The sequence below is a fragment of the Macaca nemestrina genome, chromosome 11 (assembly GCF_043159975.1).
Source record: "Macaca nemestrina isolate mMacNem1 chromosome 11, mMacNem.hap1, whole genome shotgun sequence".
In the NCBI taxonomy this organism is placed as follows: Eukaryota; Metazoa; Chordata; class Mammalia; order Primates; family Cercopithecidae; genus Macaca; species Macaca nemestrina.
In genome coordinates, this window is record NC_092135.1 from 130,428,712 (window position 1) to 130,492,216 (window position 63,505).

At 51.0% G+C, this 63,505-nt stretch overlaps 1 protein-coding gene, 1 long non-coding RNA gene and 2 pseudogenes across 3 annotated transcripts; 1 reads left to right on the forward strand and 3 right to left on the reverse strand.

The window, feature by feature from the left end:
- The first annotated feature begins 26,312 nt into the window (after positions 1–26,312).
- On the forward strand, positions 26,313–30,632 carry LOC105473919 (alkaline phosphatase, germ cell). The gene is made up of 11 exons (XM_011728117.3): positions 26,313–26,473; positions 26,563–26,679; positions 26,793–26,908; positions 27,099–27,273; positions 27,347–27,519; positions 27,764–27,898; positions 27,998–28,070; positions 28,201–28,335; positions 28,417–28,608; positions 28,828–28,944; positions 29,070–30,632. Exons 1-11 carry the CDS (start codon positions 26,404–26,406, stop codon positions 29,366–29,368), a joined length of 1,602 nt encoding a protein of 533 aa, XP_011726419.2. The 5' UTR covers positions 26,313–26,403; the 3' UTR covers positions 29,369–30,632.
- Positions 30,633–32,745: 2,113 nt separating this feature from the next.
- LOC105474008 (endothelin-converting enzyme-like 1 pseudogene) lies at positions 32,746–35,233 on the reverse strand (annotated as a pseudogene).
- A 4,716-nt stretch (positions 35,234–39,949) lies between these two features.
- On the reverse strand, positions 39,950–53,330 carry LOC105473918 (uncharacterized). 2 transcript variants are annotated; one of them, XR_011609623.1, is made up of 4 exons: positions 52,919–53,213; positions 52,607–52,768; positions 51,894–51,948; positions 39,950–40,243 (listed from the first exon to the last, which is right to left on the reverse strand). It is a non-coding gene; the product is annotated as an uncharacterized lncRNA (long non-coding RNA). The 2 variants fall into 2 exon arrangements; XR_011609624.1 differs by lacking the exons at positions 52,607–52,768; positions 52,919–53,213 and adding an exon at positions 53,251–53,330.
- A 76-nt stretch (positions 53,331–53,406) lies between these two features.
- On the reverse strand, positions 53,407–54,632 carry LOC105474007 (endothelin-converting enzyme-like 1; annotated as a pseudogene).
- Between the last annotated feature and the right edge of the window lie 8,873 nt (positions 54,633–63,505).

Below are 63,505 nucleotides of genomic sequence, written 5' to 3' on the forward strand. Positions count from 1 at the left end.
ACCAGACCCCACCTCCAACGCTGGGGATCACATTTTAACATGGGTTTTGGAGGCCACAGATGTCCAAACCATGTCAGGTCCTGACCCCAAACTGCTCAAAGGCTCCCTATGGGTGAAGCAGTGGGTAACACCAGCTCGCCCCTGCTGACTCGCTCACATTGCCTGAGAGGGGTTGGGTGCAGTTCCCAAGGACCTCTCTCTTGGCATCCAGGCTGCCAGGCTGCCATTTGGACTGTAAACCAAAAATAAAATTCTAAACCCCCCAGCCATCTGAATGGACCCCTCCTCTTTACCAAGGGCGTTCCAAAGTTAACCTGAAAAACTAGCTCTGGCCATAATGGAAGGTGGGGTTGGACATGCCTCATTACACTCGCCTCCGTTTTGGAATACAGGAAAAGCCAACCAGCATTAACATCAACACAGACCTTAAGTCTGATGAGAAACACTTATAGTCTATTCTCTCTCAAGCCTGCTACGTGAAAGTTTCATCTGTGTGACAAAAACCTGTTATTGTAACCCAGACATTCCTATCTACTGATAATAACTCTTGCAACCAGCTGCCAATCAGAAAACTGTAAACCTGTGTATGACCTGGAAGCCCCCTGCTTTGAGGCGTCTGCCGTCTCAGATGGAACCAACGTCAATCTTACGTGTATTGATGAATGTCTCATGTCTCCCTAAGTGTATAAAACCAAGCTTTGCCCTGACCACCGTGGGCACATATGGTCAGGACTGCCTGAGGCTGTGTCATGGGACCATCCTGAACCCTGGCAAACTAAACTTTCTAAACTGATTGAGAGCAGTAGCAGATACTTTTGGGTTTACAGAACCTGCCTCAACGGAGCAGAAGTGGCCACCGGGACCTTCTATCTGGCTCCTCCGGGCCAGTAAGTGGACTTCGCCCTGTGGCTGACTCTCGGCAGCACCCTGGGCCTAACAGTGGGGCCTCTGCAGTAAGTGCAGCACACCTCTGTTTTCTGTTTCTTCTCGGTGCTTCGTGCTCTGTGGGATTGAGAGACATCCATGGGCTGCCACACGGCAGTCTGGATCTGGCTAGCTGACAGTGGGATTGCTTTCAGGAATTAGAATTTTTTTAGAGACATGGGTTTTTCACAGGAAGCCAGTGGCTCTGTCTCCCAGATCCCCATGCTTGCCACAGCTTGGGTCACCAGAAGCAGAAACTGGCAATTGATGCATAAAAAGAGTTGAATCAGATGTGGGCAAGAATCGTGGGATCTGTGGCACCACCAATCCCACTTCTAAGTCCTGGGCAGCTGCCACCAGGCCCCATATAAGGACCCTAAGCTGTGGGGAGTGTTAATCATGGCAGGACACCAGAAGCTCCAACGGTACGGAAAAACTACAAACAGAAGAAGGGGACGGGGGAAAGGGGAGAGGCCGATGCCCCAGTTGGCTGAGATTGCCCTTAAGGTGTTTAACAGCTGTGACCACGTCCAGGAAGGACAAAAGCAACCAACACAAGACAACGATCTACACTACTTACCACGGGTCCTCGCTACAACCAGCCAGGCCTCCCAAAGTGCTGGGATTGCAGGCGGGAGCCACCATGCCCAGCCTGAGGTTTATCTTTAAAGGAATAGAGAGCAATGTTTTAGTCAAGCATAACTTGCTTCTATATTCTTGGTTTTTCTTTTCTGTTTTCTTTTTTTTTTTTTTTTTTTTTTTATGATGGGGCCTTGCTCTGTTGTTCCTCCCAGGCTGGAGTATATTGTGATCAGAGCTCTCACTGCAGTCTCAAACTCAAGCAATCCTCCTGCCTCAACCTCCCAAGTAGCTGAGACTACAAGTGTGCACCACCATGCCTGACTAATTTTTAATTTTTTTTGTGAAGGTGGGGTCTCTCTGTGTCGGCCAGGCTGGTCTTGACCTCCTGGCCTCAAGCAATCCTCCTACCTCAGCCTACCAAGATGTTGGGATTACAGGTGTGAGCCACTGTGCCTGGCCTAGTTTTTCTTAATGTGTCTAAATTGTTTCATGTAACCAGGATTTCCCATGCTGTCATTAAATGTATTTGCCTGCTCAAGGTAATCAGCCTAGGAAATGAAGATTGGTTAGGAACACTGAGAGCTAAGGGTTTTGCATGTATGTAACTTTCTGTATTCCTTTTGAAGTCTTTTGACTGTCATTCTGGTTAAATGAGTAACTATTATTTAGCAGTGACCTATGATTTTTTTTTTTTTTTTTTTTAGACAGGGTCTTGCTCTGTCACTTAGGCTGGAGTGCAATAGTGCAATCACCCAGCTTACTGCAGCTTCAACTTCCTGGGCTCAATCAGTCCTCCACTTCAGCCCTCTGAGTATGTGGGACTACAGGTGTGCGCCACCATGCCCAGCTAATTTTTGTATTTTTTGTAGAGTTTCACTATGTTGCCCAGGCTGATCTTAAACTCCTGGGCTCAAATGATCTGCCCGCCTCAGCCTTCCAAAGTGCCGGGATTACAGGCTTGAGCCACTGTACCCGGCCTAGCAGTGACCTATGATTCTGTTGAAGGAAATACTTTGAACTTTTTGACAACTTTGGCAGATTTCTCTGGAATCCAAATCCTATATTAAGCCTTTTGTCCTAAAATGAACTTTGAGATTTTTTCAGGTGGGTCCCCTGGAGAGTCTCAAAGGATGTGTCTCTCTTCTTGGGAAGATATTAAATGATTAGGCTTATTTCATTAATAATATAAGAAGGTTTGTCAAATAAGAAATGGTCGTTAACTTTCTTTCAGTGTGTTATCAAAACACGTGCAACTGCATAAGATTCCTAAAATACTGACATGTGTCATACTGCAATTATTCTGTGTGCCACAGAAATACTAAAATGTTCTCGCCAGTTGTAAACTCTCATCAGATCTTTCACTATGGCTATTCTGGGGTTTTATCATCCACAGGTTATTTATTTATTTTTTAGTTTTTAGTTTTTAGAGACAGAGTCTCCCTCTAGACCCCAGGCTGGAGTGCAGTGGTGCAATCTTGGCTCATTGCAACCTCCGCCTCGTGGGTTCAAGCGATTCTCCTGCCTCAGCCACCCTAGTTGCTGGGATTATGGGTGCATGCCACCATGCTCGGCTGATTTTTATATTTTCAGTAGAGACGGGGTTTCACCATGTTGGGCAGGCTGGTCTCGAACTCCTGACCTCAGGTTTTTGCCCATCTCGGCCTCCCAAAGTGTTGGGATTACAGACGTGAGCCACTGCGCCTGGCCCATAGTTATTTTAAATTCTTCTCTGGAAGTATCTGCAATCACCTATAATCCAAAATTGCTAACCAAATTAAGCAAAACACGATAAGGATGATGTTTATATTACTTAAATGTTTTATTTTCCAGATTCAAGTACCTTTTCTGTCATAAACTATTTATAGTTTGCAATCATTTGGTAATGCATCCTTCGTGACTATGGGTGAAAGCATTTGCTTTTTCTCCCTACTTGATTCCTCCAAAATTCAGAAACTATTTGTGAATACTCTTATTTTTATTTATATAATTTCAGTAAAAATTTGCTTTCTTTTGTTGCAGTTGAGACAGGGTCTCACTCTGTCACTGAGGCTGGAGTGCAGTGATGCGATTATTCATCCTGGGCTCAAGTGACCCTTCTGCCTCAGTCTCCCGAGTAGCTGGGACCACAGGTGTGCACCACCATGCCCTGCTAAGCTTTTAAAAATATTTTTGTAGAGATGGGGGTCTCACTACACTGCCCAGGCTGGTCTCGAACTCCTGGGCTCAAGCAATCCACCCATCTCAGCCTCCCGAAGTGCTGGGATTATAGGCATGGGCCACTGAGCCCAGCTTCTCTCTCTTTAAGAGAAAGATACAATTAGAAGCATCGGTTATATCACCAAGGTTTGGACTGGATGTCATATTTAACTATGTGCATAAAATGTCTGACTTAAAGAGTTCCCAGCCTTACAGTGAGTGAATGAAAATCGTCACTTCCAGGCAGGCCCAAGAACCTTAAGACTGTAAGGTGAAATCTAAAGTCGGCCTTGGAGCCGGCCGTGGTGGCTCACACCTGTAATCCCAGCACTTTGGGAGGCTGAGGTGGGTGGATCACATGAGGCCAGAAGTTTGAGACCAGCCTGGCCAACATGACAAAACCACGTCTCTAATAGAAACACAGAAATTACAGCCGGCAGCAGTGGTTCACGCCTGTAATCACAGCACATTGGGAGGTCGAGGCAGGTAGATCACCTAAGGTCAGAAGTTCAAGACTAGACTGGCCAAGGTGGTGAAACTCCATCTCTAATAAGAATACAAAAATTAGCTGGGTATGGTGGTGGGTGCCTGTAATCTGAGCTACTCAGGAGGCTGAGGCAGGAGAATCGCTTGAACCCAGGAGGCAGAGGTTGCAGTGAGCTGAGATTGTGGCACTGCACTCCAGTCTGGGCAACAGAGCCAGAGTTGGTCACACACACACAAAAATAATAAAATAAATAAATACCTACATACATAAAGTTGGCCTGTTTGGCTTCCTAGCTGCTAGAGGCTCTAACCCTGAGCTTTTCTATATAATTGATGTGGAGAGAAAATGTTAAGCTTCTAAGGAAAGCGGAGTCCAGCGGCGATTAGACCATAACCCTGTGCATTAGCTTCACGTCCTTGTTACCCGCCTGTAAACTGGATTAGATCCTAAGTTCCTCCAATATCTGGTCATAACTAAATCCCGATGGAGTCTGTGGCCCTCTTCCCGTCGAGACTACGGATGCTTCAGAATGTTCAGGGGATTTTCCCTTCTTAAATCTGACCAACTAGGGGACCTCAGTATCAGAACTGGGTCAAACTAGACCTGTAGGACACTGCCGTCCCCTTGTCTTAAAGCAATTGAGGTTATCTCTTCATTTGTAAGAGCCACAGAGAAGCAGCTGTGTGGTCCCCTCTCATTGTCCGTGTTCCACTCTGTCGGGCTCTCAAATCACATCACAAGCTGCCTGGTAAACCACAAAGTTCTGTCTGTATCCCACCTCACCTCACCATCACTCCATGGGCTTGCCTCTTCCTGCCACTTTCTTTTTTTTTTTTTTTTTTTTTTTTTGAGACAGAGTCTTGCTCTGTCACCCAGGCTGGAGTGCAGTGGCGTGATCTCGGCTCACTGCAAGCTCCGCTTCCCAGGTTCACGCCATTCTCCTGCCTCAGCCTCCCGAGTAGCTGGGACTACAGGTGCCTGCCACCTCGCCCGGCTAATTTTTTGTATTTTTAAGTAGAGACGGGGTTTCACCGTGTTAGCCAGGATGGTCTCGATCTCCTGACCTCGTGATCCACCCGCCTCGACCTCCCAAAGTCCTGGGATTACAGGTGTGAGCCACCACGCCCGGCCTTTCCTGCCACTTTCAATGCTCCCTCCTGGAGTGCTGAACCCATCCAGATGGTTGGGGTGGTCCCCATCCACCTCCTGGGAAAGGACTTCTTAGAAACCTGCCAGGCCCACATTTCCTTCTCCTCAAAAGAAGGAAATAATACTTGAGTTATCCTTGCCAGATTTGGCCACAGAAATGGCTTTTACTGAGATTCCCATCGACACAGCCTTGCCATTGTGTCCGGAGTTGGTTCCTTCCTGCAGGTTTATGGTCTTGCTGATCAAGAATGGAACCGCGGACCTTCACGGTGAGTGTTACAGCTCTTTAAGATGGCAGGGCCCAAAGAGTGAGCGGTAGCAAGGTTTGTTGTGAAGAGCGAAAGAACAAAGCTCCCACTGCATTGAAGGGGACCCAAGCAGGTTGCCACTGGTGGCTGGGGGGATGGCCAGCTTTTATTCCCTTATTTGTCCCTGCCCATGTCCTGCTGATTGGTCCATTTTACAGAGTGCTGATTGGTCCATTTTACAAACCTCTAGCTAGCTACAGAGCACTGATTGGTGCATTTTTACAGAGCACTGATTGGTGCATTTTACAAACCTCTTGAAAGAAAAGTTCTCCAAGTCCCCACGCGACCCAGGAAGTCCAGCTGGCCTCTCCTCTCACCATCACTACCCACTCTCCTGTCCAAAAGCAACCTGAGTCCTGGGGCACCATTCAGCACCAGTGACAACCCCATGGGATATAGCTAGGGACACTCGCAAGGATGCTATTTGCTCAGAGGGATTAGCTCTAGTGAAAGAGCTGGATCAGGAAGGTTTCTGGGGTCCTGGTTTGGACTAGGTTCTGTTCAGAATGGATATATGGGCCGGGAACAGTGACTCATGCCTGTAATCCCAGCACTTTGGGAGGCTGAGGCAAGCAGATCATTTGAGTTCAGGAGTTTGAGACCAGCCTGGCAAACATGGTGAAACCCTATCTCTACTAAAAATACAAAAATTAGCCAGGTGTGGTGGTGCATGCCTGTAGTCCCAGCTACTCAGGAGGCTGAGGCAGGAGAATTGCTTGAACCCGGGGGGTGGAGGTTGCAGTGAGCCGATATTGTGCCACTACACTTCAGCCTGGGTGACAAGAGTGAAAACTCCATCTCAAAAAACCCCCCAAAAACCCGTAATGGTATGTGGTCAGAGCCCGTTCCTGCACTGTTATTAGAGTTGCTTCACCGCCCAAGCCATGAGGGCACAACAGAGGTCCCTCCTTAGACTCCTTTACTTGTGTGGTCTCAGACAACCACAGTGCTGTAGACTGACATGTCACTGCACAGGGTGGTGTTTGTGCCGTCGCTAGCACCTGCTGCTATACCTGGATAAATACTTCCGTTCAGGTTGAATTGGGAACATCCAAGCTTTTAAAGCTAGCCAGATCTCTCAAAGGGCCACCTATAGAAAGTCTCCCGGCTGGACTTACTGCGTTACATTTCCAATGTCCAGATTATGTTCAGCTGGCTTCCTCCAGTATACGATTTCTTCTGTGCTCTGCCCTATAGTTTTTAATGATCTCCCTGATATTTGGGCTAAGCACTGGGCTTCTCTTTAGCCTATTTTAACAAATGTCTGCAAGTGACTCCCACCAAGATCATGTCAACCCAATCCATTACACTGTTAAACTCAGTCCAGCTGGAAACTGGAACCAACATAACCCAGAGACTTTGGTTCAAATTTAACATGCACCTGAGTGCCTCTCTTCAGTAAATGGCTTCAGTTGCTGGATTGGCCACCGCACTGCCTCTGAGATCCCTGCCGAGATGAGCAAGTGGCTGCCACTCCAGCGCCATGGTAGAACACAACACTATCTGCCAACAGGTTTGTGCCAGTCCTTTAAGAAGGATCGTGAGTGACTGATGAGCCTAAATTTTAAAGACAGCCACATGGCCATTTGCTGACTAGGGGTTACAAAGGTACCCTGAGTTCCCGGAAAACCCAAAGCTTTTTGTCTATGGCACTTTCAGGGCTCACCTGCACCAGTCAATCGCAGCTCACTTGTACTGACCAATCAGAACTAAGCTGTTTCAATCCTTCATTTGCATAAAGAGATATGATTGGGAACCTGGACAGGGACTTTCGCTATGAAACCCAAGCTTTCTCTTGTTCTCTGGAACAAATAATGTTTAGAGTTCTAACACTCTATGCCTTCTTCCTAGAACTGGGTCAAAACCACTCTTTCTGAAACGTAATCCTGAGTGCTAAATAATTTCATTCCTCTAACCGAGGCCTACATCCCTAATCAGTAGGAAGTAACTAGAGTGGCATCTCCCCTTTTCCTCAAGATTGAGAAAAGGACATAAAAAGGGGGAAAGGGGATTTGGGCCAGGCACAGTGGTTCACGCCTGTAATCCCAGCACTTTGGGAGGCCAAGGCAGGCGGATCACCTGAGGTCAGGATTCAAAACCAGCCTGGTCAACATGGTGAAACCCCATCTCTACTAAAAATACAAAAATTAGCTGGGCGTGGTGGTGCACACCTGTGATCCCAGCTACTCAGGAGACTGATGCAGGAGAATTGCTTGAACCCAGGAGGTGGAGGTTGCAGTGAGCTGAGATTGTGCCACTGCCTCCAGCCTGGATGACAGAGTGAGACTCCGTCTCAAACAAAAAAACAAACAAAACAAAACAAAACAAAACAAAAAAAACTTGGTGGGGGGGATTTGTAACTGCATCAGAATAATCTGGTTCAACTTTGGTTTTTTGTTTTTTTGTTTTATTTTTTTTGAGACAGAGTTTCACTTTGTCACCCAGGCTGGAGAGCAGTGGCATGATCTCAGCTCACTGCAACCTCTACTTCCCAGGTTCAAGCGATTCTCATGCCTCAGCCTCCTGAATAGCTGTGACTACAGGTGCACACCACCATGCAAAACTAGTTTTTGTATTTTTACAGAGACGGGGTTTCACATGTTAGTCAGGTTGGTGTTGAACTCCTGACCTCAAGTGATCCACCAACCTCAGCCTCCCAAAGTGCTGGGATTACAGCCAGGAGCCACTGTGCCCAGCTTGGTTTAATTTTTATGTAACAAGTTGTGAGTTGTTTTTCAGCGGCCGTGGACCCTCAGGTTAAAGTTCGCATACCCTGAGCATGCCCGGTGAACAAAGCATGCCACCATGAGGAGGACCTAAGTGCTCCAACCAAGGTGCAAGGACTGAATGAAGAAGCAGACACTGTAGACAGGATCCGGGGGCCACTCAGATGGAGCTCTGGTGTCACCCCCACGGCAGGATTCAGTAACATCACACCTCGTTACCCTATGCTTCTAAAATTTGACCCAGTGCCCAGCTCAGAGACACGCTGCCTTGGGAACTGTCCCTGCTGGTTCCCTGTTACAAGTAATAAAATGCCACTGCTAAATCCTCCTTGGTCATGATCACTGGGTGATCATTGCATGACACTGATACTGAGGCAGGAGAATAGGGTCTGGAGACAGGGAACCTAAGGCTGTTTCACGCCAACATCCTAGAACTAAATTGAAGGGAGAACCCTAACTTTCCATACCTGAGTAACAAAAGGACCAGAGGCTACTCCCTTTGCAAACCCCCAACCTTTTCTGCTAGGCAGATGGGAAATTGACTGTCCACAACCAATCAGATTGATTGAAGGTCCAGTCTTCGTTGGCAACTTTGTAACTTCACTCCAGCCTCTGAATGGCTGCTGTCCACAACCAATCAGACTGATTGCTGGCCGGGTCTTCATTTCCATAGAAGTATAACTTTGTAACTTCACCCTAGTCTCTGATTGGTTGAACAGGAATGTGACCTTTGTAACTTCACTTCAGCCTTTGGTTCGCTGCTTTCTGCAACCAATCAGACTGATTGCAGGCCACCACTTCATTTACATGAGGTGAGCATGACATGGCCATTGGGAAACTTCTAGAGGATATTTGGACCCAAGAAGATTCTGTATCCGTGCCCTTGAGTCGCTGCTTGGTCTGCTCCCAAACCATGGAGTGTACTTTCCTTTTCAATAAATCCCCATTTTCATTCTTTTGTCACTTCATTCTTTCTTTGCCTTGCTGGGCATTTTGTCCAATTCTTTGTTCAATATGCCAGGAACCTGGACAACTTGCAGTCACAACCCTCTACCAGTGACAATACAGTTTAGATTTGTGTCCTCACCCAAATCTCATGTTGAATTGTAATCCTCAGCGTTGGAGGAGCTCCCTGGTGGGAGGTGATTGGATCATAGGGGAGGACTTTCCCCTTGCTGTTCTCGTGATAGCGAGTGAGATCTCACAAGATCTGGTCATTTAAATGTGTGCAGTACCTCCCCCTCCTCTCTCTTCCTCACTCTCCGGCCATGGAAGACGTGCCTGCCTCCCCTTTGCCTTCTGCCATGATTGAAAGTTTCCTGAGCCTCCCTAGCCATGCTTCTTGTACAGCCTGTGGAACTGTTAGCCAATTGAACCTCTTTTACCCAGTTTCCGGTGTTTCTTAATAGCACTGCAGAATGGATGAATAAACTCACGGAGAGACAGAATCCACCTGCTGTGTGGTAACATCCTGACCCAGCACATCTGGGGCCCAGCACGTCTCCATGGGGCGGTGGGAGGAGCATTAACAACAGAGGCAGCACCTGGCACCTTCTGCAGGTGATGGGAAGACCGAGGGCAGGAAAAGCAAACATGCTCAGCACTGTGCTTAGCCCAGGGCAACTCTGAGTCAAGAGAGGGGCCAGACCCGGATGCAGCTGGGAGGAGGTGGCCTCACCAGAGTTTTGAGGAGTGCACGGGAAAGTGCACAGAGCCCAGCCCAGTATGGCAGCTGTGCTCTCATTTCCTTGCAGCCTTTAGGGGCTACCTGGCTGGGGTGGTGGCCCTGCTGAAGAGAACCTGCCCCTAGAGGCCATGAGGGCAACAGCACCTTTCAAAGGTGAACAAATGTGCTCCAATTTGCAGCAGCAAAGCTGCCAGAGGTCCCAGGAAGCCCAGGCTCGTCTCACTTACCTAGCCATCTCTGGTAGCATCGGTGTGTAGGAGTGTGTATGCAGGCAGAAGAGAGGAAAAAGACCTGCACCAGAACACCTTTCCAGAACACCCTTCTCCCTTGAATACCTGAGTGCCCAGAGCCTGGCTCCAGCTCCCAGCAAGCCCCTCCCCAAAACCACCATAGCCACTGGGCCTCCCTTTGGCAATGCCTGAGGGCCCAAATGTAGCCACCTGGCCTCTGGGGACTACCTTCCTTTGGAGCTAGAAAAACAGCAGCTGAATGTGCCTGGCTGCGTCAGGGCCCCGCCCACTCACCTAGAGAAAGGCCCTGCCGTGGACTGAGCCTCCCAGCCTAGGAAACCTGGCTCTGGCCTCCCCTGCAGGCCTGTGATGTCTGGCTCCAGAGGCCTTCTCCTCTGGGCTTTTCCATGCCTGTGAACTGGGCCCCATTCATTTCCCTGTGGTTTCATGGGAATGTCCAATGGGTTCAGGATGTTGCAGCATGCCCAGGAGGAGAGGGGTCAGTGAGAGGCCCAAGCTGTGACTGCTGGGCCACCCAGCGGCCGTGGCACCCTCTGCTGGAGGCTGGCAGCAGGGTGCACGGCCAGCTGTGGGTTGGGGTCCATCACTCAGGCAGCTACACTTCCTCCCGACCCCGCCTCCCCGACCCAGGCCAGGGGCTCTGCCTGCGGCTCCCTCTCTCTAGGCCTCCACTTTCCAGCTCCCAGACCCCCAGCCCCACCCAGCCTGGCCCGGGACAGAGCTGCCACCAAGATCTTTTCCACTTTCCCTCCCAGCAGCCTGCAATTCAGTGCCCCACAGACCTCTGTCTCCTGGGGCCCTGCAGTTTCTACCACACTACCCTCCATTTCCAGCCGCTAAAAACACAGCAGGTCCCACATAAAGGTGGCCGCCACCAGCACCCTGTGGGCTGCCCAGCCATGGAGAAGGGGCTGTGCTCGGGCACTCTGCTTCTGAGACAGGCCCAGCAGCTGCCTTCATGCCTCAGCAGAGCCCACAGGCTCCAAGCCTGCAACAAGGACCTGCCTAAGTCCTTGAAAATGTGGTGTTCAGAAGAAATGAAGGTGAAACTGGCTGGGAGCAATTCTTCTGATTTTGTTTCAAGACAGGGTCTCACTCTGTTGCTCAGGCTGGAGTGCAGTGGTGCAGTCATGGGTCACGGCAGCCTCAACCTCTTGGGCTCAAAGGATCCCTCCTGCCTCAGCCTCCTACGTAGCTGGGACAACAGGCACGTGCCACCACAACAGGATGACTTTTTTTTTTTTTTTTTGTAGAGACAAGATCTCACTTTGTTGCCAATGCTGGTCTCAAGCTCCTGGACTCAAGCGATCCTCCCGCCTTGAACTCCCAAAGGGCTGGGATTATGGGGTGATCCACCGCTCCCTGCATGCAATACTTATCAAAGTTCCACGTTAGCAGTTTTCAGCAAGAGCTAATTGAACAAGCTCTGTGACTGGCCTCATTCCATTAGCAGGAGCCTCCCACAGAGTGTGACAAGGGCCCTGGTGGCTGAGGGCAGAAGGGGCTGCTTCTCTTGCTTAAGTCTTTGAAGCTGAATGCATTTCATCTTTGGCCAACAGCCATGCCCTTGTGCCCAGGCCCAGACCAACTCTTAATCATTTCCAAAGCCACTCTGAGTGTCCTGGGAAAGGAAGGGTTGGCGTGTATTTCTCATCAATTTGGCAGGTCCTTTGGATCCTGTGAGGAGAGTATGAGACTGTACGAGGGGTCCCTGTGCTGGTTCCAGATGAGAGCCCTGACTCAACTTACCCCACCCCACCCACCCCGCACTGCTCAGCTCAGTTCTCCGTCCTGGGTTGCGGGGCCCTATTTGCGACAGTGAATCCTCAACTCACTGCAACTCTGGTTGCTGGCAGCTGGGCTTGGCCTGAAACTTTCTGTCCCCAAACTCCACTGGGGACCCACCTTCCAGCCACCCCAGGGTGCCACCACCAGAGCCAGGGGCCAGCCCCACCTTCGTTCACTCCTGCTCAGAGCCCACCTGTTCTCTCCGCCCCCATCTGCAACCTGCAGCATCAGAAGGACATGAGGGCAACAAACAGCCCCTGCAGCTGTCCACAAACACCATGGCCAAGACTGTGCCTGGGAAGCGGACTCTGTGGTGCCAGCTCCCTCCTCAGTGCCCTTGACCTTTGTCTGGGTCCCTACTTGATGTGGCCCAACTGGCTGTGCCAGAGCTCCACAGGTGCTGCCCCAACTCCCAGCCCCAGGAGGGAGGGAGAGGCTGAGACCACACGGGAAGCAGAGACTCAGTCACACCAAGGGCCCCGGCACGGTGGGCCTCTCCTCCAAAACCTCAGCAGGCTTCACGTTCAAGTCACCAAGAGTGCACATGTTCACTGTCAAGGGCAGGGGTGACTCCTGGGACTGTGCTGGGGTCCAGGGAGGACAGGTAGCAGAGTTGCCAGGGAAGCAGCTTGCCTGAGGTCTGTGGTCATGGCAGGGGCTTCCGCAGTGGCCCCACCCTCTCCGGGTCCCCTCCCTCCTGTCCTCGTCCTCGTGTTTACTGAAGACCATGAGAAGGGATGTGGAGAGCCCCTGCAGGAACTAAGAGCAGGAGCCTGGCTCAGCACCAGGGGCCCGCAGACATTCAGTTCCTAAACCCATAGGGTGGGGCATGGGCATAGGAGAGTAACCAGACCTGCCTCGCACAGCCCTGCTCCTTCACCCTGTCTGCCTGGTGGCCTCCTTAGCCTGCAGCCTCAGTGCAACCCGCTATGGGGTCATGCTGCCCCCTGCTGGCCACCCTGCAAAATGCAACCCAGGGTCGACCTGGAGGCTACAGGTGTCCCTCTTCCCCCAGGCCGGCAGCGGAGCTAGAGGGGGAAGAGGGCACCAGGGAACAGCCCAGGTGCTCCTGCCCAGGAGGATTGTCCGACTGCATGGGGAGAAAGTCCAGAACCGTGCCTGGCACATGGTAGTCTTTGTGGAGTGAGAGGGCAAAAGTATGCATGATTGTGTGCATCTGAAGCATCTTGGTGCTGATGGCCTGACCGAGGGCAGATGACAGATCATGTCAGATATTTCTCCAGCAGGAATGGCTGCATTCTCCTGGCTCGCCTGCCAGGGAGCTCAGAGGTGCCCTGGCCCGGGAATCCGACGGCAGGGAGTCACCAGAAGGTCTGCAGTGCTCCTGTTCCTCAGCCCTGAGAATGCGGTGGGGACAGGACAGGGCAGTAGCAGAGAGCACAGAAAGGTGTGAGGGGGCACGCAGTCCCCAGTGAGCTTCTGCATCAGGACTCCAGGGCTGTCCCAGGGACGGCTGGGCCTGTGGGAAAGCCATGGTCCCCACCCCACCCTGAGCCACCTCCACCAGCCAGGAGGGGCCAGGGCCCTTCTTCAACCTCACCCAGGTCATCTGGGGAACTGGGCCACCGCCGAGAACAAAGCCCAGATGTGTCTGGGAGTGGAGGCTGTGCCCACCTCCCCCAGAGACTTGCCCCCAACTTAACCCAGGGCCCAGCAGGTGCTGGAAGGGAAGTGGAGTTAGGGAGCCGAGCAGGTCACCGCCAACTGTGCCCTGGATTCCAGGGCCCATGTGCACAGAGTAACGGGAGCTGTCTGTCTGTCTGGCCAAGGGCACAGGAGGGTGAGTGTGTACAGCAGCCAGGAAGCAAGGGAGCCAGCGAGACACACAGGAGTGACTTTGGACCTCTGCAAGGAACCCGTTCACTCGCTCCCAGGCAGCAGCATTGGCCTTGACACCCAGCTCTGAAAGCTCGGAGACCACAGGACAAACAGCTTCAGGGGCTGTGGCCCCAGCTGGTCCGGGCTATGTGCTGGTCCTAGAGACACTAGGTGTCTCCTCCTGCCCCAGTCCTGCCTCCTGCCCAGCACAAGGGCCTTTGGAACTCAGACCTCTGTGTCTCAGCCCCTGGGAGGGTCAGGTGGTCGGAGATGAGAAGGGCCAAGTCTGGCAGGCTGGAAACTGCCTCTCTCGGCTACTGTGGGGTGAAGTACTGGGGGGCACAGAGGGGCTGGGCTGAAGTGTGGCTTCAGCTGGGTGGGATAAGTGCCAGAGGGCATGAGGACAGCCCTGACCAAAAGTGGGCCTGGGCCCAAGAGGAAGTGCCAGGAGCCTGAGGCCCATGTTGCTAAGGGCAAGGGATGCCATCCTGGGCTTTCTTGCCTGCCACCCCCTCTGGCCAGATCAGCCAATGGACTTGGCCTCCTTGAGCAAAGACCCATAGGCTCCTAGGTTTCCACTTGGGTCTCCAGCATACAGCGTCTGCAGCCCCGGTCCCACACGGCCACAGGCCACCTCCTCTTTCTCCTCCTTCCTGGGCCAGAGCGGCAGCCCAGCCTCATGCTGGGGAGAGGTAGACCAGAGATCACGCGCCTGGTGGTGCCCAGCAGTGACTCAGCAGCAACGGGACATGGGAGGCTCGGCTCCTGCCCGCTGTCCTGACAGTCAGCATGGGGTCCGCCTCAGCCTCCTGGAGGATCCCAGTTACCCAATCCTCAGCGGGGTGGGCCTGTCCAGGCCATTCTCAGTCTCGCTGTCTTGAGGGCATCTGGGAGGCCCAGGCAGGCCAGATTTGTCTCCTGGAGAGAGGCATGGGCACCTCTGGCCCCCCAGCCTCCTGGCCTCCCCTTGAGTCCCCTTATGCAGAAAGGGCCCTGGCTCCAGGCTTGCCTGGCTTTGGGAACTGTTTTAAAAGGGACATGAAGAAAGAACAAGCCAGGGAATGGTCCTTGGCCACTCTGGATGGAGTGTCCCCTGAGGAGTAGGAAGAGAGCTGTCCCTGCCTCAACTCCTACACCGAGTGACTGTTGATTCACCATTCTGTCCAAGGGGGCTTGGGCCTGTCCTAACACTGGCTGAGGAGCCTGGCTCCAGCTGGCCCTCTGGTCCGCAGGTCACCACCTGGGCCCTGTGTCTGGCTTTGAATTTCCTAACATCCAAAATGCCCTGGGAGTACAATGTCCAGCCCGTTGTGTGCAGTAAATGTGGTGTTCCTAACCTGGAGCTGGGCAGAAGAGGAAGGACAGAGTCCCCCTGCAGACCCTCGGGGCTCTGTGTCCTGAAGTTCAAGTCTGAGTCACCCTGCAGTGGGCCCAGCCCTGCCTGCACTGACAGATGGCACCAGCAGAGGGCGCAGTGCTCCACTGCCACCGTTCTCTGTCCCCACCTCAGTGCAGTCAGCCCTGGACCCCCTACCGCCTGCTCACCTTAGCACACACAGCCACAGGCCCTCCCAGCTCCAGCCCCTGGCCCCCGGTCACTGTCACCTGCTGCTTTAGCCGGAGATGGCCTGGCAGGGCCTCCCTGAAGCTCCTTCCAGCCAGACAGGGGTGGGCCAGGGATGAGGGCCAAGGGCCACCTCCAAGCATTGAAGCCCTCCAGGGTGGGAGGGCAGGCGGCCCCCTCTGTGTCCCATCCCCCTTAGTCCTGGCGAGCCCTCCCCTGCCTCCTGCGGTGCCCCCTGCCCTCATCTGTGTCCCCTGGGCTCCCCCAGCACTGCAGCCTCCTGGGTGGGGTTTCAGGACCCCCAGGCCCTCCCAGCTCACCCAGACCCCCTCCTGTGGCTCTGCTTTCTGGCACCACCTTCCCTCCCTTGGGGACAACCACAGTGGGGAGAGGTGGGGCTCTGCCGTCCCTCTAATGCAGGGGTGCTGGCCCTCTGGGGTCCTTTTGAGAACTTGATGAAAGCTATGAGTTTACACCCAAGAAATTCTCTGGCACCGTTTTCACCAACATCGTTCCCCGAAGGTGGAGCCAGGCTCCCGGGTTGCATTTTGTAAGCCTTGGGAGCTCTCAGGATACGTCAGGGACATGTGGCCTCGGACTCCCTCAGCTCTGCCCTGACCCAGAGCATTCATCCTGGAGCAGGCCCCCGTTGCTGGCGGGCAAGCAGAGGCTTCCAGAGGCTGAGGGAGGGGCCTGGGGTCCTGCTGCAGGGACCAAGACGGAGCTGCGCCTCAGCATCAGCCCCTGCCATCCTTGTCTCCTCCCAGCCGGGCTCTGCACAGGTCATCACTGTCTTCAGCCTGGTGGAGGGAGTCTTGCGGGCAGCCATGGCCCTCTAGTATAGTGCTGTCCTGAAGTGGCCGGGCACCCAGGGCCACCTGGGCCCCGAGGAGGAGGAGGGGGAGGACTGGGGTTACCGGGCCCTGCTGGCTTTTAGAAATAGGAACTGTTGACACAAAGGGGAATTTTTAATTCTGTTTTTAAAATGTTTAAATTTTTCAAATTTAAATTTAATGTTCTAAATTATTAAATTTAATTTAAATGTTTTTAGAAACAGGGTCTCGCTCTGTCACCCAGGCTCAGGGTATGGTGGTACCATCGCAGCTCAAGTAGTTTCAAAATTCTGACCTCACACCGTCCTCTTGCCTCAGCCTCTCGAGTAACTGGGGCTGCAGGCCTGTGCCACCATACCCAGCTGTTTTTGGGCTTTTGTTTTGGAAAAATGGGATTTTGCTTTGTTGCCCAGGCTGGTCTCAAACTCCTCAGCTCAAGCAATCCTCTTGCCTTGGCCTCTCAAAGTGTCGGGATGATAGGTGTGAGCCTCTGTGCCTGGCCTGTTTTTATTTTTATTTCTGGATTTTATTTTATGTTTGCCTCTCAGTTTTTAAGCAAACTGCAAGGAAGATGGTGGGGCTAGAAGGAAGGCTGAGGCCTGGCCAGCAACGGCCCAGCACCCCTCTGAGTGGCCAACCCCCCTTTTCCCCACACTGCCCTCCTCTGCTGAAGGAATGAGGGCTTTTCAGCAAATCCATGTCAGGGAACAAAATCAAGTATGGAGTGCCATCTGGTGTGTGGGGTGCCTCTGGGAAGCCTGGGCAGTGGAATGCCCCTTGCACCCAGGGCAAGGGACACAGCTCAGGCTCCACACCTCACTGCTGAGCCGATGTCACCGCCCGGAACCTTCCTGTCAGTTCCAGCACGATCCAGAGCTGGCTGCCTGGCAGATTGATGCCGGAGTCTCGTTCTGCCTGATTAAAAATGTAATTAGTATGCAGGAATTAGTGCTGAGAGCACCCCGTCACCCTGCCCCCACTTCCTCCTGCACCAGCTCTGCAGGGCCTGGTGGGGGTCATGGGTCCTGCAACACCGTCTCCCCACAGTTCCTCAAGCAGCACTCTGTGAGGCCCTGTGCCCAGCTCTGGTGTGAGTTGGTGCCCTGGCAGCGCTAAGGGAGACTGGACAGAGAAGCTGGCCTGGGCCTGGTAGAGGGGAGGAGGAACCCTCAAGTGCGTTCCCAACCAGGAGGGGAAACCGGCTCCTGGTGACACAGCCTGGCCCCATTGCCCACCCAGTGTCCCGAGTGCCCATGGATCCCACCTGCCTCAGGTCCCGGGCAGAGCCAGCCGGCCACTGGGCAGTCCCCTCCCCAGCCAGCTCAACCCCAGCCTGCACTCCTTCCCCCTCCGTGGGGGAAGCTCCGTGGCTTGGCTTCCCCGAGAGCTGCCAAAAACTAGGATGAAAGCCGCGGTGAGCACAGCCTCTGCTCCCCCGCACCATTTCCTGGGGTGTCTAGATTAACAAGCTCATTTGATCTGGTTACAGTGAATTTTCTTCAAAGAAACACTCAATCGGGTCCCTTGTCAGAGTGCCTCGCAGCGCCTGAACGATGGTGACTGGGCACGGCTGCCTTTGTTCTGCCACCGTCAGATGGGGCTGGCTGTGGGAGGCGACCAAAGATGTCCCCGCCCCTGCCCTCGGAGCCTTTCCCTCCTCCAGGGCTCAGCCACCTCAGGCGGCCTTCAGGCTGTGCGTCCTGCCACCCCCGAGATGTCCCAGAGGCCACGGTCACCCCATCTGTTCCTGCCCCCAGAACCTTCTCCTGGAGCCAAGTATCTGCAGGGACAGACAAGTGAGCGTCTGGGGGTTTGGTGCTGGGGTGTAGAAGGCTGTGGGGTGCTGCCCTGCCCCAGGCAGCCTGACTGTGACAGCCCCAAACAGGAGACATCCCAGCCTCTTCCCCTCCCCTCCATGCTGTGGCAGTGGGTACTATTGATGTGTGGCACGTTCTTGGATTGTGCATTTCTCTGATGAACTGCATCTGTTGCCAGTAGAAAGATGCTAACATGTCTTTGGCTCAAGATCAACACTGCTCTTGGCTCCGGTTGGGACGTCAACTATTGCTACAGAGCAGTAATGGTTAAAAATAAGATTTTGGAATTTATTAAAATGTTTTTGGCTGGGCGTGATGGCTCACACCTGTAATCCCAACACTGGGGGACCGAGGCGGGTGGATCACCTGAGGTCAGGAGTTTGAGACCAGCCTGACCAACACGGTGAAACCCCATCTCTACTAAAAATAAAAAATTAGCCGAGTGTGGTGGTGGGCGCCTGTAATCCCAGTTACTCAGGAGGCTGAGGCAGGAGAATCACTTGACCGGGAGGCAGAGGTTACAGTGAGCAGAGATTGCGCCACTGCACTCCAACCTGAGTGACAGAGCAAGACTCTATCTCTAATAAATAAATAAATAAATAAATAAATAAATAAATAAATAAAATTGAAAACTTACCAATAAGGGAGTGAAACTCTTACCTTGAACAGGGTCCCTAAAGCTAGCCCAGTTTTGGCCATGTCTGCAGTGATTAATTTGCGATTCATTTCAAAAGAGTCCTCGGGCTCCACAATCTGGGGATGGTCAGTGTGTTTCCATTACACGTGAGCAAAGGACAGAAGCATGTGCATCCTGGGTAGCATGAACCATTTCTCCCATCCCCAGATGTCCTGTCACTTGAGGGATTTTCTTCCCCAGAAACAGAAGCTGGATCATACAAAAAACAATGAGGAGATGCAGTACCTGGTCTCCCTGAGCGTTTCCCACAGGCTCTAGTTCTCTGAAGACGTGCCTCTCGGCTCTTTGAAACTGTGGAACTAAGTTGGACATGGTGGCATGAGCCTGTAATCCCAGCACTTTGGGAGGCCAAATGAGGCAGGGGGATCGCTTGAGGCCAGGAATTGGAGGCTGCAGTGAACTTTGATCCCACCACTGCACTCCAGCCTGGGCAAAAGAGCAAGACCCTGTCTTCATATACACACACACACGTATATATGTGTGTGTGTATATATATACGTATATATGTGTGTATATATACGTATATATGTGTGTACATATACGTATATATATACATACACACATATGCGTGCACACACACACATATTTTGCTATAAGCCAAAATCGTGCCATTGCATTCCAGCCTGGGCAACAAGAGTGAAACTCCATCTAAAAAAAAAAAAAATATATATATATATATATATATATATATACACACACACAATATTTTTACAATTAAATTTTGACGCCGGGCGTGTTGGCTCACACCTGTAATCCCAGCACTTTGGGAGGCCGAGGCGGCCGTATCATTTGAGCTCAGGAGTTTGAGACCATCCTGGCCAACATGGTGAAACCCCGTCTCTACTAAAAATACAAAAATTAGCCGGGCGTGGTGGTACATGCCTGTAATCCCAGCTACTCGGGAGGCTGAGGCAGGACAATCGCTTGAACCTGAGGTGGAGGCTGCGGTGAGCCAACATTGAGCCACTGGACTCCAGCCTGGGTGACAGAGCGAGACTCTTATCTCAAATTAAAAAAAAAAAAAAAAAAGAATAAATAAATAAATTTTGAAACCAGGGGACCAAGTTCTGTTGAAGACCTGGAAATTCCAGCAGGCTGAGTATCAGAGCAGTCACCGTGGTCGGCCCTTTTGAGGTGTTGCTGAGAACCCACTCATCTGTGGGTGTTGCAGATTTACTACACTCAGATAAAGCCAGTGTTTCTGGAGTTCCTCCAGGAGAAACTGGCAGAGTTCAAAGCCCAGCCAAAGACCCTAAGAAATCACAAAGGGAACATGCGCTTTTCTGGCTGTTATTGTTCTCCAGCACCTTCCTGCCTCTGGATGGAAGGACAGCTCACTGCTTAGTATTTCACAAGCTCTTGCTTCATCCACCAGCTCATCCACTGTTGGAGGTGTCACTGAAGTCAATCTGTCCTGGATCATAGCGACCTCTTAACCCAACAGTTCACAGCTTTTTACATGTCCCTACCTGAACATCCAAAGACCCCTAAAAGAATTGTGGACTGAGTACTCCTTACGCGTACCCTTTTAGGGACCACGAAGCCCCCATTTCTATTGGGCATCCCAGATGGGCTACTCCCTTACCCTTCCCAAAAGAAGGCAAGCTCCTCTTTTCCCTTGCTGGTGAGCCAGATAGCACTCCATCTGACTGGCAGGTAATGAGTCAGGAAGTCTTTCAGGCAGGCGTGGCTTTGCCTGGGTGTAGTAATAACCTGACTGATCCCTGGTTAGAAAAGACAGCCGTAGTGACTGCTGCTACCCGAGACACAGACCTGTGCTCCTGAGGGCTGCCCTGTGGATCAAAGCAAGCCAAATGGCAGCTACTATGGCTGCCCAGCAAGTCCCTAGACTCCTTAGCTGGAGTAGTTTTATTATTATTATTATTATTATTATTGAGACAGAGTCTCGCTTAGTCACCCAGGCTGGAGTACAGTGGTGCAATCTCGGCTCACTGCCACCTCCGCCTCCTGGGTTCGAGCGATTCTGCTGCCTCAGCCTCCCATGTAGCTGGGATTACTGGCGTGTACCACCATAAATACCCTGCTAATTTTTGTATTTTTAGTAGAGATGGGGTTTCACCATACTGGAGAGGCTGGTCTCAAACTCCTGGCCTCAAGTGATCCGCTCACCTCAGCTTCCCAAAGTGCTGGGATTACAGGTGTGAGCCACCATGTCCAGCCTGGAGCAGTTTTAGATAACCGCATAGCTGTGCACCATTTGCGTGCTGAACAAGGGGAGTATGTGGAATCGCCAGCTCGTCTTGCTGTTCCCACAGTAATGCATCAACTGAAGTAGACAAGCATGTTGAAATGACAAGGCAGCAAGCTTCCAGGTGGCAGAGACTGCTTTTCAGGGGTCTCTGGGTTTTTTTGTTGTTTTGTTTTGTTTTGGCAGCTGCCCAGGCTGCAGTAGACTGACACAGTCTCAGCTCACTGCAGCCTCGACCTCCTGGGTTCAAGCAATCCTCCCACCTCAGCCTCCCAAGTAGCTGGGACTACAGGCATATGCCATCATGCCCAGCTGATTTCTACATTTTTTGGTAGAGACAGGGTCTTGCCATATTGCCCAGGCTGGTCTCAAAGTCCTGGGTTCCAGCAATCAACCCACCTTGGACTCCTATAAAGGCGTGAGCCACTGCAGGAGGCCGAGGCAGGAGAATTGCTGACATATCCAGTTTCTTAGAAAAAAACATTTAATAGAGACTTACGAACAGAAGCTATGTCTGAGTCTCAGGTGGCGGTGAGGCAAGATGGTAGCTTTACCCCCCAAGACCGAGGGCCACAGGGGAGGGGCGACCTCAAAGGGATGTGTAGGACAATTGAAATATGATAACATCAAAGTTGTTTTGTCCTAAGGGCAGGATTTACAGGAAGTAGGTGCTCCTGCAAAAGAAACACGACATGAACGGGAAATCTCAGAGGCCCTCCGAGAACTGGCATTCATCAACGTGGTGAATTAGCCCCCAAGATGGAATTGCTTTGACACCCACACCACCTAAAATAATCTGGAGTGCTGTTGACAGCTGATGTGAGACTTCAGTTCGTGTCTTCTTAGCTTAAAATAATTTAAACAAGAGATGCAATAGCAAAGGAGATGCGGCATGCAATAATTTATTGCAAAAGAAAAAGACTATCTTGAAAGAGAAGTGCAGAATAGGCAGAGAGAAGAATTCAGGGTGGGCTACTCATAAAGACGAGACAGCAAAGGTTGGCACTAGGGAGACTCCCTTTATGGAAATTTTACATGATTATTCCTGAGGGGGTGGGAAGAGGTGCTGCTAGTAAGCATGTTCTGGGTGGTCCTCTGAGTGCACATGTGAGTAGCTGTACATGCTCGTTCATGCGTCGCATGTCTCATTAGCTTCTTAAATCTCCACCCAGGTGTGCTTTTTACTATTATGAGCAAAGGGTCAGTTTGAGGATAGGTAAAATCAAAACGCGCATGTTCTCTAGAAAGAAAAATCCCCACTGAAGATAGCTTTGCTTGAATGAGCTGAATTACAATTCGAATGCTGAGGCTTATTGTGTTGACTGTGTGGTCACCACGCTTGCTGCATCCCAAGAACATGGTCACTTCCTTGATTACCTATCCTGTTTCAGTACCACCCTTTGGAAACATGCGCATGTCACATTTTGAAAAATACTGTCTGAGATGAAAATGGAAAATGCAGCGGGAACAGTTGCATCTAATCTGGATCAAATGACCAACTTGTTCCTTCCTTTCCTTCTTTCCTTCTGAGATATGCCAAACATTAAAACTGCATACAACAGAAAGATACTGCCTGAAGAAGAGTTACAGAATTGAACACCAAAGCAATACCACTCAGATCAAGAAACTGACTACGGCCAGGATCTCCCCATATGTACCCCGCCCCCCTATTCAGACCCCACTTCTTCCTTCCTCACCAAAGAGACCCATTGACTTTGTGTTGTGTGTGTGTGTGTTTGTTTTGTTTTGTTTTGTTTTTGAGACAGAGTCTTGCTCTGTAGCCCAGGATGGAGTGCAGTGGGGGAATCACAGCTCACTGCCTGCAGCCTTAACCTCCTGCGCCCAAGCAATTCTCCCACCTCAGCCTCCCGAGTAGCAGGGACTACAGGTGTGTGCCACCTTGCCCATTTAATTTTTGCATTTTTGGTAGAGATGGGGTTTCACCATGTTGCCCAGGCCGGTCTGGAGGTCCCGGGCTTATGCCTCACCTCCCAAAGTGCTGTGATTACAGGTGTGAGCCTCCACCCCCAGCGCGGCCTAAATTTTTTGACACTCCTTTTCTTTTAATAGTTTTTGGCCAGGTGCAGTGGCTCACACCTATAATCCCAGCACTTTGGGAAGCTGAGGTGGGCAGATCACTTGAGGTCAGGAGTTCGAGACCAGCCTGGCCAACATGGTGAAACCTTGTCTCTACTAAAAATACAAAAATTAGCCTGGCGCAGTGGCTTACGCCTGTAATCCCAACAATTTGGAAGGCCAAGGCAGGTAGAATGCCTGAGGTCAGGAGTTCGAGACCAGCTTGGTCAACATGGTGAAACCCCATCTCCACTAAAAATGCAAAATGAGTCAGGTTTGGTAGCGGGTGCCTGTAATCCCAGCTACTCGGGAGGCTGAGGCAGGAGAATCCCTTGAACCTGGGAGGCAGAGGTTGCAGTGAGCAGAGATCTCACCATTACACTCCAACCTGGGTGACAGAGCGAGACTCCATCTCCAAAACAAGTACATCAACAAAAACAAAAAAGATAAAAATACAAAAATTAGCTGGGCATGGTGGCAGGCGCCTGTAATCCCAACTACTCAAGAGGCTGAGGCAGGAGAATCGCTTGAACCTGGGAGGTGGAGGTTGCAGTGAGCTGAGATGGCATCACTGCACTCCAGCCTGTGGGACAGAATGGGACTCCATCTCAAAAAAACATAAATAAATAAATAAATAAATAAATAAAATAAAATAAAATAGAAACAGGGTCTCGCTATGTTGCTCACTATGTGGTGAATTTTGTCAGGCGCCTGAGCAAGATTGGAGACCAGACACACGCCAATGTCACTCGCAGAAAACAAAGGATACTCGTCCACATTCAAAGTCTATGATGACACCCTGGCCACATGGGAATGCTTGGCCACCCTGCCTCCTACCTTCATGCCAGAGTCGCCTGTCATAATGTCTGGTTACAGCCCTTCCTCTGAGACCCAGGGATTTCAAAGCAGAAGCAGCAGGCCTTCCCGGGCTGGAGGAAGATATAAAGCCTCCATTCCTGGGATTCTTGGTTGCTGTTACCTGGGGCAAGGGGAGGCCCAGGCTGTGGCGTGTATTCTCTGAGGATTGGTCGTCTTGGTCCTTCTGCTCTCTGGGAAGGAAGGGCTGGTCCTGTAGGGCCCCATCTGGATCCCTTAGCACCCTCTACCACCTGGTGCCCTTGGGGATACCAAGCTCTGTGCAGTCCAGACCATGTTCCAGCTCAGTGCCCACTTTACAGGTATGTGCCACCACGCCTGGCTAATTTTGTAGTTTTTAGTAGAGATGGGATTTATCCATGTTGGTCAGGCTGGTCTTGAACTCCCAACCTCAGGTGATCCACCTGCCTCAGCCTCCCAAAGTGGCCGGACAGGGCTGAATTCGCCCCCTCACCAGCTACCGCCAACCACGGATGAATGGCTTCTGCCTGCCTCCTGCCCTCCAGATCTTACCAGGGCATCTCACTGGGAAATATGGTGACAGCCCTTGCCACTCAGGGGACAGGATGGCAGGGGCTGGGAATGAATGTTGTTGCCAAACGACAACACCCAGCTGGGCCCAGTGGCTCACACTTGTGATCCCAGTGGTCTGAGAGGCTGAGGCGGGAGGATCACTTGAAGCCAGGAGTTTGAGAGCAGCCTGGGCAACATAGTGAGACTCTACAAAAAAAATTTAGCTAGGCATGGTGGTTGGTGCCAATAAGCCCAGCTACTGGGGAGGCTGAAGCTAAGGCTTCGGCAGTGAGCCATGATCACGCCACTGCAGTCCAGCCTGGTGACAGAATGAGACCGTGTCTCAAAAAAAAAAAAAAAAAAAGAAGAAGAAGAAGAAGAAGGAGAGTGCAGTGGCTCATGTCTGTAATCCAGACACTTTGGGAGGCTGAGATGTGAGGATCCCTTGGGCCCAAGGGGCTCGAGACCAGCCTGGGCAACATAACAAAACCATGTCTTTACACAAAATAAAAAATGAGTCAGGTGTGGTGGCACATGCCATTGGTCCCAGCGACGTGAGAGGCAGAGGTGGGAAGATAGCTTGAGCCTGGGACGTCACAAGCTGCAGGGAGCCGCAACCCAGCCATCGCACTCCAACCTGGCTAACAGAACGGGGCCCTGTCTCCAAAACCGAAACAATCCCGCTTGAAAAATAATCGTGGGGATGGCTGCAAAAGCTCCTGACTGGCCTTGAGCTTGGAGTGAATCAATGAATTAATTAACGACCTGCCTGTTAGTGAGTCTCCTCTGAAATTTAGCCCAGAAATGTCGTAACTCAGCAAGATGAAGCAGGACGTAGAGGGAACTAAGGGGGCAACAAGCAGGAGGCAGGAAGGCCCCATGAGGGCGACGTCTTCCCTGAGAGCCCCAGGACGACCAGCGGGAAGCCAGGCGGGGTGCAGGCAGGAGGACCCGGGAAAGCTTGGCGTGAGGGGAAGTCTGTCGGGGTGGTGTGGAGTAGGGCAGGGAAGGCAGAGGCTGGGCAGCAGGTAAGGTCCCCTGGGTTCTGGGGGCCAAGCCTGGGGCTCAGGGCGAGCAGGCCTGAGTTCAGAAGGGGCTGCTGTGGTTGGGCTGGGGTGGACTCTCCCCAACCTGCGTCATCCAAACATTAGTGCGAGTGCATCTACACAAACACCTACACAATCACACACAGAATGTGAGCAATGGGCAGGACTGGCTCAGTGTTGTCACCATTGGACCCACAGCTGCCCACAGCCCTAGAACTCTGGGCCCGGATTCCTGCCAGCCCCACCTGTCCACGCCAAGGCCAGATGATAGAAAAGGGGGTGCCAGGGCAGCAAAGCCTCCCACGTGCCCCTTTCCCACCGGGCCCAGGCTCCTGGCATCAGTAGGCTGAACCCAGGCCCTGGCCCAGGCTGTGTGCTTCCAGCCTCCCCTCCTCTCGACACCAGAACAGAGCCTGGCCCCAGCTTCTGGGAAATATAGAAACAAATGAGTGAATTAATGAGTGACAGGGCGTCTTGTTCCACACAAGACACAGTGAGCAGGGGTTGGGGGAGGGGCTCCTGGCTGCAGGTTGCACACAACACTCACCCAGATGGCATCTGTACGCAAAACCCCACCCTTCCCTGAGCGACACCTGGTCCCACCCTGAGCTGCCTTTCTCAGGACCCCAACCCCAGCCTGGCCCAGCCCAGCCGCACCCTGCCACTCCCTTCAGCCAGTGTGGCTTCAAGTCAAGAGGCTGGGCGGGGTCAAGGTGGCAACAAGGGGAGAAGCCGGGACACAGTGCTCCCTGATTTAAACCCAGGCAGCCTGGAGTGCAGCTCATGCTCCACACCCGGAATTCCTGCCACCCCACTCTCCTGCTGCCCTCCAGACATGCGGGGGCCCTGGGTGCTTCTGCTGCTGCTGGGCCTGAGGCTACAGCTCTCCCTGGGCATCATCCCAGGTAATGAGGCTCCCCTAGCTGCTCCTACACACACACACAGGGCACCCCTCAGCCTAGGCTGACCTGATCTTTGCTCTCCCCCTGGCCAGTTGAGGAGGAGAACCCAGACTTCTGGAACCGCCAGGCAGCCGAGGCCCTGGGTGCTGCCAAGAAGCTGCAGCCCATACAGACAGCTGCCAAGAACCTCATCATCTTCCTGGGTGACGGTGAGTGAGCAAGGCCTGTCCATCCCCGCAGCCCTCACAGCCCCGGCGCCCGGACCCTCGGTGGTTCCAGGACAGCCCTGGGGCCCAAGCCTCACACATTTCTGTTCCTTCAGGGATGGGGGTGTCTACGGTGACAGCTGCCAGGATCCTAAAGGGGCAGAAGGAGGACAAACTGGGGCCTGAGACCCCCCTGGCCATGGACCACTTCCCATATGTGGCTCTGTCCAAGGTAAGGGCTGGGCCACCTTAGAGTCTTCCAAACAGAGAAGGGTATCCTGGCTATGGAGTGAGGTAGGACGGAGGGACCCTAAACAGCTGGGCCTCCAGTAAGGAGCTGGAGGCAGTTGGAATCCCAGAGGACAGAGATCAGGGTCTGTGTGTCTGCCCCAGAGAAGAGCTCAGAGTGTTTCTGTCCCCAGACATACAGTGTAGACAAGCATGTGCCAGACAGTGCAGCCACAGCCACCGCCTACCTGTGCGGAGTCAAGGGCAACTTCCAGACCATTGGCTTGAGTGCAGCTGCCCGCTATAACCAGTGCAACACGACACGTGGCAATGAGGTGGTCTCCGTGATGAATCGGGCCAAGAAAGCAGGTGAGCTGGGGCCTGCGGGATCAGGGCCAGGTCACAGACCTTGGTCACATATCCTGACCTCTGTCACCCTTAGGGAAGTCAGTGGGAGTAGTGACCACCACACGGGTGCAGCACGCCTCACCAGCCGGTGCCTACGCCCACACGGTGAACCGCAACTGGTACTCGGACGCCAACATGCCTGGCTCGGCCCGCCGGGAGGGCTGCAAGGACATCGCCACACAGCTCATCTCCAACATGGACATTGACGTGCGACCCCAAGGCCAAGGGTTGGGGCTGGGCAGAGAGTAGCAGGGGGCACCAGCTCAGACCCAGGCAACCAACAACCTGATCTGGGCCAGCAGGGTCTGGAGGTGGGGTTGGGGGCATAGAAGGTGCAGCCCAGGCCGGGCCACTCCCACAGCCTTGGGGAAGGGAGCCAGGGGCTGTGCAGGAGGAAGTGGCACAGGGCCAGCCAGGCCCCAAACACACATGCCCTATCCTCTGTTCCCAGGTGATCCTAGGTGGAGGCCGAAAGTACATGTTTCGCATGGGGGCCCCAGACCCTGAGTACCCTCATGACTACAGCCAGGATGGGACCAGGATGGATGGGAAGAACCTGGTGCAGGAATGGCTGGCGAAGCACCAGGTGATGGGGGCTGGCGGGTGCAGGAGGCACAGCAGGGGAAGGGCAGAGGTGTGGGGCTCAGGGCTGTGGGCTGAGGCCTGGCTCTCTCCCTCCCTGCAGGGTGCCCGGTACGTGTGGAACCGCACTGAGCTCATGCAGGCTTCCCTGGACCCATCCGTGACCCACCTCATGGGTAATGACCCCCTTCCTGCCCTGGCATCCCTCAGACAGCCTCAGATGGCACCTTCTGAACCCATGTGCACATCTGCCAGCACCCTCCCACCCCCAGCCTGCCAGTCACCATGGGACCCCTTGTCCCACAGGTCTCTTTGAGCCCGGAGACATGAAATACGAGATCCACCGAGACCCCACACTGGACCCCTCCCTGATGGAGATGACAGAGGCTGCCCTGCGCCTGCTAAGCAGGAACCCCCGCGGCTTCTTCCTCTTTGTGGAGGGTGCGTGGTGGCCCCTGGGGAGTGGGGGTTGGGGTTTGGAGCAGGGCAGGTTCAGCACCACCCTCTCTGGCCTTCCTGCAGGGGGTCGCATCGACCATGGTCATCACGAAAGCAGGGCCTACCGGGCACTGACTGAGGCGGTCATGTTCGATGACGCCATTGAGAGGGCGGGCCAGCTCACCAGCGAGGAGGACACGCTGACCCTCGTCACCGCTGACCACTCCCACGTCTTCTCCTTTGGTGCCTACCCCCTGCGAGGGAGCTCTATCTTCGGTAGGCCCCGGGAGAGTGGCAGGTGCTGCTGCATCAATTACGTGGGTGAAATCTGAGCCTCAGTCTCCTCCTCTGTCAAATGGGAGTAATGCTGGCACCAGCCCTGTAGGGTCTCCTGAGGACTAAGCCCCTGACCAGGCAAAAAGTGGCGGTTCCTAGCACGTGGGAGGCACTCCACAGCTGTGTTCAGCTCAACCACAGGGACCCCTCTCTCTGCAGGGCTGGCACCCGGCAAGGCCCAGGACAGGAAGGCCTACACGGCCCTCCTATATGGCAACGGTCCGGGCTATGTGCTCAAGGACGGCGCCCGGCCAGATGTTACCGAGAGCGAGAGCGGTGAGTGCCGCGGGGTCGCCCCCTGAGGGGGACCAGGGTGCCAAGGATGGGGGACTGGCGGGAAGGGGTCACCTTCTGTCTGCCTGGAACTGAACCTTCCTACCGGAACTGAACCCTCCTACCAGGGAGCCCCGAGTACCGGCAGCAGGCAGCGGTGCCCCTGGACGAAGAGACACACGCAGGCGAGGACGTGGCGGTGTTCGCGCGCGGCCCGCAGGCGCACCTGGTTCATGGCGTGCAGGAGCAGAGCTTCGTAGCGCACGTCATGGCCTTTGCCGCCTGTCTGGAGCCCTACACGGCGTGCGACCTGGCGCCCCCCGCCGGCACCACTGACACCGCACACCCTGGGCGCTCCGCGGTCCCCGAGTCCCTGCCTCTTCTAGCCGCGGCCCTGCTGCTGCTAGGGACGGTCACTGCTCCCTGAGTGTCCCGTCCCTGGGGCTCCTGCTTCCCCATCTCGGAGTTCTCCTGCTTCCCACCTCCTGTTGTCCTGCCCGGCCTCCACCCCGAATCGTCACCCCTGAAGTCACCACACAGATGTCCTGCCATGGAACCTTCACCTCCTCGTGCACCCTGGGGACTGAGCCCATGACACCAAAGCTGCCCCTTGGCTATTCCTGGACTCCCTACCCAACCCCAGGGACTACAGGTTGTGCCCTGTGGCTGCCTGCACCCCAGGAAAGAAGGGAGCTCAGGCCATCCAGCCCCCACCTACAGTCCTTGGTACCAGGCAGGCTCCCTTCCCGGAGAAGAGAAGCACCCAGACCCCGCGCCCAGCTGAACTTTGCTTCAGTCCTTGAATCACTTGTGGGACTTGAGGACTCGGGAGCTTCAGGATGACTGGAGAAGCGTGGCTTCCTGCCACCCGCCAGCCAAGGAGGCTGCTGGGGTGGGGAACCCCAGGGGGATTTTTGACACAGCCTTTGGCTGCCCCTCACTGAGCTAATTCCACACTCCTGTACCCCTCCAAGGGGCCCTCTGCCTCATGGCAGAGGCTTGCCCCAAATCACAACTACTCAGATGTTCCATACCTCCAAATGCCAATTTCAGCACCCAACTGAGATCCAAGGAGCTCCTGGGTGCAAGGCAGCAGTCGAGAGCCAAAGGTCCCTCCCCAGACATCTGGACACTGGGCATAGATTTCTCAACAAGGAAGACTCCCCTGCCTCCCCAGGGCCTCCGCTCTCCTGGAAGACAAAGCAATAATAAAAGGAAGTGTTTATAATCCCAGCACTTTGGGAGGCCAAGGTGGGCAGATCACGAGGTCAGGAGATGGAGACCATCCTGGTTAACACGGTGAAATCCCTTATCTATGCGCCTGTAGTCCCAGCTACCCAGGAGGCTGGAGCAGGAGAATCGCTTGAACCTGGGCAGCAGAGGTCGCAGTGAGCCAAGGTCATGCCACTGCACTCCAGCCTGGGCGACAGAGCGAGATTCCGCCTCAAAAGTAAATTAATTAATTAAAAAAATAAATAAACAAGTAAGAAAAGGAAGCGTTAGACAGTGTAATGCCAGTACGACTTCCTAGGAGAAAAATCGTGAGTGCCTGTGGGCACAGTGGCTGGAGGGGTGGGTAACACAGGCCAGGAGGGGCTGCTGAGGAGCAGACGATTGAGCAGGAGACCTGAACAGCGTGGGGCACAGCAGCACAGAGGCCCTGGGGCAGCGCCGGCAGGTGCTCTCGGAGGCCAAGGGCTGGATTAGAGGGTGGGTGGGTAGAGGGGTAAATCTGAGGGGTCAAGAGGGTGGGGAGCATGGGGGAGTGTGAAGTCTGAGTAAAGGGATGTGGTTGGAGGTCTTTGAGGAGGGCTGTGACCCGCCCTAGGTGGAAAATGAGTACTCTGGCTGCTGCCAGAAGGATCTTGTCTTTTGGGTGGACAGTGGGGTGGTAGACGGTAGTAGGTAGAGGTGAGAGCTGGGAAAGGAGCTGACTCCAGGTGTTTCTGACCTTCCGAAAGCATTCGGGAGCACCTATCCCAATACAGCCATGCTTGGTGAGTACCACACCTGCCCCAAGAGAACCTTGAAAACAATTTTTTTTTTTTTTTTGAGGCAGTCTCACTCTGTTGCCCAGGCTGGAGTGCAATGATCTTGTCTTGGCTCACTGCAACCTCCTCCTCCCGGGTTCAAGTCATTCCCCTGCCTCAACTTCCCAAGTAGCTAGGGGTTAACAAGTGTGCACCACCACGCCTGGCTAGTTTTTGTATTTTTAGTAGAGACGGGGTTTCACCATGTTGGCCAGGCAGGTCTCCAACTCCTGACCTAAGGTGATCCGCCCACCTCGGTCTCCCAAAGTTTGGGATTACAGGCATGAGCCACGCATCTGGCTGAAAAGAATTAAAGGTGAAATCAACCACATTTTCCAGCAAATTTTACACTATTACAAAAAATACAAAAATTAGCCAAGCCTTGTGGCCCATGCCTGTGGACCCAGCTACTCAGGAGGTTGTGGTGAGAGGATCATCTGAGGTGAGGAGTTTGAGACCAGCCCAACCAACATGGTGAAACTAAAACTAAAACTGGTCTAAAAACACGGTCTCTACTAAAACTACAAAATTTAGCCAGGTGTGGTGGTCAGCACCCAGCTACTTGGGAGGCTGAGGCAGGAGAATCGATTGAACCTGGGAGGTTGCAGTGAATTGAGATCACACCACTGCACTCCAGCCTGTGCAACAGACCCAGACTCCGTCTTACGAGAAAAAAAAAAAAAGGCAAGCATTTTGTGCTCACTAGAAATATTAGCATGATTGAATGCGACCTTGCACATGAAAATTAATTTAACATTGTAAAATATCTATTTGGCAGGTGTGGCGGCTCAACACCTGCAATCCCAGCACTTTGGCAGGAAGAGGGGGTAGGATCACTTGACTTCAGGAGTTCGAGAATAGCCTGGACATCATAGTGAGACCCCGTCTCTACAAAAACAACAACTGAGCCCAGGGAGGTTGAGGCTGCAGTGAAAGAAGATTGCTCCACTGCACTCTAGCCTGGGCAACAGAGCAAGACCTTGTCTGGAAAAATATATACATCTATTTGAGGACCTGGCTCTCTCAGGACAGTTTTTTGTTTTTTTGTTTTTTGTTTTTTTCAATTCTAGGTTTTAGTGGCTGTCATAAAAACATGGGAGGTGAACAGAAGGTAGACACCAGTAGCTGGCCTTACTAAAGCATCACACTCATTGTTACATTCCATTCACCAAATATGCAAAGGTTTGGGTAAAATCCAGCTAGTATACTTCTATCTTCCCAGTTGTCAGTGGGTTAGGAAGTTCCTCTTTCTAACCAATGCGGAGGTGTTGCATGTTTAGGTTTTACATGAGTGCTCACACCCAAGGACTTCTATATTTTAAAAGTGAAGACGTTTTAAAAACAGATTATTCTAGCTAGGCATTGTGGCTCATGCCTGTAATCCCATCCTTTTGGGAGGCCGAGGCAGGTGGATCACTTGAGGTCAGAAGTTTGAGACCAGCCTGGCCATCATGGTGAAACTCCGTCTCTACTAAAAATACAAAAATTAGCCAGGTGTGGTGGCAGGCGCTTGTAATCCTAGCTACTCGGGAAACTCAGACAAGAGAATTGCTTGAATCCAGGAGGCAGAGGTTGCAGTGAGCCGAGATGGCACCATTGCACTCCAGCCTGGGTGATGAGAGTGAAACTCCATCTCAAGAAGAGGAAGAAGGAAGAAGAGGAAGAGGAAGAGGAAGAGGAAGAAGAAGAGGAGGAGGAGGAGGAGGAGGGGGAGGAAAAAGATTATTCTGAAATTAGATCATTCTGTTCTCAAGCTTTCTTTTCCTGTGTAGGTATGAGTGTTTATGAGTCCAATACATTGTTTACCCCAAAATCAAGTGTCAAAATATTTTCAAACTTCTGCTCAAAAATATGCTCTTTCCTTAGCATGAGTTTTGTTTTGTTTGAGACGGAGTTTCGCTTGTATCACCCAGGCTGGAGGGCAGTGGCCCGATCTCGGCTCACTGCAACATCTGCCTCCCGGGTTCAAGCAATTCTTCTGCCTCAGCCTCCTGAGTAGCTGGGATTACAGGCAACCACCACCACGCCCGGCTAATTTTTGGTATTTTTAGTTCCAAAAGTTGATGAGTCGACCTGCTCCACGCATAATTTCAAGGTGGTCACGTTGGGGTCACCACTTGCAGCTTGTAGCTGCTGTGAACGCTGAGAGTGAAGTACTCAGACGACTCCAGCTGAGCGGGGCAGGGAGCAGCTCCTCTGAGAGAGTGCTGCCCCCAAATCTGTCCGCCAAGTATTTATTAGAGGGCTTGTTAAACTACAAACATCCACCAGATAGGTTTTTGCCGTGGGGTCATGAGGCACATATGGCCTTGTAAAAGCACTCAGACCACATTCTTAGGAGGCTGTTTTCAGCGCTCCTTATCACACATTCCACTCCTTGTCTTGTTTTCAAGGTCAAGGAGTTACATTCTCACGCACAAACAACGTACACACAATGCCTGAGTATTTTTCCATGCCTCAAGCTCAAATGCACCCCCCACATCTCCCCCTTCTTTAATTCTTAGAGCTTGCTGGTTATCTAATGCAAGGTAAGCGTCTATCCTTCTTCCCTGGTCATAAATGCTTTGGGCGGCAGCACAGAGCCATTTACAGAAGCCTAGCAATCAGATACAAAAAATAATATAGCGGCCATCACCCAAATGTGTATATTTAACTCAGGCAACCAAGTATTCGGGTTCAGTCATTGAAAGCCTTCTTGTAATTGCCGAAGGGTATTTGTTTGTAATTGCTGTGAGACCATTCTTCAAGTTGTTTCTTCAACTCAACCTCAGATGCTTTGTACATAAGCTTGAATATATTGCCGTGCACTCCCTCCACCACCCCACCCCCGCCCTCACTGCCTGCCGGAGAGCTGGGAATGGCTGCTCCCGCTGCTCCGCTAAACACCGAAGTTATCCCAGGTAAATTACTTACGACTTCCTCCCGCGCGTGGCCGCTGTGCCCTCCCTCACCTCCTCCCCTGCTTTCCCTTCCTCTCCTCTCGCGCACCCTCCTCCCGCGCGCAGGAACCCCTGGGCAAGGCCACTGCGCCCTGGGTCCGCGGCCCCTGACGGGGCGCTCCGGACGCGCACTCACACGGATGACGTAGCGCAAAGAGTTGCTGCAGTCCAGGCTGACCATGAGTGAGAAGAGCGCGACGGTGCTGTACACGCCCTGCACTTTTTACAGCAGCTGGTTGAAGTCCCATCCCGCAGCGACCCCCGGGCGCTCCGCCACGCCACACTGCGCAGGTCCCAGCCCCCTCAGTCGTCGATGATCTCCAGCCTGGGCGGCGGGTTCAGTCGTTCGATCTCGCGCATCTCGAGGCACAAGCAGAAGAAGGCGTGCACCTAGTGCTGGGCAGCGCCGCTGGGTCCACCCTCGGGCCGAGCCAGCAGGCGCCGCAGGCGCTCCTCGTTCTGCTCGCCAATGGCCGCAATGGTGCCATAGGTGACCTTGTCGTCAGGGATGGCGTGGCGCCTCAGCCACCGCCGCAGGCGAACGAGTAGAAGTCCTGGCATGGGTCGATGCTGGCGTCCAGGTTGGCTGCCAGGAAGCGAGCGGCGCACGCAAAGGCCTTGCGCTCAGGACAGCCTTCAGGACAGGCGCCGCCGCCGGCCGCGACCGAGCCCAGGTACCTGAGCGCCAGCATAGCCGCCAGGATGGAGCAGAGGCCGGCTGCAAACACCAACCCGACAGCAGGCTCACCGCAAGCTGCTTCCAGCGCTGCAGCCCGGCCTGGGCCCGATGGCCTGGGGGCAGAAAGGCCCCGCAAGCGCCCCCAGCGCCGCAGTGACTCACATACTTGACCTCCTAGAACTCATCGAGTGCGCCATCAGCGAATACCAGGACTGCATGGCGCCGAGGCCGCTGGGGTGCAGCCCTGGGCCACCTGGGCTACGCCATGCGCGTGACCGCCTGCCTCCTCGTGGGCCTCAGCGTGGCTCCTGGGGCCTCAGCTGCCAGAAGGACAGAGGCAAGCTCATGAGGCGCCGCAGCCCGACGGGGTTCTCAGGCACTGCGAGGAGAGGAATAGGCCAGGGTGCAGAGGCCCCAGCCGCAGGCCTAATTCACTGGGGAAACCAGGGACCAGGAGGGCTCAGCGGGGCCACCACCTCCGCGTGCACAGTGGAGTCTTCTCCCCTGTCCCCCTCTCTGCACACACGTGCGGGTCCCTGGGTTGGGAGGGCCCTGATGGGAAGGGGGAGGCGCTGGGCACGGGGCCTGGCACGTAGTGGGCCTTCACTGAAAGGCCCGTACCTCTTCCCTTCGCCTTTCTGGTCCAGGACCTGCCCTAGCCAAGGCCGGCCGGAATGTGGGGGAAGGAGCGGAGGCTGGAGTGAGGAGGTGCGGTCAGGAGCGCGCCTATGCTGCACTTTCAGTTTTCCACGCTGAACACAGAGGCTCCACAAAGTGGCCAAAGAACCAAACTTTGTACTCGCGGAAGTCCGCGGGATCGACCACTCCAACCCCGCTCGCTGGCTTCCTCCGCTCAGTGGCCCGACGGCCCACCTGCCCCTTCCCCAGGGGGGAGCGCCAACGCCCCAGGGTCGTGGATACACAGCCCACCCCCTGGGCGGCCCTGATGGAGACCGGCTCCGTCCCTCACCCACCCCCGCTCCCCGTCTGTGACCCCGACCCGAGCCACTCCTGACTTCAATAGGTTCTCCCCAGAATCCAAACTTGGGCGAAGTTTCACCTCCCGCGGGGCGCGAGCAGACGAAGCCGGGAGGCTCTGCGCAGTGGCCGAGATGGTGGTGACTGCTGCAGGGATTCGGCGCCATTTACCTGGCAAGTGCGCACCTGAGCAGGACCTGGCCTAGCGGGCCCGCTAGGAACCAGAGCCTGAGCCTGAACAGAGCTGCACGGGCAGTTGCTGTCTCCCAGCGCCCCCTGCCTTTTCTGCCGCCGAGCCGCCAGCCCGCGGGGTCCAGCCCTGTCCCAGGACCAGTAAAGGCAGCGGGTACTCCTGGGCGGGGTCCCTTCGGATCCCGCGTCCCCAAGCTGAGCTGCCCACCAGCCGGCTAGAAAGGTGCTGGAGCTACGCAGCTGGGGGCCACCGTGCCCCAGCCCACAGCCCTAGAGCACCGCTCTGGGAGGACTCCTCCTAAAGGATAAGGGAACCGTAATGGGAGTGCCTGGGCTGCCCGCACAGCGCCGGCGCGGAGCGCACCTTCACCAGGGACCTTCCTTGTCCTCCTGGGAACCCCTGTACAGGATCTCCACGGGGCGTCTGGGCTTCTGGTTGGCCTCGCTTTCTTCCCCCAGTTCCTGACCCAGGGAGAGCAACGGAGCACCCTGCCAGAAGGCGGCCTGGGGCTGCGAGTGCGGCCCCCATGATAGCAATGCACAGTTGAACCAGAGCACAGCAATCGCAGCCTATCGGAGATGACGTGGGTTTAGCCTCTGACCACATAGCCCTGGTCACCCTGCACAGACTGCCAATAAAGAGGGGTCCGAGGCCCAGCTCCTTGGCTCCCCTGCAGTGTCTCCAAAAGGGAAGCTGAGGCTGTGGGTCAGTGGGTAATGCCAGTGGTCCAGGCTCCAGTTCCACCTTGCACAAAGACCTTCCTAATCTTTCACCACAAAATACTCCTGTCCAACCTCAGACTGGTGCCACTCTTTTCCTTGATCCTTGTAGCCAAGGATAAATATTTCAAAACAATCCTGTGATCCTCCTCCCTTTTCCTTTTAAAACCTTTGTCTTCCTTCACCTCCCTAAATTCACACGTACTTTCCTATGGCCTGCTTATTCCCGTTGCAATACCTATTTCCAAAGAAAGTTCATTTTATTTTAGAGTCTTTCTGTATTTGTTATGCAGTGTCACATAGTGGAGCCAGAAGTGGGACCACAGTGAATTCAGCTTGGGCGAATCAGAGTCTCCTGGAATCTAACGCAGCATTGACTGAGCCCTCTGCAGACTGCCCTTGCCAGGAGTTGATTTTCTGTTCTGGTGAATCTCCTCAAATACCCAGACTCCCTCCCTTTGGTCAGTTCCTTTTTACTTTATCCTGGATGTGATTTGGTTATAAGGCTCCCTTAAACAAAGGACCTTTCATCCCTCCTGGGAGTATAAAGTTTGGGTTTCTTTCTTTTTTTCTTTTTGCTTGTTTACTTTTGGCAAGCACTTTCTGGTGTAAAGAGAAGTACCCTTCTGGTTTGAGCACTCTGATTTCTACAGAATTAACGTTCTGTCTGCGAGGCAAGTCTTTTCTGGTGAACTCACTTTTGGTTCTGCATGCCTGACTGAATATTTTGTTTGATGTGCACACCTTGGTTGAAGTTTTGTGAGCACTCTGATTTTGGTTTGGTTTCCCACATCTTTAAATGATTTGGCTTTTTTTTTTCTTGCTTGTTCCTGAACATCTTCTGATCATCCCACAGCAAAAATAAACATAAATAGTTTAGCACCATAGGAATTCTTAAAACACACATACACATGGTGAGGGTCGGCCCCTCCAGGTGGCTCCTGCCTGTAATCCCTGCACTTTGGGAGGCTGAGGTGAGAGGATGGCTTGAGCTAAGGAGTTGGAGACCAGCCTGGGCAACACGATGAAACCCCCCCTCTAAAACAAACATGAAAATGAGCTGGGTGTGGTGGTACTCACCTGTCACAGCAATCTGGGCCCACATTCAGGAGAAATGGACTTGGAGAGCAACCAGAGTGCTCAAGGGTGTGTGATGTGTGCAACAATGGTGGACTGTGACGGTTACTACGGGACTGAATGAAGGGGGAAGAACTCAGAAATGAAAACAAAGGCAAAAGATACTGCTCTAAAGAAGGGGCCAGGGAGCTCCTTGCTTCTAGTGAGCAAGGGCCTTGAGCTTCCACAGCCCTTCGTATTTACTGGCTAGCAAGAGCAGGGAGGAGCAGCTAATGATTGCTCACCTGCTTGATTGATCACAGGTTTACATTATTGTTATCAGGCTTCAGATGTGCCCAATCACAAGAAACACTGCGCCTGGGGCGTGACTGCTGTCAGCATTCCTTCTGGGCAGCAGAAGCAGTTTGTCAGTTTGTCAACAACCTGTTTCATGAGAACAGTTTGCTCTTTACTCACACAGCCTCCATGGTATACTGAGTTGATCATGACCATCATTTTTTTAGCCTCCAATAGTGGGCAAAACAGACTTCTCCCCTTGTGGAGGGCACAGTCCAGTGGAAGAGGAATGTTTTTCATGCTGGCCTTCAAACTGTGGGGAGTTGTTGGAATAGGACAACGGGCTTAGGAAGGCCTTTCCTAGAAAGTGTGGTTTGAGCTGAGAATTAGGGATAACTAGGAGTTAGGCTGATAAGGGAGGGGAGGTGGTGATTGGAGGAGAAATCATCTGTCTTTGTCCGAGATTACCCTGCATTAGGGCAGTAGCTGACCCTTTTCTGGGATCACCCAAGGTGGGATAGCGGGTGGAGGAGACATGTGGACTGTCGAAACCAGTAGATTCTGAATCCTGTCTCTGCCATGAATCCTGTCTCTGCCATGTCCTACTGTTTGGCCTTGGGCAATTTACTTGTCTCTCTGTTGCTTCTGATAGAAAAGGAGGGTGGTGAGAGGGATTCAAGTTGAAGAGAGACAAAGTTAATCATGTTTTAAAGTGTTGGCTTTGGCTGCTGTGGGGAGATTGGATTAGAGTGGGGGTGTTAAGAAAAAGGGAGAGACTTGGATTTCTGGTGAGAATCAAGGTAGCTGAGGCCAGGGTTTGGTGCTGTGGGTGGGGAAGAATAGAAAGTGATCCTTTTTTTTTTTTTTTTGAGATGGAGTCTCTGTCTGTCACCCAGGCTGGAGTGCAGTAGTGTGAACTTGGCTCACAGCAACCTCTGGGTTCAAGCAGTTCTCCTGCCTGAGCCTCTTGAGTAGCTGGGATTACAGGCATGAGCCTCTACACCTTGAGGCTCTTGCCACCACGCCCAGCTAATTTTTGTATTTTTAGTAGAGATGGGGTTTCACCATCATGGCCAGGCTGGTCTTGAACTCCTGGCCTCAAGTGATCTGCCCACCTTGGCCTTTCAAAGTGCTGGCATTATAGGCGTAATCAGAAGTGAAAATTAGGCCAGGTGTGGTGGCTCACGCCTGTAATCTCAGCACTTTGGGAGGCTGAGGTGGGCGGATCAAGAGATCAGGAAATCAAGACCATTCTCGCCAACATGGTGAAACTCCATCTCTACTAAAAATACAAAAATTAGCTGGGTGTGGTGGCAAGAGCCTGTACTCACAGCTACTAGGGAGGCTGAGGCGGGAGAATTGCTTGAACCCAGGAGGCGGAAGTTGCAAGGAGCCGAGACCATGCCACTGCACTCTAGCCTGGCGACAGAGCCAGACTCTGTCTCAAAAAACAAAAAATAAAAAAGGAAGTGATAATTAATTGGATTTGGTCGGTGAGGGAGTGGTCAAGGGTAACTTTCAGGTTTCTCTCTTCTGTTATTATAAGTAAAAAAGAAGAATGGCTGAACTTCATTAATATATTTTCCATTTTTGTGGTCATGCAAAAAATATTTTCCATCTATTCCATTTAAAGACTAATAACAGGCCAGGTGCGGTGGCTCACACCAGTAATCCCAGCACTTTAGGAGGCTGAGGTGGGCAGATCACCTGAGGTCAGGAGTTCAAGACCAGGCTAATCAACATGGTAAAACCCCATTTCTACTAAAAATACAAACATTAGCTGGGCATGGTGGCAGGCACCTGTAGTCCTAGCTACTTGGGAGGCTGAGGCAGGAGAATCATTTGAACCCACCTGCGGGGATTGCAGTGAGCCAAGATTGCACCATCGCACTCCAGCCTGAGTGACAGGGCAAGACTCCATTTAAAAAAAAAAGGTCGAAGAAAGCCAAGCATCCATCAACAGACAATGGAAAAACTGAATGGGGTCATCCACCCAATGAAATATCATGCAGCCTTGAAAAGGAAGGAGGCCCTGAAGAAGATTCTGTTACAACGTGGATGAACGGTTAGGACATTACACCCCGTGAAATATGAAAGCCACAAAAGGACAAATACTGTCTCCTGTAAAATAAGATTCTTAAAAACAATAACAAAGAGCACAAATACACATGAACACACTTCTCTGAGGTCCCTAGAGGAATCAAATTCATAGAGACAAAAGTGGAATGGAGGTTACCTGGGACTGGAGGAGGAGCAGTGGGTTAGGGTTAGAGTTGGGTTTAAGGTTGGGGTTGGGGTTAAGGTTGAGTTGGGGTTTAATAGGGACAGAGCTTCAGCGTTTCAGGATGAGAACGTTCTGGAGATCAGCTGCACAACACTGTGCATGTACTCAACACTGCCGCCCTGTATACCTGAAAATGGTGAAGGAGATAAATTTCATGTACCATGTTATGTAGCACAATTCAAAAATTGGTTCAAGAAGAAAAGACTCCTCCAGCTCCATCCACCCCAGCCCAACCACAGCAGCCCCTTCTCCACTCAGGCCTGTTTACCTCAAACCCCAGGCTTGGCCCTCAGAACCCAGGGGACCTCACCTGCTGCCCAGCCTCTGCCTGCCCTGCCCCACTCCACACCACGCCCAGGGCCTCCCCTCATGCCGAGCTTTCCCGGGTCCTCCCGTCTGCATCCTGCCTGGCTTCCCACTGGTCATCCTGGGGCTCTCAGGGAAGATGTCACCCTCCATGGACCATTCCTACCTCCTGCTTGTTGCCCCCTTAGTTCCCTCTACCTCCTGCTTCATCTTGCTTAGAAATATTCTTGCCTAAAGGTCAGAGGAGACTCACTAACAGGCAGGCCCTTAATTAATTCATTGATTCACTCCAAAGTCAGAGCCAGTCAGGAGCCATCCTGAGTATTTTTTTTTTTTAAGATGGTGTTTCACTTTGTCACCCAAGTTGGAGTGCTGTGGCACCATCTCGGTTCCCTGCAACCTCTGCCTCCCAGGTTCAAATGATTCTCCTGCCTCAGCCTCCCATGTAGGTGGGATTACATGTGTGTACCACCATGCCGGCTAACTTTTTTTCATTTTTATTTTATTTATTTTTTTTGAGAGAGTCTTGCTCTGTCGCCCAGGCTGGAGTACAGTGGCGCAATCTCGGCTCACTGCTACCTCCGCGTCCCAGGTTCATGTGATTCTCCCACCTCAGTTTCTCGAGTATAAGGGATTACAGGAGCCGGCCACCACACTGGGCTAATTTTTGTATTTTTAGTAGAGACAGGGCTTCAACATCATCGCCAGACTGGTCTCAGACTTCTGAAGTCAGGCGATACGCTCGCCTCAGCCTCACAAAATGCTGGGATTACAGGAAATAGCTACTGCACCCAGCAGAGTTTCGTGTTTAAGTTGGAATTTTTGACAAACTATAGATTCGCATGTAGTAGTAAGAAATAATACAAGAAGGCTGGGCGTGGTGGCTCAAGCCTGTAACCCCAGCACTTTGGGAGGCCGAAGTGGGTGGATCGCCTGAGCTCAGGAGTTCAAGATCAGCCTGGCAACATGGCAAAATCCCAACTATATAAAAATAATACAAAAAATTAGCCAGGTATTGTGATGTGCACCTGTGGTACCGGCTACTCCTGAGGCTGAGGTGCAACGATAGCTTAAGCCTGGGGGGCAGAGGTTGCAGTGAGCTGAGATGGCACACTGCACTCCAACCTGGGTGACTGAGAAAACATCTCAAAAAAAGAAAAAGAAAGAAAATAATAATAATAATAATAATAACATAAGAAATACCGGGCTGGGCACAGTGGCTCACACTTGTAATCCCGGCACTTTGGGAGGCCAAGGTGGCTGGATCACGAGGTCAGAAGATCGAGACCATCCTGGCTAACATGGTGAAACCCCGTCTCTACTAAAAATACAAAAAAATTAAAATTAGCTGGGCATGGTGGCAGATGCCAATAGTCCCAGCTACTCGGGAGGCTGAGACAGGAGAATGGCATGAACCCGGGAGGCGGAGCTTGCAGTGAGCCAAGATAGCGCCACTGCACTCCAGCCTGGCTGCAGAGCAGAACTCCGTCTCAAAAAAAAAAAAAAAAAAAAAATACCAGCTGGGCGCAGTGGCTTATGCTTGTAATCTCAGTACTTTGGGAGGTCGAGGCAGGCGGATCACCTGAGGTCAGGAGTTTGAGACCAGCCTGACCAACATGGAGAAATCCCATCTCTACTAAAAATACAAAATTAGCTGGGTGTGGTAGCGCATGCCTGTAATCCCAGCTACTCCATACGTTGAGGAAGGAGAATCACTTGAACCTGGGAGGCGGAGGTTGCAGTGAGCCAAGATTGTGCCACTGCACTCCAGCCTGGGTAACAAGAGTGAAACTCTGTCTCACAAAAAAAAAAAAAAAAAAAAAAAAAGCCTTGTGCACTTTGCTTAGCCTCCCTCAATGGCATAATCTACAGTGATTATTCAGATTTCCCCAGTGTTCGCTGTATTCATGTGCATATGTGTGGGAGTGTGTATACAATTTTATCACCCAAGTAAGTTTGTGTAACAGCACCATAGTTGAGATACTGAAGTGCTCCAACCCCACGGGGTCGCTTTTATAACCAGGCCACCTCTTTCCTCCACCTCTTCCCCTGTCCCTAATCCCTGGCAATCTGCTCTGCATCCTGTATGTCTAAAATTTTGTTATTTCAACTAAGTTACATAAATGCAAACAAACAACATGTGATCTCTTGGGAAGGGTGTTTTTTCATTCGACATAACTTCTTGGAACTTCATCCAAGCGTGTGCCATAGCTGGCTCCTGCGTAGTGCTGAGCACTATTTCACAGGGTGGAAGCACCACAGTGTGTTTAACCAACCACCTGCTGAAGGAAGTTTGGGAAGCTTTCAGTTTTGGCTTTTATAAATAAAGCTGCGATGAGCATTCGTGGGTAGGTTTTTTAGTGAACATATGTTTTCATTCCTCTTGGATAAATGGCCAGGGCTGTATGGCGGTTGCATGTGTAGTTTTTGGAGAAACTGCCAGCTTGTTTTGCAGATTGGCTGTACCATTACGTGTCCACCAGCAAGCTGAGGGACTGAATTTTTCAGCATACTTGCCAGCATCTGGTGTTGTCATATGTTTTATTTTAGCCGTTCTGATAGCTGTGTAGTGGGAAGTTTCTTTCAACGCTCTTCTTATGATGACCTTAAGCGATCCTCAGCTACAGTTTGCCCTGGTTTCCTAACTCAGGCCTGTAATCCTAGCACTTTGGGAGGTTGAGGCAGGAGGATCCCTTGAGGCCAGGCTGGGCAACATGGAGAGACCCTGTCTTTACAAAAAATTAAAAAATTACTCAGGTGTGGTGGTGCCTGGGACGCCTTTCGTCCCAGCTACTCCAGAGGGTGAGGCGGGAGAATCACCTGAGCCCAGGAGTTTGATGCTGCAGTGAGCCATGTTTGAGCCACTGTATTGCAGCCCAGGTGACATAGGGATACCCTGTCTCACAAAAGAAGAAAAAAAAGAAGAAGAAATATCAATAAACGTGTGTGAAAAAGTGTCCACCAATGTAGAAGAGACCACACTGGGTGGGGTGGTATCCCAGATCCCACGTTGGCATAGATTTAAAAGTCCACCCCTAGGGAGCTGGAGGGAACTGGAGGAACCAATAGGAGCATCGTTCTGAATGTTCAGCTGTGTACATCCCACGAGACAGCAATTCTGTCCTGGGTAAGTGTCCTGGAGAAACTTGGCACACGTTTCAGGAGGAAAGCACCAACGTGTACAAAGTGGCATCGTCTAAATAGTCAGACATTGAAACAGCCCCAAATGTTGATTGACAACAGAAAAGATAAAAGGTCAGTAGTTTCACAATTAGAATAGTATACAGCAATGGATATAATCAGGCTTTTGTAACAGGCAACAGATTAAATGAATCTCACAGACATAAAGCTGGACAAAAGATGCAAATCACAAAAGAATACATAGGGTGGAACATATCTTTTATGTATATAAAGTTTAACTGGGAAAAACTAAACTATATGAGGGATAAAACTATGAAGAGGAAATGAGTATCAAAAAATTCAGGGAGACCAGGTGCAGTGACTCATACTTGTAATCTCAGCACTTCGGGAGGCCAAGGTAAGAAAGAAGATTGCTTGAGCCCAGGGGTTTGAAACCAGTCTGATCAACACAGGGAGATTCTATCTCTAGAAAAAATTTAAACATTAGCTTTGTGTGGTGGCACATGCCTGTACTCCCAGCTACTTTCAAGGCCGAGTTGGGAGGCTCACTTGAGCCAGAGTGTGAGGCTGCAGTGAATTACGATCCTGCCACTGCACTCCAGCCTGGGTGGGAGAACAAGACTCTGTCTCTAAACAAACAAACAAAACAAAAACCAACCAACAAACAAACCCAACAATTCAGTTTCCTTTGGTGACAAAGGAAGAGATAGGGTTATGAATGGGGAAGGTATGGGGTGGGCTGGGGAGATCCTGGTCATAGTCCATTTCTTCCTTTTTTTTAGATGGAGTCTCGCTCTCACTCAGGCTAGAGTGCAGTGGTGCAATCTTGGCTCACTTCAACCTCCACCTCCCGGGTTCAAGCAATTCTCCTGCCTCAGACTCCCGAGTAGCTGGGACTATAGGCACATGCCACCATGCCCAGCTAATTTTTTGTATTTTTGGTAGAGACAGGGTACTGTGTTGCCCAGGCTGGTCTCGAACTCCTGAGCTCAGGCAATCTACCCACCTCGGCCTCCCAAAGTGCTGGGATTACAGGCGTGAGCCACCACACTCACTGTCACAGTCCATTTCTTGATCCAGGTGGTGGTTTCTTCAGTGTTCAATTCTGTAATTATTCTTTAGGTCATAGCTTTCTGTTTTAAGCACTATGCTTAAATGTTTGATACATCTCAAAAAGAAGGAAAGAAGAAGGAACACGCTCGCAGTTTCATTTAGATTAGATGTGTCTGTTCCAGCTACATTTCCCATTTTCATCTCAACCAGCATTTTCTAAAATGTGTCATATACATATTGCCAATCTGTGCCACTCCCGATGATGTTAGGTGCTGTGGGGGATTTTTAGCTGCTATCTAGGCATGACATTAAATAGCATTGGACTTCACAATAGCATTGGACTTCACAATGAGAAAGTTATTAGTTTTTTAATCTTTTCCATCCCTTCTGATAATGTCAAGGAGAGAATCTCAGTTGGTTCTATGATGTCTTCACTACCACCCTAACTTTGCCATCTCCCTTTTAACAAAATAAAGCATGCTGTAGACTCAAAGCATCTAAGGAAATTGTAATAATATTGCTTTTTAGTCAGTTTGCTGGCAGGAGATGGCAGTCTTCTATTTTTAGTAGCTACAAGTTTCTAATAAACTTAAGGAAAAACTGAGCTTATATAAAGAAAAATATTCATTGCCAGGCACGGTGGCTCACACCTGTAATATCAGCCCTTTGGGAGGCTGAGGCTAGAGGATTGCTTGAGGTAGGCAGTTTGAGACCAACCTGGCCAACATGTTGAAACCGTGTCTCTACTAAAAATACAGAAATTAGCCAGGTGTGGTGGCACGTGCCTGTGATCTCAGCTCCTTGGGAGGTTGAGACAGAAGAATTGCTTGAACCTGGGAGGCAGAGGGTGCAGTGACCTGAGATCATTCCACTGCACTCCAACCTGGGCAACAGAGCAATATTCCATTAAAAAAGACATATCTTGGCCAGTGTGGTGGCTCACGCCTGTAATCCCTATAATCAGTATTTTACAGATGGGAACCATTTATAATTTTATGTATATCAGTACAACCCCAATATATTTGGTACTTCTATAAAATTTTAAGAAGCCAAAAACACACTTATATTTACGTTTGGCAATTTATGTTTTTGTGTTTTACCTTATTTGGAAATGCCCCATATATTTAATGAGTATCTGTCACTTAATGTAATATAACATGACTTTAAGATTTCAAATTCTGACCGGGCAGTGGCTCACTCCTGTAATCCCAGCACTTTGGAAGGCCAAGAGGGGAGGATTGCTCGAGACCAGGAGCTGGAGACCAGCCTGGCCAACATGGTGAAATCCTGTCTCTACTAAAAATACAAAATTTAGCTGGGCATGGTGGCACATGCCTGTAATCCCAACTACTCGAGAGGCTGAGGCACAAGAATCACTTGAACCTGAGAGGCAGAGGTTGCAGTGAGTCAAGATGGTGCTATTACACTCCAGCCTAAGCAACAGTGTGAGAATCTGCCTAAAAAAACACAAAAGCAAAACACACACAGCAATAACAACAAATTCTATGAAAAGCTTATTTATAGACATGTATGCCATGTACAGTTACCTAACTTATATTTTTAAGAACTATATCCCCATTAGTTTTGAATACTGCGATATTACACAAAGCTAATCCTAATTTTAGGTTATTCTCCTGTTTACGATTTTTGTAGCCTGTGACTCTCAGATGTTCACCTAAGAACCTTAAAGTTAAATAAATAGGTATTTTGCCAGTAACTTGTAAGACAAAAGTTGTTTTCATTAAAGCAGAAATGCTAAATTAGTTTTATTGATCAAAGAACTCCACAAGCAAAGATCACTCTGTTTTTAGGTTGGGTTTAAAGTTTTATGACCTGGAAGCATCTAGCAGAGACATGTATAATCCTACCTGACCTGCAAACCCAGGGGAAAATGTACGCTGCAAATGCTAAAGATGGATGTGCGCAGTGGCTCACGCCTGTAATCCCAGCACTCTGGGAGGCCGAGGTGGGTGGATCACTTGAGGCCAGGAGTTCGAGATCAGCCTGGCCTACATGGCAAGACCCATTCTCTATTACAAATACACAACAATAAGCCAGGGGTGGTGAGGCGTGCCTGTAGTACCATTTATTCAGGAGGCTGAGGCATGAAAATTACTTGAATCTGGGAGGTGGAGGTTGCAGTGAGCCAAGATTGCACCCCTTCACTCTAGCCTGGGTGACAGAGCAAGACTCTGTCCTAAAAAAAAAAAAAAAAAAGAAGGCTGGGCGTGGTGGCTCACGCTTGTAATCCCAGCACTTTGGGAGGCCGAGGCGGGCGGATCACAAGGTCAGGAGATTGAGACCATCATGGCTAACATGGTGAAACCCCGTCTCTACTAAAAATACAAAAAACTAGCCTGGCGTAGTGGCGGGTGCCTGTAGTCCCAGCTACTCGGGAGGCTGAGGCAGGAGAATGGCATGATCCCGGGAGGCAGAGCTTGCAGTGAGCCGAGATAGTGCCACTGCACTCCAGCCAGGGGGACAGAGCAAGACTCTGTCTCAAAAAAAAAAAAGAAAAGAAAAAAAGAAACAAAAGAACATACTAAATATATTTGTATTTTTTTCAACAAATTTAAAATCAGCTTATTTATCAAAGATGTAGTGAAATCACATGAACTAAAAGGTATCTGGGTTCATTACTATGCTATATTTGTATATGTGTATACATGTATTTACATATGTATACATGTATTTATGTGTCTACACATGTGTACATATACATACATAGATATGTGTGTGCGTGTATATATGTATATTTGTGTGTATGTATATATATCTATATTTGAGAAAGGGTCTCACTCCATCACACAGGCTGGAGTGCAGTGGTGCAATCACAGCTCACTACAGCCTCTACTTCTGGAGTTAAAGTGATTCTCCCGCCTCAGCCTCCCAGGTAGCTGGGACTACAGGCACATGCCACCAAGGCCCGGCTAAGTTTTGTTGTTGTTGTTTTTTTGTAGAGATGCAGTTTTGCCACGTGGCTTAGGCTGGTCTTGAATTCCTGAGCTCAAGCAATCCACACACCTCGGCCTCGCAAAGTGATAGGACTAAAGATGTCTGACACCACATCCAGCCTATATACATATTTTTTTAGAGATGGGGACTTACTGTGTTGCTCAGACTGGCCTCAAATTCCTGGTCTCAAGTAATCCTCATGCCTCATCCCTCTGAGTAGCTGGGAATACAGGCATGCTTCACATGCCCTGCTCACTGTATATTTTAACAAGTTTAATTTATCTTTTTTTTTTTTTTTTTGAGACACAGTCTCGCTCTGTCACCCAGGCTGGAGTGATCTCGGCTCACAGCTGCCTCTGCACCCACGGGTTCAAGCGATTCTCCTGCCTCAGCCTCCTGAGTAGCTAGGATTACAGGCACATGCCACCAGTCCCTGCTACTTTTTTTTATTTTTAGTAAAAATAGGGTTTTGCCATGTGGCCCAGGCTGGTCTTGACCTCCTGACCTCAGCTGATCCACCTGCATTGGCCTCTCAGGTGCTGGGATGACAGGCATGAGCTACCGTGTCCAGCCACCCTGAATGGAATTCCTTAAGGGATTTCTGGCTGACTATGCCAGATTTCAACTTAGAGACACAACATACAACATGCAAAAACATACATACATAGATAGAAACATAAATAAGACCTTATAGCTTTCATTTTAGAATTTTAGTCATGAGACAGCAAAACACTGTAATACGGACTCACAGATGTATAAAACACAGTTGGATCCAAATGAGATTTCTGAGAAAATGGGAGAGTCCCAAAGCTAAACTTTAAGATTGTTCAGGGCCAGGCACTGTGGCTCACACCTGTAATCCCAGCACTTTGGGAGGCCAAGGTGGGCGTATAACCTGAGTTCAGAAGTTCAAGACCAGCCTGGCCATGATGTTGAAACTCAGTCTCTACTAAATATTCAAAAATTAGTCAGGTGTGATGGCAGGCATCTGTAATCTCAGCTACTCTGGAGGCAGAAGAATCACTTGAACCCAGGAGGCAGAAGTTGCAGTGAGGTGAGATAGTTCCATGGCATTCCAGCCTGGACAATAGTGAAACTCAGTCTCAAAAAATTGTCATTAGTCCGATCAGCGATCGTATGAGGGCAGTGAACCAAAATTTTGGGTAAAACAGTTTCGTTTTCTTTTCTTTTTTTTTTTTTTTTTGAGAAGGAGATTTGATCTTGTTGACCAGGCTGGAGTGCAATGGCTCGATCTCAGCACACTGCAACCTCCACCTCCAGATTCAAGGGGTTCTCCTGCCTCAGCCTCCCAAATAGCTGGGGTTACAGGCCTGTGCCACCAAGACCGGTTAATTTGTATTTTCAGTAGAGACGGGTTTCCCTATATTGGTCAGGTTGGTCTCGAACTCCTGACCTCAGGTGATCCGACTGCCTCAGCCTCCCAAAGTGCTGGGATTACAGGCATGAGCCACCACCCTCGGCCCATTTTATATTTTCAGTCTTTTCCCAATGCACCTAAAATAGACAGCTCTATTCAGCCCCAACAATGTTAGCACACTGGACTTCAAGAAAGAGGGAGTGAGAATTAGGAAGAAAGAGAGGAAGAACTCAGGACAAGTGATTTCAGTACTTTGTGACTCATTCTATGTGGCTGAAAAGTTTCCATGGTCGTACCCAATCCCCTTACCACGCATCTCAAAGTTTCTACTCTTATGTGGCCACCTAAGCTTTACAAAATCAACTCCGCTGCCTTCTACAACATTCCAGGTACGCTCCAGGCTTCTTCTTTCCTGCGCTGATTTAGACTGGGAATGAGCCAATGAGTGGGGGGTAAGGATGATTTGTATCCAGAATCCTTTTTTTATAAAAGCCCTTTCGGAGTAGCTGTTCCATCTGTGGTTGCATTTCCGCCATTCCCTCATGGCATTGTTTTTATTTAAAAAGGCATTTGCTGTTGGCAATATATCTTGTCTGCTATATCTACCTTTTAGTGGGACATGAGAAAAAATGAAAGAAGTGGTTTGTGTATTACCCTATTGGAACAGCACCTGGCAAATACCTTCAGCTGAGCCATGTTGGGAACATGTGTGCTTTCAGCCCACTGTGAAGCAAACCTCCCCCGCTGGGTAAATTTGCTGTAACACAAATTTCTTCCAATCTTGGGCAGTGTTTTCTCTACATCTCCCAAAGGTGTTTGCTGACAAAGAAATGCCTTTCGGTTTGTCGACAGATCATTTACTGTTCACTGTTTCTGTTACTTTTCCTGCAGCAGAAAGAGTAAGTGTCTGCTGACTGGTAGGTGTTTTTTGTCTCATGCTATCATGCAAGAAACTTTAGACCAGCTTTCCAAACATGTATCGTTGCTTAGGAAAATAGCAAAAAATACTGGGTTGAACTGCATATAACTTTAAACATTGATGAGGTCTGGTGCGGTGGATCACGCCTGTAATCTCAGCACTTCGGAAGGTGGAGGCAGGCAGATCACTTGAGGTCAGGAGTTCGAGATCAGCCTGGCCAACATGGAGAAACCCAGTCTCTATTAAAAATACAAAAATTAACCAAGCGTGGTGGCAGGTGCCTGTAATCTCAGGCACTTGGGAGGCTGAGGCAGGAGAATCCCTTGAACCTGGGAGGCAGAGATTGCAGCGAGCCGAGAACCCACCACTGCACTCCAGCCTGGGCAATAGAGCAAGAATCCATCTAAAAAAAAAAAAAAAAAAAAAAAAGATGGAAACAAATTGTGTGACTTTTTCTTCAGCTCTGGAAGCTTAGTTTTAGAGGCCTTGACAACCATGAGGATTTCACAGTACTGATCAATATATTCTTCAGGCACAAGGCACCCGAGGCAAGCTTCAGCAGTAACCACAGAATGGGGGGACTCAGAGAGTTTTGTTTGCTGATTTTTTATATCAGGGGCTAACGTCTGGTCACGTCTGTACCCCAGGTGACCTGAGCTTTGCCAGGAGTGGTAAGGAATTCTCAGCTCGCCCTTCTGCTGTGGGTCACCCGCTCTGGATTCTTGGTGTTAGTTGCAGATTATTTGCAGGAATCTTCCGGGAGCCTCTTGGTCATTTTGGAGGTTGAGTTTGGTGAAAACTAAATCATACAATTGTAAAGCAAAAATAAACTTCTAAGGCCCTCCAGCCATCTGAAAGGCCTTCCTCCTTGGCCAGGGCACTCTAAAATTTAACCTCAAAGACTGGTTCAGGCCCTGAGGAGAAGGGGGGTTCCAACATGCCTCATCATCCCCTCCAGCATTACAGCAGCACAGACCTTAAGTGTGATGAGAAACATTGACAGTCTATTCTCTCTGAAGCCTGCTACCTAGAGGCTTCAACTGCATGAGAAAACTTTGCTCAACACAACATCTTACCATAACCCCGATATTCCTTTCCATTGATAATAACTCTTTCAACCAGTTGCCAATCAGAAAAAGTTTAAATCTACCTATAACCTGGAAGCCATTCTGGACCAAACCAATGTATCTCTCAAATGTATTTGATTGATGTCTCATGTCTCTAAAATGTGTAAAACCAAGCTCGCCCCAACCACCTTGGGTATATGTTCTCAGGATGTCCTGAGAGCTGTGTCAGGGGTTATGGTCCCTCATATTTGGCTCAGAATACATCTCTTCAAATATTTTAGAGTTTGTCTCTTTTCGTCGACATAATCCATCAATCCACTTAGGCAGCTGCATTGAACTCTAATGCTCCCCAGTCCACTGAAAGATGTATGTGGGAGGGGGTACTGTGTCAACCCCTGGCCTGGGGCACCCCATTTTCTTCCCCCAGGACACCCGAGAACCACCTAGGGTGGGTGCCTGCATGAAGGGTGAAGGAACCAGCATGGAACTCACTATTAAACAGGAGAGGTACACATTCCTGTCTTGGGGCGCCCCCTGCCCAGGGCTATGGCAAGGCATGTGGTGAGCCCAGCACACAGTAGGGACTCAGGAGGGCCTAAAGTCCTTTTAACCAAACCCCAAGGTTGAGGTTGGTCCCAAACTACTTGGACCAAGGCAGGCCACTCAGGCTGCGCAACTCCCTGTGAGCAGGGGCGTCTCACTCCCTGCAGAGCACAGACCCCAGAGGGCACCACAGGTTCAGTCCCCACAAGACCTGGAACCTCCTTAAGGCCCTGCCCCTGCACAGATCCAGTGATTGGCACAGGAAGCCTCGTGAGCAGGAGAGAGGTGCACGCTTCCTGTAGCCTCTTGGGAGGACTCAAGGAAGTTCCCTGCTCGGCCCCTCTCCTAGCTTGGGTGCTGATGATGCATGTGATGGTGCCCTAGGCCCTCCTGGGTCCAGAACAGGTATCCCTACCTGGTTAGCATCTGCATGACTATACTCCAGCCTGGGCAACAGTGCAAAACTCCATCTAAAAAAAATAGATGGAAACAAATTGTGTAACTTTTTCTTTGGCTCTGAAAGGGGCTTCACCCCTAGAGGAAGCCCCCCTAAATCCCAGCCTCCCAAAGGGGCCTTCAGATGCCTAGTGTGGGATTTACTATGTGGGACTTTCAATTGCACCCTCTGACCTAAGGCAGGCCCCAGGCCTACTGACTCCATCCAACCAGAGCTTCCTGCTTCGCTACCAGGGCACACACCAGACCCCCAACACCAAGAAGCAGCTGAAGTTCTTCTTGATAGAAACTTGCCATCCGGGATGCCACTGGGCATGCATTGGCCAGGGTATGTTATGACTTGACTGCTGAAGCCAGGTTTGGAGCCTGGACTGCAGTGTCATGGCAGTCCAGGGAGGGTGTAGTCAGTGGGAAACCCACCCACATTCAGACCCAAGGGGTGTAGAGACACACTCCATTCCCATCTGGTTCTTGTTGGGTAGATGGAAGGCAATGAGAACCTGTGGAGGGAGCATCTCTGTAGGAAGGTGGAGTGAGCTGGGAGGCACACACCTCCTCCACCACTACCCTCACATCCTAGCCTCCTCATCCTTGAAGGCTGTCCTGGTGGCCCAGCCACAACCATTTCCTGACAGTGCATCTTCTGTGCCATCCCTGGGCTGGGCCACCAACCTGTCTGCCCACACCCAGTGAGCCTCCTCTGACCCTAAGGTCTGGGTCAGGCACCCCCATGGACTTGTCCACTTCCTGCCCAGTCTTCTTGACTAAGCACTGGATGCTGAAGCGGATGCTGTTCAACTTGTTCTTGTAGTAGGTCTTGCTGTGGACTTCAAACTGCGGGAGCACGGGCAACACTCAGCCGCACACCAGGAGGGGGCTGCCAGCAGACAGCGCCACAACCTGGCCATGCAGGCCACCTGCCCTCCCAGGTGCCATTAGCAGAGGGGCTGTGGTCAGGTTGGACAGGCAGGGACACAGTCCCACCTCATAGTCCTTGTCCAGGGACCCAGTTTGAGCAGGAAGTCCAGGTAGCCACCATCATCACCATGTACTGAAGCTGCGGGCTGGAGGTCAGGTGAGTGAGGGTGAGGCCCTCACTGGTTGCCAGAGGGCTGAGAAATTGCGGCTGGGCTAAACACCAAAGTTACCCCAGGGAAATTACTTACGCCCTCCTCCCTACCTCTGCCGCTGTGCGCTTCCCTCCTCTCCCCTCCCCTGCTTTCCCTTCCTCTCCTCTGGCGCTCAGGGACCCCTGGGCAAGGCCACTGCGCCCTGGGTCCGCGGCGGGTGGCGGGGTGCTCAGGGGGCGCACTCACACGGATGACGTAGCGCGGAGAGTTCTGTTATCCAGGCTGACGGTGAGCGAGAAGAGCGCGACGGCGCTGTACACGCCCTGCACTTTTTTTTTTTTTTTTTTTGAGACGGAGTCTCTTTCTGTCGCCTAGGCTGGAGTGCAGTGCCGCGGTCTGGGCTCACTTCAAGGTCCGCCCTCCAGGTTCACGTCATTCTTCTGCCTCAGCCTCCCGAGTAGCTGGGACTACAGGCGCCAGCTACCATACCCGGCTAATTTTTTGTATTTTTAGTACAGACGGAGTTTCACCGTGGCCGGGTACGGTGGCTCACGCCTGTAATCCCAGCACTTTGGGAGGCCGAGGCGGAGAGATCACGAGGTCAGGATATTGAGACCATCATGGCTAACACAGTAAAACGCCCTGCACTTTTTACAGCAGCCGGTTGAGGTCCCATCGCGCCGCGACTCCCAGACGCTCCGCCGCGCCGCCCAGGTCCCAGCCCCCGCAGTCCTCAGTGACCTCCAGCGTGGGGCGCGGGCCCAGTCGCTCGATCTCGCGCATCTCAAAGCACGAGCAGAAGGCGGCGCACACCTAGTGCTGGGCAGCGCCGGCAGGCGCCGCAGGCGCTCCTGATTTTGCTAGCCGATGGCCGCGATGGTGCCATGGATGAGGTTGTCGTCGGGGATGGCGTGGCGCCACAGCCAGCAGCCGCCAGCTAAAGAGTAGAAGTCCTGGCATGGGTCGATGCTGGCGTCCAGGTTGGCGGCCAAGAAGTGAGCGGCGCGCGCGGGACAGGCGCCGCCGCCCGCCGCGACCGTCCCAGGTACTTGAGCGCCAGCACAGCTGCCAGGATGGCGCAGAGGCCGGCCGCGAACACCAACCAGACAGCAGGCTCACCTCGCGCCACCTCCAGCGCTTCAGCCTGGGCCCTGTGGCGCTACGCCCGAGGGAAGCCTGAGCGCAGGGAGGCCCCGCGTGCGCCCCCACGCGCCGCAACTGTTCACTTACTTGACCTCATCGTAGTGCGCCATCAGCGAATACGGTGGCTCTATGGCGCCCAGGCCGCCGCGGTGCAGTCCTGGGCCACCTGGGCTACGGGATGCGCGTGGCCGCTGGCCTCGTCGTGGGCCTCCGCGTGGCCCCCGGAGCCGCAGCTGCGGGAAGGGTAGAGGCGGGTTCAGGAGGCGCAGCAGACAGACGGGGCTCCCGGGCACCACGAGGTGCAGAGGCCCTAGCTGCGGACCTCATTCACTGCGGAAACCAGGGATCAGGAGGGCTCGGCGGGGCCACCACCCCCACGTGCAGTGAATTCTTCTCCCCTGTCCCCTCCCTACACACACCTGCGAGCCGCAGGGTTGGGATGGCCCTGATGGGAAGCAGGAGGCGCCGGGCACGAGGCCTGGCATGTAGTGAGCCTTCATTAAAAGGCCGTCGCTCTTCCCTTCGCCTTTCTTGTCCACGACCTGCCCCAGCCAAGGCCGGGTAGGGTGATGGGGAAGGAGCGGAGGCTGGAGTGAGGAGGTGCGGTCGGGGTGCCTCTCTGCGGCACTTTCAGCTCTCCCAGCTGGGTCCAGACAGACGCTCCACAAAGCAGCCAAGGAAACAAACTCTGTCCTAGCGGAAGTCCGCGGGATCGACCGCTCCAACCCCGCTCGCTGGCTCCTGTTAGGTGGCCCGACGGCCCACCCGCCCCTTCCCCAGAGGGGAGCGCCAACGCCCCACGGTTGCGGATCCACAACGCACCTCCTGGAGGGCCCTGATGGAGAACCCGAGACCGGCTCCGTCCGTCCCCCACTCCCACTTCCCGTGTGGGTCCCCGACCTGAGCCACTCCTGACTTCAATAGGTTCTCCCCAGACCCCAAACTTGGGTGAAGTTTTACCTCCCACGGGGCATGAGCTCTTCGGATGCGCCCCACTCCTGGAGCCGCGCGGTGCAGTTCCCGGAGCCCGAGAGCCGAGCCCGGGAGCCGCAGACACAACCGCAGCCAGAGCTGCAGCCCAGAGTATTTAGACGAAGCTGGGAGGCTCCGCGCAGCGGCGGCGATGGTGGCGAAAGCTGCCTGGATTCGGCGCCATTTACCGGGCAGGTGCGCATCTGAGCGGGCCCCCTTGGAGCCAGAGCGGGAGCCTGAACAGAGCTGCGTGGGCAGCCGCTGTCTCCCAGCGCCCTTCTCTGCAGCCCAGCCGCCCGCCCGCCCGCCCGCCAGTCCAGCCGTGTCCTGGACCAGTGAGGGCAGCGGATACTCCCGGGAGGGGTCCCTTCGGATCCCGCGTCCCCACGCCGAGCTGCCCACCAGCCGGCTAGAAAGGGGCTGGAGCTACACAGTTCGCGGCCGTCCTGCCCCAGCCCACAGCCCTGGAGCACCGGGCTGGAGCCCGGAGAGGACCCCTCCTAAAGGATAAGGGGGCGCTGATGGAGTGCCTGGGCTGCCCGCACAGCGCCTGCGCACCTTCACCAGGGAGCTTCCTTGTCCTCCTGGGAACCTCTGTCCAGATCAGCTATCCCCGGGGCGTCTGGGCTTCTGGTTGGCCTCGCTCTCTTCCAACAGTTCCTGACCCAGGGAGAGCAACGGAGCACCCTGCCAGAAGAAGGCCTGGGGCCGCGAGTGCGGCCCCCATGGTACCAATGCACAGTTGACCCAGAGCACAGCAATCGCAGCCTATCAGAGGTGACATGGGTTTAGCCTCTGACGGTCACCCTGCACAGACTGCCAGTAAAGAGGGGTCCGAGGCTTAGCTCCTTGGCTCCCCTGCAGTGTCTCCAAAAGGGAAGCTGAGGCTGTGGGTGAGTGGGTGATGCCAGTGGTCCAGGCTCCAGTTCCACCTTGAGCAAAGGCCTTCCTAACCTTTCACCAAAAAATACTTCTGCAAGGACATCTGCCCAGCAACTGCCTGTCCAACCTCAGACTGGTGCCACTCATGTCCTTGATCCTTGTAGCCAAGGATAAGTATCTCAAAAGAATCCTGTGATCCTCCTCCCTTTTCCTTTTAAAACCTTTGTCTTCCTTCACCTCCCTAAATTCACACGTACTTTCCTATGGCCTGCTTATTCCCGTTGCAATACCTATTTCCAAAGAAAGTTCATTTTAATTTAGAGTCTTTCTGTATTTGTTATGCAGTGTCACATAGTGGAGCCAGAAGTGGGACCGCAGTGAATTCAGCTTGGGCGAATCAGAGTCTCCTGGAATCTAACGCAGCATTGACTGAGCCCTCTGCAGACTGCCCTTGCCAGGAGTTGATTTTCTGTTCTGGTGAATCTCCTCAAGTACCCAGACTCCCTCCCTTTGGTCAGTTCCTTTTTACTTTATTCTGGATGTGATTTGGTTATAATCTTAAACAAAATACCTTGCATCCCTCCTGAGAGTATAAAGGTTGGGTTCCTTTTTCTTTCTCTCTCTCTCTCTCTCTCCCCCTCTCTCCCCTCTCTCTCTCTCTCCCTCCCTCCCTCCCTCCCTCCCTCCCTTCCTCCTCCCTTCCTTCTTTCTTTCTTTTTCTTCTTCTGCTTCTTTACTTTTGGCAAGCACTTTCTGGTGTAAAGAGAAGTGCCCTTCTGGTTTGAGGACTTTGAGTTCTAAATAATTTATGTTCTGTCCATGAGGCAAGTCTTGCCTGGCTGAATATTATGTTTGATGTGCACACCTTGATTGAAATTTTGTGAGCGTTCTGATTTTGGTGTGGTTTCCCATGTCTTTAAGTGATTTGGCTCTTTTTTTTCCCTTGCTTGTTCCTGAACATCTTCTGATCATCCCACAGCAAAAATAAACATAAATAGTTTAGCACCATAGTAAATGTAAAAACACACATAATACACGGTGAAGGTCGGCCCCTCGAGGTGGCTCCTGCCTGTAATCCCTGTACTTTGGGAGACTGAGGTGAGAGGATGGCTTGAGCTAAGGAGCTGGAGACCAGCCTGGGCAACACGATGAAAGCCCGCCTCTACAAATAATACAAAAATTAGCTGGGTGTGGCAGCACCCACCTGTAGTCCCAGCTATCAGGAGGCTGACGTGGGAGGATTGCTTGAGCTCAGGAGGTTGAGGCTCCAACTCCTGGCCTCAAATGATCCACCCACCTCAGCCTCCCAGAGTGCTGGGATTACAGCCGTGAGCACCTTTAGCATTTGCAGTGTACATTTTCCCCTGGGTTTGCAGGTCAGATAGGATTATACGTGTCTCTGCTAGATGCTTCCAGGTCATAAAACTTTAAACCCAACCTAAAAACAGAATGATCTTTGTTTGTGGAGTTCTTTAATAAATAAAACTAATTTAGTATTGCTGCTTTAATGAAAACAGCTATCTTACAAGTTACTGGCAAAATACCTATTTATTTACCTTTAAGGTTCTTAGGTGAACATCTGAGAGTCACAGGCTACAAAAATCGTAAACAGGAAAATAAAATGAGAACTAGCTTTGTGTAATATCTCAGTATTCAGAACTAATGGGGATATAGTTGTTAAAAATATAAATTAGGTTAATGTAAATGGCATAAATGTCTATAAATAAGCTTTTCATAGAATTTGAGATTTTTTTGTTTGGTTGGTTGGTTGTTTTTTGGCAGATTCTCTCACTGTGGCCCAAGTTGGAGTGCAGTAGTGAGATCTTGGCTCACCGCAACCTCAATCTCTGGGTTCAAGGAATTCTCCTGACTCAGCCTCCCAAGTAGCTGGGCCTACAGGTATGTGCCACCATGCACAGCTAATTTTTGCATTTTTAGTTGAGACAGGGTTTCACCATGTTGGCCAGGGTGGTCTCAAACTCCTGGTCTCAAGCAATCCTCCCCTCTTGGCCACCTAAAGTGCTGGGATTACAGGTGTGAGCCACGGCGCCCAGTCAGAATTTGAAATCTGTTTTTTTTTTGAGATGGAGTTTCGCTCTTGTTGCCCAGGCTAGAGTGCAATGGCATGATCTTGGCTCACCGGAACCTCGTTCTCCTGGGGTCAAGGGATTCTCCTGCCTCAGCCTCCTGAGTTGGGATTACAGGCATGCACCACCACGCCCAGCTAATTTTTGTATTTTTAGTAGAGATGGGGTTTCTCCATGTTGGTCAGGCTGATCTTGAACTCCCGACCTCAGTTGATCTTCACGCCTCGGCCTCCCAAAGTGTTGGAATTACAGGCAAGAGCCACTGCGTCCAGCCAGAATTTGAACTCTTAAAGTCATGTTATGTTACATTAAGTGACAGATACTCATTAAATATAGGGATCATTTCCAAATAAGATAAAACACAAAAACGTAAATTGCCAAACATAAATATAAGTATGTTTGTGGCTTCTTAAAATTTTATAGAACTACCAAATATATTGTGGTTGTACTGATACACATAAAACAGTGATGTTTCTAAAATTATAAATGGTTCTCATCTGTAAAACGGTGATACGTGATGGTCAGTTGGCCACCATGATGAAACCCTGTCTCTACCAAAAATACAAAAGTTAGCTGGGTGTTGTGGCGGGTGCCCATAATCCCAGCTACTGCAGAGGCTTAGGCAGGAGAATAACTAGAACCCGAGAGGTGGAGGTTGCAGTGAGCTGAGAGTGCGCCATTGCCCTCCAGCCTGGGTGACAAGAGTGAAACTCCGACTCAAAAAAAAAAAAAAAGAAAAAAATATTTTTTTCTTTTGCTTCCTAGTTTTTCACTAGAAATTAAGGTTGCTAAGAGTTAAAATTTCTAATTAATCTATACAATTCGGTGGACCAAGTGTACCAAAAAAAGATGCATTTTTGATAAGAAAAATTATTTAAAATGTGTAAAAACATGTTTTTGCTTTATTTGGTATTGTTGTATATTTAAAACTTATTTGAACTTTTTATAAATTAAGAAAAATAGAGAGAGGATTCTGCTATGCTGCCCAGCCTGGTCTCAAATTCCTAGGTTCCAGTGATCCTTGTGCCACAGCCTCCCAAGGTGTTGAGATTGCAGGTGTGGGCCACTGCACCTGGCCAAAATGTGTTCTTTATGGAAATAAAGGAATAATTTTGTCAAATTTGAAGATTATATAATGTTGTCTCAAAATATGGATTTATGAACAAAATAAAAACAAGATTGAAAGGAACCAGTAAGTAGGAGAGAGATGTGAAGAATGTTACAGGTATGAAGATATAGTTTTGGTAAAAACAGTTAAAAGAAAAAAAAAGAATTCGGAATGATAAAGGATCTTGTATGGTAAATTTTCTGTCCTAAATAAAATGACTTATTACTTAAGAAAGGAGAAGTTTAGGTCAAAGCAGAGGTCTAAGCATGTCATGGAATTGCTAAGTCATGAAAGGTTTGTGAAGGATGAATTTGTGAAAGAAATTTTTGTACATGATCAAGTTGGCTAAAATTAGAAGGAAATTATTTATGAGTCTTTCTAAGGATTGAGCTTTCATATTAAAACTACACTGAGGATGGGCATGGTGGCTCATGCCTGTAATCCCAGGAGTTTGGGAGGCCAAGGCGAGTGGATCACTTGAGGTCAGGAGTTGGAGACCAGCCTGACCAACATGGTGAAACCCCATCTCTACTAAAAATACAAAAATTAGCCAGGCATGATGGCACATGCCTGAAATCCCAGCTGCTCCAGAGGCTGAGGCAGGAGAATCACTTGAATTTGAATCTGGGAGGCAGAGGTTGCAGTGAGCCAAGATTGTGCCACTGTACTTCAGCCTGGGTGACAGAGTGAGACTCCATCTCAAACAAACAAACAAACAAACAAACAACAGCAACAAAAAAAACCTACACTGATATTGTCCTCTTATGGCTCTAGAAGAAAAAAAGAAAAAAGAAAAAAGAAAGAAAGAAAGAAAGAAAGAGAAAGAAAAAGAAAAAAAACTACACTGATTAAAAAACCAAAAATCTGCTGCCGCGTGTGGTGGTTCATGCCTATAATCATAGCATTTTGGGAGGCTGAGGCAGGCAGATATCTTGAGGTCAGGAGTTCGAGACCAGCCTGCTCAACATGGGGAAGCCCCATCTCCACTAAAAATACAAAAATTAGCTGGGTGTGTTGGCAGGTGCCTGTAACCCTAGCTAGTTGGGAGGCTGAGGCAGGAGAATTGCTTGAATGTGGGAGGCGGAAGTTGCAGTGAGCAGAGATGATGCCACCGCACTCCAGCCTGGGTGACAGAGTGAGACTCTTTCTCAGAAAAGAAAAAAAGAAAGAAAAAAAAAAAGCACACCTAATAATTTGGTCCCCTGTGTTAGTACAACAAAGTTTTTTCTTGAAGTATAGATCTGCTCTTAGAAAATCTAGAAGAGTCATTAATTTTTACTCCTGAAATATATTTCATGTCAAAACTGAAGCTTTCTTTTTTTTTTTTTTTTTTTTTTTCCTGAGACAGGTTCTCGCTCTGTCATCCAGGTTAGAGTGCAGTGGCATAGTCTTGGCTCATTGCCACCTTGACCTACCGGGCTCAAGGGATTCTCCTGCCTCTGCCTGCTGAGTAGTTAGGACTACCAACTACTGTGCTAACTTTTTTGTATGCAACACCACACCTGGCTAACTTCTTTATTTTTGTATGGACAAGGTATAAGAAAATTCCAACATTGGATAAAACTATTAGAAATCTCATATTTCACCAGGCATGTCACTCCATGATTACGTGGTATGTTGCAGACATAACCAAACTTCCTTGTCAATTGCTAATTACAATAAACTATCATCAGATTTTTTTTTTTTTTTTTTTTTTAATATAAGTAGAGGCTCTCTGTCACCCAGGCTGGGTTGCAGTGGCATAATCATAGCTCATGGCAGTCTTGAATTCCTGGGTTCAATTGATGCTCCCACCTCAATCTGCCAATTAACTGGGACTATAAGTGCATGTCACCATGCCCAGCTAATGTTTTTATTTATTTTATTTTATTATTATTGTTATTTATTTATTTATTTATTTATTTATTTATTTATTTTGAGACGGAGTCTCGCTCTGTCGCCCAGGCTAGAGTGCAGTGGCACATCTCGGCTCACTGCAAGCTCTGCCTCCCTGGTTCACGCCATTCTCCTGCCTCAGACTCCCGAGTAGCTGGGACTACAGGTGCCCGCCACCACTCCTGGCTAAGTTTTTGTATTTTTTTAGTAGAGTCGGGGTTTCACTGTGTTAGCCAGGATGGTCTCGATCTCCTGACCTCATGATCTGCCCGCCTCGGCCACCCAAAGTGCTGGGATTACAGGCATGAGCCACTGCGCCCTGCCATGTTTTTATTTTTTAGGTAGACGGGATCTTGCTATGTTGCCCAGGCTGGTCTGCATTTCCTGGTCTGAAGCTGTCCTCCCAAAGTTCCTTCCAAAGTTCTAGGATTGCAGGTGTGAACCTCCATGGCAGGTCTGAATTTCAATCCTATTTTTAAGAAAGGCTATTCAAAGTCTCTGTCATCCACAGTATTGTCCTTCCCTGAAAGCATCTCCAATCAGATGCATGGTAAAGATGTTACCAAGTACTCTTAGGACAAGTTTCTGATAACTTTAAGATCAAAGGACTAGGCTGGGCTCGGTGGCTCATGCCTGTAATCCCAACACTTTGGGAGGCCGAGGCGTGTGGATCCCTTGAGGTCAGGAGTTCAAGACCAGCCTGGCCAGTATGGTGAAACCCCGTCTCTACAAAAAAAACAAAACAAAAAAAGACTTAGCTGGGCATGGTGGCAGGTGCCTGTAATCCCAGCTACTCAGGAGGCTGAGGCAGGAGAATCGCTTGAACCCGGGAGCTGGAGGTTGCAGTGAGCTGAGATCATGCCACTGCACTCCAGCCTGGGCAACTAAGCGAGACTCGGTGTCAAAAAACAAAACAAAACAAACAAACAAACAAAAAGAAACTTGGCTGGGTGCAGTGGCTATTGTCTGTAATCCCATCAATTTGGGAGGCCGAGGCGGGCAGATCATGAGGACCCCAGAAAGCTCAGCCTGAGGGGAAGCCCGTGGGGGTGGTGGGGAGTGGGGCAGGGCAGGCAGAGGCTGGGCAGCAGGTGCGATCCTGGATTCTGGATTCTGGGGGACAAGCCTGGGGTTTGAGATAAACAGGCCTGAGTGGAGAAGGGGCTGCTGTGGTTGGGCCGGGGTGGGTGGAGCTGGAGGAACCTTTTCTTCTTGGACCAGTTTTTGAATTGTGCTACATAACATGGTACATCAGATTTACCTTCTTTATCATTTTCAAGTGTACTGGGCGGCAGTGTTGAGTACACGCACAGTATTGTGCAGCTGATCTCCAGAACGTTCTCATCCTGCAACCCTGAAGCTCTGTCCCCACTAAATCCCAACTCTAACCCTAACCCCAACCCTAACCCATTACCCCCTCCCCCAGTCCCAGGTAACCGCCATGCCATTTCTGTCTCTAGGAATTTGACTCCTATAGGGACCTCAGAGAAGTGTGTTCATGTGCATTTGCCCTTTTGTTGTTGTTTTTAAGAATCTTATTTTACAGGAGACAGTATTTGTCCTTTCGTGGCTTTCATATTTCACAGGGTGTAATGTCCTAACCGTTCATCCACGTTGTAACAGAATCTTCTTCAGGGCCTCCTTGCTTTTCAAGGCTGCATGGTATTTCATTGGGTGGATGATCCCATTTGGTTTCTTCTACCTTTTGGGCATATATATATTTGAATGTGTGTGTATATATATATATTTGGGGGGTGTGTGTGTATATATATATATTTGGGGGTGTGTATGTGTGTGTGTATATATATTTGAGAGTGTATGTGTGTATATATATATGTATTTGGGGGGGTGTGTGTGTATATATATATTTGTGTGTGTGTGTGTGTGTGTATATATATATATTCATTCCAGGCTGGCCTGGAACTCATGAGCTCAAACAATTCTCTGACCTTGGCCTCCCAAAGGCTGGGATTACAGGTGTGAACCACCACGCCCCGCCGTCCTTTTGGTTATCCTTTTTTTCAAAATTTTTCCAAATTTTATTAAGACTGTGATAACTGGCTGGGAGCAGTGGCTCATGCCTATAATCCCAGCACTTTGGGAGGCCAAGGTGGGCAGATGCCTTAAGGCCAGGAGTTCAAGACCAGCCTGGCCAACATGATGAAACCCTGTCTCTACTAAATATACAAAAAATTATCCGGGTGTGGTGGCATGCATCTATAGTCCCAGCTACTTGGGAGGCTGAGGCAGGAGAATCACTTGAACCCGGGAGGCAGAGGTTGCAGTGAGCCAAGATCATGCCACTATACTCCAGCCTGGGTGACAGAGTGAAACGCTGAGAAAAAGTTTTTTGAAAATGAAAAAACAAAAACAAAAAAACACTGTAATAAACCCTTGGATTGAAAAAGTTTATAATGATAACTTCTACAATGTA

Bases quoted from the DNA above. Each gene is read 5' to 3' on its own strand.
- LOC105473919 (XM_011728117.3), top strand. From the start codon at position 26,404: ATGCGGGGGCCCTGGGTGCTTCTGCTGCTGCTGGGCCTGAGGCTACAG. The intron at 28,071-28,200 runs GTAATGACCCCC...CTTGTCCCACAG, and splicing joins ATCCGTGACCCACCTCATGG to GTCTCTTTGAGCCCGGAGAC. The intron at 28,336-28,416 runs GTGCGTGGTGGC...GCCTTCCTGCAG, and splicing joins CTTCTTCCTCTTTGTGGAGG to GGGGTCGCATCGACCATGGT.